The sequence below is a fragment of the Camelus ferus genome, chromosome 10 (assembly GCF_009834535.1).
Source record: "Camelus ferus isolate YT-003-E chromosome 10, BCGSAC_Cfer_1.0, whole genome shotgun sequence".
NCBI classification, from domain to species: Eukaryota; Metazoa; Chordata; class Mammalia; order Artiodactyla; family Camelidae; genus Camelus; species Camelus ferus.
The window spans coordinates 64,080,379-64,144,977 of NC_045705.1; the positions used below are offsets into that span (position 1 = coordinate 64,080,379).

The window sequence follows — 64,599 nt, forward strand, 5'->3', positions numbered from 1 at the left end:
GATTTTTCTTTGTGTAGAGTATCTTTTCCCGTTCTTCACTTTGGGCCTGTATGTGCCCTTAAAGCTGAAGCGAGTCTCCTGTAAGCAATACATAATTCAGTCCTATTTTTTTTTAAATCCATTTAGTCACTCTATGTCTTTTGATTGGGGAATTAAATCCATTTATATTTATAATAATTATTAATAGGTATGGCACACTCATCTCACCTTATTAATTGCTTTCTGGCTGTTTTGTATTTCCCTTGTTGCTTTCTTTCTGTCTTGCCTTCTTCCTTTGGGAATTGATGATTTTTCCTTAGTGGTTTACTTTGATTCCCTACTCTCTATTTTTTGTATATTTACTGTGTAGCTTTTTGCTTTATGGCTACAATGAGGCTTAGATAAAACATTGTTTAAATATAAACTTACTTATACTGATAACAAGTTCATTCATGTACAGAAATTCTATCTTTTTACTCACTCCCTTTTATGTTTCTGTTAAGTGTTCTTCTGACAAAAATTAAGAAGGTGGAGGGAAACTTTTGTAGGAAATATATATGGCAAAGATTTCGATCATGACTTCACAGGTGTTTACTTATTTCCAAACTCATTATGTTGTATATATTAATTATTCACAGGGTATTTTTATGTCAAAAATAGAAAAGTAAAAAATTAAGTAATATATCTGGGCACTAGATCTACTCTTTGATCTCAAGTGCCATTGTTTTTAAGCTCTCTTAGCTGTCAGAACAAGGAAACGTGTGTATTCTAACCCATGTATATAGCCATGAGTGTAGATATTTCTGTGTCTGTATGTATATTAATCTAAACATGAATTCATTTTGATGTCACCAACTCTCTCCATACTATAATGACCATTCAGTTCTCGTTTCCTTGCTTATCTGTACATTCCCTCTCCAAAAGTGACTATCTGTGTTCTACTTACCACAATCCATATATGTACTTGTTTAATTCCAGAATCCATATATAGCAGTGTCAGAATTGTTAGCCTGCTTCCCCTGGGAAAACGGCTTTATCAACTAGATTATCAGGCTTATGTGCAGTTCCCTTAGTCTTACACATCCCACTCATCTCTACAATCATTTAGATGAACTAAGCTTTCACTGAGTTTGTTGCATACTTTGTAATACAGTTAATTTTTCTAAGGTCTTGCTCTTTGTCCAAGCTGACAATCTTGTGCTTTGTCTGGTGTGCTTGGACCATTCACTTTTACCATGGCTATTATTATATGGTTGGGTTAAAAATTGATTTCTTGTAAAAAAAAAAAAGATTTTGAACTTATTCAGGTATGAAAGTGGTCATTGAATAATTTATATTTAAGGAATGAGCATTATCACTTCGATATTTTTGACATACAACAGGCAAATATTCACAATGTCTCCAAACTGGATATAGCATAAAGATCCATCAACAGTAGAATAGATAAATCAATTCTGTTATATTATATACAGATTTTTCTGGACTTACAATGGGGTTATGTCCAGATAAATCATGCACAACCATGCATATACCAAAACCACGTAGAACTGTACACTTTAAATGGGTGAGTTGCATGACATATGAGTTATACCTTAATAAAGCCATTTTAAAAGAAGAAAAAAAGTCAAGATACTTAAAAGGAGAAACAAGATCCTTTCAATAATGATGCTAGATATGTGTATAAAATATAATGATGTTAGATTTGGGTATAAAAATACTTTTAGCTTACCTCATAATATGTACAAAATTAACTCAAAATGGACTGTAGACTTAGCTTAAGAGCTAACTAATTTAAAGTTTAGAACATAATATAGCAGAAAATCTTTGTGACATTGTGACATGCAAAAATTATTTGAAGAATTTTATAGCATAACCTATAAAATATATAATTGACAAAATAGAATTCATCAAGATTAAAAATGTTTGCCTTTTGAAAGACATAGGAAAAAAGCCACTGAGAAGTATCTAGCATAAAATTTTTAACATTCTTTATTGAGTTATAGTCATTTTACAAAGTTGTGTCAAATTCCAGTGTAGAGCACAATTTTTCAGTTATACATGAACATACATATATTCATCATCACATTCTTTTTCACTGTGAGCTACCACCAGATCTTGTATATATATTTCCCTGTGCTATACAGTATAATCTTGTTTATCTATTCTACATATGCCTATCAGTATCTACAAATTTTGAACTCCCAGTCTGTCCCTTCCCACCCCCCTGCCCCCTGGCAACCACAAGTTTGCATTCTATGTCTGCGAGTCTGTTTCTGTTTTGTATTTATGTTCATTTCTTTCCTTCTTTTCTTTTCTTTTTTCTTTTCTTTTCTTCTCTTTTCTTTTTTTCTACCTTTCTTCCTTCCTTTCTTCCTTCCTTCCTTCCTCTCTTTCTTTCTTTCTTTCTTTCTTTCTTTCTTTCTTTCTTTCTTTCTTCTTCTTTCTTTCTTTCTTTCTTCTTTCTTTCTTCTTCCTTCCTTTCTTTCTCTCCTCTCTCTCTCTCTCTCTCTCTCTCTCTCTCTCTCTCTCTCTCTCTCTCTCTCTCTCCTTCTTTCCTTCCTTCCTTCACCTCACACCAGTCAGAATGGCCATCATTCAAAAACCTACAAGTGATAAATGCTGGAGAGGCTGCGGAGAAAAGGGAGCACTCCTACACTGCTGGTGGGAATGCAGTTTGGTGTAGCCACTGTGGAAAACAGTATGGAGATTCCTCAAAAGACTAGACTTACCATATGACCCAGGAATCCCATTCCTGGGCATATATCCAGAAAGAAGTCTACTTCAAAAAGACACCTGCACCTCAGTGGTCATAGCAGCACTATTTACAATAGCCAAGACATGGAAACAGCCTAAATGTCCATCAACAGATGACTGGATAAAGAAGAGAGTATAATTATACAATGGAATACTATTCAGCCATAAAAACAACAACATAATGCCATTTGCAGCAACATGGATGTTCCTGAAGAATGTCATTCTAAGTGAAGTAAGCCAGAAAAGGAAAGAAAAATACCATATGAGATCACTCATATATGGAATCTAAAAAAATTTTTTAATGTCCTTTATCTTATTTATTTATTTTACATCTTTATGTTTATTCTCCTGCAACATATTGTAGTTATTGCCTTTCCACTTACGGTGTTCTCATTTCTATAGCTTCCTGTTTCATTTCTATGTAGAGTAGACCTTTCAATATTTCTTTTAGTATGGGTTTAGTATTGCTGAATTCTTTTAGTTTTTGCTTGTCTGTGAAATTCTTTCTCTCTTCTTCTACTCTAAAGGATAATCTTGCCAGATAGAGTATCCTAGGTTGCAGCTTTTTCTCATTCAGGACTTTGAATATATCTTGCCTCTCCCATCTGGCCTGCAGTGTTTGTGTAGAGAAATCAGCTGAAAGCCTTATGGGGGTTCCCTTGTAATTAACTCTGTTTTTCTCTTCCTGCCTTTAGAATCATTTCTTTATCTTTAACTTTGGCCATCTTAATTATAATATATCTTGGTATTGGTTTGTTTGGGTTCTTTTTGTTTGGTACTCTCTGTGCCTTCTGTACTTAGATATCTATTTCCTTCTTTCAGTTTGGAAAGTTTTCAGTCATGATTTCTTCAAATACCCTTTCAATCCCCTTTGCACTTTCTTCTCCTTCTGGGACCCTTATTATGTGTAGGTTGGCATATATTATCCCACAGGTCCCTTAGGCTGCTTTCATTGGTTTTTACTTGCTTTTCAGGCTGCTGTTCTGATTGGGTGACTTCTGTTACCTTGTATTCTAAGTCACTTGTACTTGCTGGCTCACGTCTAGGGCCAGGGATTGCAGAGACCCTCTCTGTCAGTTTCCCTTAGTTCTGTCTGCCAAGTGGTTGCCACTTTCTCCTCCAAGCCTTGGAAGCTCTGCTTCTGTCTCCATTGACCTCCTGGCTGGAGAGAGGGCATCATAGCTGAGGGTGCCTTTCTTCCTATGCTGCTCCCTCTCTGCAGGACTTGTCCTGCATTGATTTTTTCTTTTTTCTTACTGGATTTTGTAAGAATTCCCCTGTATTTTGAAGTGAGAGACATTCTGCCAGAGTTCACTGTTCTGTGTGATTCAATTGGTTTGTAGATGTAATTCTTGTTGCTTGTGGGAGAGGGCGAGCTGTGAGTCTCTCTACTCTGCCTTCTTGGCTCAACCTCCTAACTGTATATTAAAAGGATTATATACCATGAATGAGTAGAATTTATCCCCAAAATGCAAAGGTGATTCATCATGAGAAAATGGATCAATGTAATATATCACTTTAATGGAATGAAGGGAAAAACCCCATAATTTCAACTGATACATAGGAGGCATGTAATAAAACCTAACACTTTCATGATAAAAATAATAAAACTATTAGGAATAAAAAAGAACTCATTCAACAAGTTAAAAGATATTTAAGAAAAAAAGCTACAGCTAACTTCATACTCAATGGTGAGAAAAATAAAAATTTTCACACTAAGATCAGGAGCAAGACAAAAACTAAAAATAGACTTACCATACAATCCACCAATAGCACTCCTGGGCTTATATCTGGAGAAAAATATAATTCAAAAAGACACTTGCACCACAATGTTCATAGCAGCACTAATTACAATAGCCAAGACATGGAAACAACACAAATGTTCATTGACAGATGAATGGATAAAGAAAATGTGGTATATACACACAATGGAGTACTACTTAGCCATAAAAAATAAAATGTCATTTGCAGCAATATGGATGGACCTGGAGATCGTTATTCTAAGTCAAGTGGGCCAGGAAGAGAAAGTGCCATACTGATATCATTTATATGTGGAATCTTAAAAGAGGACACAAATGAACTTATTTACAAAATGAAACAGATTCACAGACATAGATAACAAACTTATGGTTACCAGGGGGTAAAAGGGGTGGGAAGGGATAAACTGGGAATTAAAAATTGCACCTCTTGGGGAATGATGGAAATGTTAGCTATCTTGATTGTGGTAGTGGTTTAAAGGTGTATACATCTATCAAAATTTAAAGAAAAAAATGTCTACTTTCACTGCTGCTATTCAACATTATACTGGAAAATCTGGTTATGACAATTAGAAAAGAAAGAGAAATGGAATTTACCCACATTGAAAAAGAATAGTTAAATCTACCTATATTTATAGATGGCATGATCATATATATATATATATATATATATATATATATATATATATATATATATATATATATATATACAGAGAGAGAAAATTCCAAAGAATGCAAAAGAAAGCTATCAGAGCTTATAAATGAATTCAACAAAGTTGCTAAATATAAGATAAGCACACAAAAATCAGTTGTCTTTCTATATACCTAGAGTAAACAATCTGAAAAGGAAATCAAGGAAGTTATTACCCTTACAAAATCTTCTAAAAGAGTAAAATACTTAGAAAAAATTTAACCTAGGAAGAGTAAGTCTTGTACATTGAAAAGTATAAAGCCTTGCTGAAAGAAATTAGAGAAGACCTAAATAAATGGAAATGTATCCCATGTTAATGAGGTAGGAAGACTTAATATTACAACTAAGTCAACCGTACCTAATGCAATCTACAGTTTCAGTGGAATCCCTATCAAACTCCAATGCTATTTTTTCTAGAAATGGAAAGGCTCAATATCAAAATCAGTATGAATTTGGGTCTCCAAATAGCCTAACAACATTGAAAAAGAAGAGTAAATTCAGAGGACACACGTCTTGGTTTCAGAACTATTATAAAGCAATAGTAAACAAATATTTTGGCAGAAGGAGAATACACACACACACACACACACACAGAGCAATGTAATAGAACTGAGAATCTAGGAATAAACCCATGTATTTATAGCCAACTGACTTTTGACAAGAGTGCCAAATCATTCAATGTGGGAGAGAACAGTGTCTTCAGCAAATGTTGTTGAACAGCTAAATGGCCACATAAAATAGAATAAAGTTTACTCTTACTTAACACTATACACAAATTTATCTCAGAATGGATCAATGACTAATATCTAGGAGTCAAAACCTCAAAACTCTTAAAAGAAAGCATAGAAGTATTCTTAGAGACCAAAAGCACAAATGACAAAAGAAAAATAGGTAAATTGGACTTGATCAAAGTAAAAAAAAATTGTGCATCAAAGGACATTATCAAGAAAGTGAAAAGACAACCTATAAATAGGTGAAAATATCTGGAAGTCATTTATCTGATAAGGGTTTAATATCTGGAATATATAAAGAACTCAACAACAAGATTGCAAACCAATTAAAATGTTAGTAATAGACTTGTATAGATATTTCTACAAAAAATAAACATATGGCACATGAAAAGATCCTCAACATCATCAGTTGTTAGAGAAATGCAAATAAAAACTGTATGGGAAACCAAACTACACCTACACCTATGAGTATAATAAAACAAAATCAGATACAGTGTTAGCGAGCATGTGGATAAACTGAAAATATTTGTACATTGATGGTGAAGTCACTGTGGAAAATAGTCTGGCAGATCTTCAAAAATCTGAACACAGAATTGTCATATGAACCAGCAAATACATTCCTAGGTATATACTCTAAAAATAGACTTAAATAATTGTACATCAATGTCCATTACAGCATGATTTATAATACCTAAAGATGACAATCAAGTATCCATCAACAGGTTAATGTATAAACAAAATACAGCATGTACATATGTGTATATAATGGAATATTGTTCATCCAGAAAAGAGAATGAAGTTCTGGTACCTGGTACAATATGGATGAACCTTGAAAAAATTATGCTAAATGAAATCAGCCTGGAACAAAACGACTAATGTTGTATGCATCCCATTATATAAAATACCTAAAATAGGCAAATTAATGGAGACAGAGCATATATTAGAGATTATCAGTAGGATAAGAAGGAAGGGGCAACTAGAGGCAGGTATTGCTTAATGGTTATAGAATTTGACTTTATCTAATTCTGTCATTTTTTTGTGTGTATTTCAAACTTTCATTGAGGTCAGATACATTTGACATTTTTAGCATTATTATTTCTGAAAATGTACTTTGTTTTGAAATTTATTTCATTTGATATTAATATAAAGAAATCATCCTTATTATTATTACTGTTTGAATTATACATCTTTTTCTGTCAATTTACTGTCAACCTGTAATGTTTTAGCACTATTGTGGGCAGAATAAAATTAGATCATTTTTTAAACCTATTCTGGTAATCTCTATCATTTCATAGAGTGTTTATGCCATTACCAATTAGTTTGATGTGATTGTTGTTATGCTTTTGTTTCAGTCTACCATTTTATTTTTTGCTTTCTAGATTATTTTCTTGATGGCGATAATGATTATGATTACAATTATTTGATGCCAATTTTGTTCCTGTGTTTCACATTTTCTGCCTTTTTGCGGGGGTGAATTGTTTGAATATTTTAAGAGTTCTATTTTAAATATTGTAGAGGAATTCCCAATTCCAATCCATTTTAAAAAAATTACTGGGCAAATGGATTAGCACACCCTGTTTAGTCCAAGTGGTATCCACTAATGTCTCCTTTTCTTGACACTCAAGAAACACAGAATTCTCTTTTCCTTATTTGACCTTTACCATCGTTCTCCATCTTACATAATTGTTTCCTCTGAGTAATGTCTTTAATTTCCTCTGTCTGGGTTATGGTACTGATACTGTGTTCTAGGTAAAACACATTGCCTAAGGCCTTTAAATCCAGATTCAACAAAAAGTGGTACTTACTTCTATAAACGTTAAATAACTTGGATACTTTGTCAACTGATCTTTTGCATCAGTTTAGCCTTAATTTAATTCTGTCTTAATTCAGTCTGGTCCTAGAGACCAGACAATTTTTGCTCTCTTGTGTTCTAGACACTATATATGTTGTCTGCTATGCTAACTACATATGCTAATACAGTGGGTGCTTATGGTATATTATGATTTCCAACAGTGTAGTTTCTTTTATGTGGTATCACTTGTTGTCAGAGTCCCCCTGGTGATTGGAGGGAGGATGAAGTTTTGGTATTGTTAGTGTATATTATAGACAAGGAGTGTTATTTTGAGGAAATTTATGTTGTTGGTTTAGCTCTTAATTTCTTAAGCTTCCAGGTACAAAGAAATCAGTTGTTAAAACATTCTCTATATTTTAGCATATACTTCCATTTTCGTAAATTTTTACCCATATTATTATGCTCACATAATCTAACCTGCCTCTCTGTTGCCTAGGTTTGGGAGAAGGTTGATTCTCAGATGGTGTTTGTTCCAGCTCGCCATCTCTGGGACCTGTACGGCCTTTGCTCCCACCTTCCTCATTTACTGCTCACTACGCTTCTGGTCAGGTTGTTCTGTGGTGGTCATCATGTTAATTAACGGTGTGCTCAGTAAGTCAGCAATTTTGGTCTACTCCATTTTCCAACCCTTGAATTTGACCTTGAAGTTTCACATTTATCTGACATTAATATCCCAACTGGATTTTCTTTCAGTTGTGGAGTGGACAAGTTCCCAGTCAAAAGCAATGGCAGTAACACTGCTAACCTCTGCCAGTAGTGTTGGACAGATAATACTGGGAGGACTGGCTTTTGTTTTTCGAGAGTGGCGCACCCTCCAGCTGGTGGTGTCTCTACCTTTCTTTGTCTTCTTTATCTCCTCATGGTATGAGCCTTCTCTCTCACTCTGTATCATAGGAACCTGGGATAAAAATGCATATTAAATCAGAATATACTGATTTTCTTAATTCCTGGACCCTTTCTTATTGTTTAGACCTGAGACCCATGTCTCTCATCTGTTTACTCTGTGCAACTTGAGAAGCAGAAAAGATAGTAACAAAGACCTATCTGCCTTGGAGTTCTAGGTGTTTTCTGCCATCTTACTTCCTAACTCTTACCCAGTTTAGTGGTCATAGGGTTATTCCAATATTATTTTACATAGTATAAAATATAGACACAAATATTTTAAAAGAAATATTTTAAATTCATTTTTTTTATTTGGAATGAACCAGGTTATGGTATAATAGTCCATGATTTTCAATATTGTAGATACAATAAAGGATAAAAGGAAGAGGCAGCAAATTTATTCACAGAACTATCTGACAAAATAGCAACATAGTTTCTCTAGTAGTGAAAGTGACATGCAGATTGGGAGAGTTGTATTATATATTCAGCACTCTCTTCTCTGAAATAATTTTAACAAACTTTAATGTATGGATAACCTCATTCCTACACTTAAAATCAGTCTAGGGAGAATCAGATTTAGTCAATCACAGAGAGATGATGACAGATTTAATATAGTGATATGTGTTCAGAGAACGAGGATTGATCCATGTCCAACTCATCTATTATCTTATTCTAGCCACATAACAAGCTTACATGGAAGAAGGCACTCCTGTACCCATGCCATTGTTGAGAAAACTGAAGCAGATGTAAATAAGTGACTCACTTGGGTACTTAGCTACCGACATAGCTGGTAGTGGCAGCAGTACTTGCAATCTTCATTGGGCTTTAAGCTTACATAATTTGGGTGTTCTTTTAAAAAAACATGTATTATAAATGTATAGTATGAGCACAAAGTTGATAGAACTCATGCCAAGCTTTGGGAGGGAATTATGCATGTGTGGGACTCTCTCGTTTAAGCTTCATAAGCTTCTTGGAAAATCTCCTAAAGAGTAAGAAGAGAGTCAATTTGACTCCAAAGGCTGTGATCCTTTGCATGTAGTACACCTTTAAGTGTACTGCATGGAGTGATCATTCTCATATTTTCCTAGTATTTGTGTAAATTACATGGTTTCTGTTCTTAACCCAACAAGTGAATGTTGGATATTAGATGGAAGGCAAAAGCATCCATTGTGAATAATCATATGACAAGCAGAAGAGAGTTGACTGCATATGTATGCCCTTCTTTCATCAGGTGGCTGGCGGAATCTGCTCGGTGGCTGATTGTCACCAATAAGCCAGATAAGGGCTTAAAGGAACTTAAAAAATTTGCACAAAGAAATGGAATAAAGAATGCTGAAGAAACTCTGAACATGGAGGTGAGCAGGAAAGGGAAAGTGGTTACTGAGTTGGAGGGCAGTCATAAACTGACACCTGCCTTCTCCTTATTGAGACAGACAAACTGCTTTTCTAACTAGGGCAGCTAGTTGAGGATGCAAGCTTAATTCCCTCATCTTCCATGGCTATCTCATAGAAAAGATGCTTTGACCACTGTGCAGTTACTTCCTCTGGCTCACTTCCTGATTATCTGTAGCCTGTGTACTCTCATGGATGCCCTGCCCCTTCTACTGCCTCATTTTCCAAATATCATTCCTGCTATCTAATTTGCTGGAGTGTTCCTCAACTCCCTACATCTTCCTTCATATCATGTTCACATCTGTGATTGCACATGTACTGTGATACTCTGGAAGGAAAGGGAATACATCTTTCTTGTCCTGTTGGGTACCATTGCTCACCACAATACCTGGCATTGTTTTGGCAAGTGATACATGTTTGTTGTTGTTGAAGGGTTTGAGATCTGCCATGCAGGAGGAGCTGGAGGCAGCACAGACCAAAACTACGATGTTTGACTTGTTCCGCACACCCAATCTACGTAAGAGGATCTGTCTCTTGCTCTTTGTGAGGTGAGTTTCACACAGCATGACAACATTCAAGGAGTGGAGACATAAATCTATTTCAAACTGTGTTGTGAGAAGGAGGTGCTGATTTGGAAGTAATAGATGAGGAAAACACACCAAACAATTGCTTTGTTTGGGAATAGTCAAAAGGTTATAAAAAGACTGACATGGAACTGATTATACAATGAGGAGTAGTTCCATCATGTGACACTTCAAGTCTCTTTACTGGAGACTGATGTTGAGGACTTTCATCACAGTACAGATTTTGGCATTTAATTTTTTCATTGTTTTCTCTCAATTTTAAGTAAATCTTGCAAACAGTAACATGAGGATATCATGAATATATACACCTCAATGAATATTTCAGTATGTAAAAATATAACCAATGTCCATGTCAAGATAGAAAAATCCAAATTCCTCAGAAGGCCCCCTCTTGTATTAGGACAATAACCACTACCGCCTCTGCCCTCCTCTCATTCCCTCCTCCCTGCCCTCTCCTGTGCCAAATAAAACCTAACAACTGTTCTGACCTCCATCACCATGGAGGAGTGTTGCCTGATCTTGACCTTCACATAATGTAAATGATAAAAGTGTTCTGTGACAGGCCCCTCTTACTCATACTCATTCATGTAGATTCGTCCATCGAATGCATGTAACTGTAGTTCATTCTCCCTCCTAGTGTTTTAGTTTACAGTAGAATACACTACAATTTCTTTATGTGCTTCAATGTCTTTGGACTTCTACTTGTTTCCAATTTGGGATGTTATCATTAGGACTTCTAGAAAATCTTATACATTATCTCCTCAGGGAATATAAGTGCTTACTTTGGTAGAGTCAGGGGGAGAGATTTTAAATTCAATTCTGAAGTTTTTAAGAGTTATAAAAAAGCTCATATAGGACCATATAGACCCACTGCTAAGCTTAAGAAATTAACTATTGAATTATACAATTAACCTCTTCCTAGTGGGCTGCTTCTTCAATTAACTGCATTGTGTTTTATCACCTTTCCCTTATCCACTAGGTGACAGACTTAGTTTTCTTAATCCTGGACAGTGTGGAAAGAAAAAGTAGAGATAATGGTCAAAAACAGACTTACTTGCTTGTAATTACTGTGATCTGTGGTGGTTTCTTCTGCTGTAATGTCTAAATGTAGCTCTTTCTTGGTGTAGTAGATAATTAAAGTGGACTCTTTTCCATTAGATGCTTACTAGGGTAAATTGTAGGTCCCCAGTGGAAACCTTTGATTCCACTTCCTGTAGTACAGTTAGTGCATGCCTGTTTGCGTGAATTCTTGCATTTTCTCTCAGCCCTAAAAATTAGATGTGAACTTTAAATTTCCTAGATTTATGTCAGACCCCAGGAGACTGTGCTCCCAGGTCAAGCGGACAAGATAAGTCTCTTTGCAGCTTCAATCACTAGTTGAGAAAAAGGAACCTTGTTACAGTATGGGGGTTGAGGGAGGAAAGGGAGAACTCACAGCATACTGACAACCCTCAAAAAGAAATTATTTCTTAATTTCCAAGTTTCAATCCTATATTCAACTTCTGTATACCATCCAGTTTGGTAATTGGATTGGGTTATGTTTTCCTGTGAGTGCCAACTCTACTAAGTGACTCAGACAAAAGAATGGCAGAAGGAGTATCATTTTTATATATTCTTATCTAATTATTTATGGTAATTTTAAAATAATCACCTTAAAATGAAGTATTATACAAATCAGACTGGATCTTTTTAACACTGATCATTGGTTGCCTGGGTCAATATAATCATCAGCTGTAACACATTGGCTCTAAATTTTATGTCTTGTGTCTTTGTTCGCTACAGATTTGCAAACACAGTACCCTTCTATGGCATCTCTCTCAATCTACAGCACTTTGGGAGCAATATTTTCTTGTTCCAGGTAATCTTTGGAGCTCTCACAACTTTAGTCCGAAGCCTTGTACCTTTAGCACTGAAATATATGGGCCGTCTACCAACCCAGACACTTCTCTTGTTCCTGATGGGACTTTCCATTTTGGTCAACATTTTTGTGTCACAAGGTGAGAGAAGACTGGATTTTAGGGAAAGAAACATTCTTTTCCCTATTCTTCAGGGATTGTATTAGCCACACGTGTCTATAGTCAGGGTCAACTGAGGTCCCAATTATATACTAAGTATTCTCCCAAACCAATCTGAGGGATTATGAGAAATTCTGCTAATAAGTTCTTGGGAAAAGAGACAAAAAAGAGCTTACTCTTTTACGATAGAGTTCTTTCCAGTATTATAAAGCTATAATTAGATATCTTTTTATACTGTGCAGAAAACTCATTCTCTAAAACTTTCTTTAGTGGCTCCCAAATTCTGACAATTTTTTTCCAATGTTACACATAGAAATTTTCTTATGTGTAACATTGATCTAGATCTAACGTCTCTTCAGCTGGCCACTAATAGAGTAGTTCTGTCCTATTACTCTCTGGTGCCATCCTTACCCCATGGCAGTGTTGTATCTACAGCAAGTTGACTGAGTCATTTAGGTTTACCAGGGACTTTCTTGGTTTTAATCAATGAAAATCCCACATTGCAAAACCTCCCTACTCCCAGGTAAACCAAGATAATTGGTCACTTTAGATTCTGGACATTAATTGTAAAGTCATCAAGGTTAAAGCTGAGTCTTAGACCCAGCAATTGTCCACATGACAACCCTACCTTCTACAATAAGGATATAGCAAGTACTCAACAGAATAAGGAAAAGCAAATTTCTTCTAGATTCATCTTGTCTTCTCCTTCTCTGGAAAATATCAGATATATGCAGAGTTCTGCTGTGATGAATTCAGATAATTTTTACCACCTATGTTGATAATTTACATTTCTCAGTTTGACAACTACTCCATGACCCCTCAAACTGTACAATTTTCTTCAATATAGTTCAAAAATACAAGGAAACTATAGGGATTATTTCCTGATCAAGTTTGGTGGATACTAATTCCTTCAGTTCAAATTACTTAGTCTCACTGGTCTTTCTGTCTCCAGAAATGCAGACCCTGCGTGTGACTTTGGCAAGTGTTGGAATCAGCTTTGCTGCTGCCTCTATCACCACTTATTCTGTCCAAAATGTTGAGCTCATCCCCACTCTCCTCAGGTATAAGAGTTTATGGATACTATGCCAGGACCAAAAGTAGGACTTTTGATGTTTATTGCAGGAATAAATGCAATACGATCTGTTAACTATAAAGCAACCATTTGTAATAGAAATAGTAATAATATACTAACAACAATTATACCAAAGTTTATTGAAAATGCTGACTTTGTGCTATGTACTGTGCTAAACAGTATGTCAATGCATCTTGCCATTAATTTTTTTAGACCACTTGTCAGCATAGATGCAATGTGCTACACTCTGTTTAAAATGATGGAAATGGGTCTTAACACACTTTGATCCTGACAAAGGAAGCTAGAAAATTACAGAGCAAATTTCAAAAACAAGTGTTTATCATCAAGCCCATGTATGTAGTTATTGTGTTTTATCTTCCATAGTCAAGTCAAAATCAAATGTTACAAATTACATGTCTGGATTTTTACTGGATGATGATGATGATGATGATGATGATGATGATGATTGCCATTTACACTTCAGGGCAAAAGCTACAGGATTAGATATGGTGGCTAGTAAGTGTGCGTCAGCACTGGCTCCCTTCTTGATGACTCTAGAGATATATCTACCCACCTTGCCCTGGATCATCTATGGAGTCTGTCCAATCACTGCTGGTCTTGCTGTGTTTTTCCTACCTGAAACCAGAAATCTGCCCCTGCCTGACACCATTCAGGATGTGGAAAATAAGTGAGTAAACCTTCTAGCCATCCCCTGTAAACTGTGCGCTTTGGATCTCTGTGTGAGAAAGGCAAAATACTGAATGGGTCCCTCAGGTCACTGGGAAGGCTGAGCCTTGCCTGGGATACTTCCATCTTGGGCCATTGCCTTTCCTGAGTGGCAAGGTCATTTCTACCCATTGTGAGCTCCAGTCTAGACTGCAGAGATCCCCACTGCCCTGTTCTCATTTGTGGCTTCAGCGGTGAAGATTGGCAACTAGCTCTGTTGTGATGGCACATCTTACCTGCCCTCATGATGCCTTCATGATCCTCAGATCCATAAAAGCCTGGGATATACAGAGGAAAGAAATGGGAATGCCCATGGAAGAATAATGTTAGGAAGATTATGTAGAGTCAAACGCTCTCTGTGGAAAAATAATAATGAATGAATCATGTATAGGTGCCTGTAAGATTCAGGCAATTTACTGCCACAAGTAATGGAAAGTTCGAGGATAGGGAAAATAAGAAACTTCTAAAAGATATTTTAAAATAAGAAAAATGTTGCATTAGTGACCTGGGCTTCCAATAATTAAGCTGACAAACTGAGTGACTTAAACCACAGAAATTAATGTCTCACAGTTCTGGAGGGTGGAAGTCTGAGCCTTGTTTGGAAGGCTCTGCACACTGTGAAGGCTCTAGGGAAAGACCTGTTTCAGGTATCTCCAAACTTCTGGTCTTTCCTTGTTTTGGGGCAGTACAACTCCAATGTTCCTGTCATATGGTCTCTGGGGTCTCTATGTCCAAAATTTCCCTTTTTATAAAGACACCAATCATTGGATTAGGGGCCCACACTGCTCCAATATTACCTCATATTAATTAATTATATCAACAACTCTATTTCCAAATATGGTAATCTCGCATTCTGAGACACTGAGAGTTAAGACTTTAATATATGAATTTTTGGAGGGACACAAATCATGCATAACAAGTGAGAAGTTCCCTTAAGGTTTTCAATCCTCCTCTTGGCTTCCCAAAGGTGTCTAAAAGAGACCAAGTGAGAGTAGCAACTTTCAAAAGTGCTTTTTTGGGTCTGCACAGTCAGCAGAGCCTTTTCCAGCCTGTGTGTCAATGGACTTTATTGGGTTATGAAAAACTGATGGTTAGAGTATGATTTTTTACTTGTGCATGGAGTGTACACAAACTTACTTTTATCTTTTCTGTTTTTTTAATATTTGTTTTTATTTGCTGATTGGTTGGTTGATTGGTTATTTATGTTTTGTTTTTCCAGCAAAAAAATCTCAAGAAAAGTAAATGAAAAAGATTCCTACATGAAAGAGACAAAATTTTAAGGCGTTTCATGGTCTCACTGGTGAGGAAGAGAAACTATGAAGAAAAGAAACCCCAGGCGTTTTTCTTTATATCTACAAACTACCAAGAAAATATACTAGCAAAATGAATCTAATGAATTTCACTTATAAATATGGCATTAATTTCCAATTAAAAATATAATTTGTGGGAACATTTGATTCCATTGAAAATCTAATATTTGGGGGAAGTACTTGAAAAAGTTTCAAATTTGTCAATAAATTATTGATAGACAAGATAATTCAGAAACAGAGGAACACCTTTCAATTAGGATGTGACTGGTTGATGTATGGAGCAGCATATGGTGAACTCTATCTTAAATGTACAAAAACCAGAACAGTAGAGCATATGTAACCCGAAATTAAAACAAATCCAGAAACAGATCCTAACACATGTCCACTTAAACATGATACTTTTGACATCATGAATCACCAAATAGAAAGATTATGTGATCTTTGGAAGTACATTCACTGAAACAATAACATGGTGAACTTTTAATGGTGGATTTTTAAATGATTGTTACTTTTTATGTGCAATTTTCTATCTTTGTATTTTGAACAATTAGCACATGAAATTTAAAATATAAAGATATCAACATTGAAGAGAAATAACAAGCAATTTTTAAAATGTATGTACTTTAATAAAATCACAAGTTAAAAATGTTATTCCCAGTATCATGACTAATTAAGTATGAAAAGCTGTTCAAATATAATAGTAATTTAAGATAAACCCAATTTGAAATATAAGCTGTAATTTTCAAACAGCAGATTTGAAAATACTAATAATTCTAATTTTGGGTGAGGGCACACTGCAGTGGGCATTCATAAAGGTGAAAACATGGTACAACAGAAAAAAAATCAAACATACTATAAAGCTGCTAAAACAGTTGGCATTATACTAAGAGTTTTATTCAATTTGTATTTCAGAAAGTGCTTGTTGAGCATGTATAACTTACAAAGGACTTGGTTTGTCCTTGTGGATATTGAAATTTTTTTTTCCTGTTGAATTAGTTTTTTTTTTAAGTTTGAAGTATAATCAATTTACAATGTTGTGTCAATTTCTGGTGTACAGCATAATAATTCAGTCATACATATACATACATAGATTCATTTTCATATTCTTTTTCATTATAGGTTACTATAAGATATTGAATATAGTACCCTGTGCTATACAGTATAAATTTGTTGTTTATCTATTTTATATATAGTAGTTGAGATTTAATGAGGCACAAATCATAAAATCAGGAAGTTCACAAATGCAGGATGTCACATTGTGCTGTTCTACAGATCTATGTGATTTTAACTTGGAGGCTCAAGTTTCCAAATTGGTGGGATTCCAGAATTATTTTGGGTGCATATACATCAATACCTCTCTATCTCAGGAATTAAGATTCCAGCATCTTTATGCAAAGCCAAAATTATGGGTTACAGAACACAGAAGAATTTCTTAAATTTCTGTTAAAAAACATTACTAGCTCTCTGAAAAAGCACCCTTAACCCATGTCCACTTTGCAGTTCTACAACTGTGCCTTTCCCAATAGATTTTGTCAAATATATTGAGATGAACATCTGCTTTTCCTTGTTTAGTCTGTTTTAGTGGTGAATTATACTGATATATTTTAAAATGTTAAACTAACCTTCTACTAGAATAAGCCTACTTGTTCAGAAAATAGAAACCATTGGCCATCTTAATTATAATATGTCTTAGTGTAGACCTGTTTCAGTTCTTGTTTGGGACCTTCTGTGCTTCCTGTACTTGGATATCTATTTCCTTCTTTATTTGGAAAGTTTTCAGTAATGATTTCATCAAATACCTTTTCAATCTTCTTTGCTCTTTCTTCTCTTTCTGGGACCTCTATTATGCATAGGTTGGCATGCTTTATATTATCCCGTAGGTCCCTTATATTGCTTTCATTGGTTTTTACTTGCTTTTCGGTCTGCTGTTCTAACTGGGTGATTTCTGTTATCCTGTCTTCTAAGTCACTTATTCGTTCCTCTGCATTATCTAGTCTGCTTTTGACTATCTATAGCTCAGCTCTTATCTCAGCCATTGAGTTTTCTTTTTTGAATTGGCTCCTCTGTATAGTTTATTTCCTTTTTGTAGTATTCTCTATCTCTATTCATAGTCTCATTTCCTTCAGTGCTTTTGTCACCCTCTTTCTGAAGTCATGATCTAGTAGACTGTTGAGGTCTATCTCATTGTTCTTTCAGGGGATTTCTCTTGTTCTTTTTATTGGGAGTAGTTTCTCTGCCTCTTCATTTTACTCATATCTCTCTGGCATTATGGATTATGGAGTCAGTTATCTACTGTGGTCTTGAAGGTCTTTTTTTTTAAAGGATGCCTTCCTGTGTGTGTGAGTGTGCACCTCTAATAATTTTGTCATGGGGTCTGTTTTAAGTATGGATAGTTGCCACATCTTTCTTCCATGTGTGTTGGCTGTTATACCTTTGATTGGGGGGTGTGGCCAGTGTTGTGGTGACCAGAGCCTGTGCTGGTTGTTAAGGGCCTCCTTTTGTTCTGTGGTTGTCATAGCCCTGACAGGGGCTGGGCCTGTTCCCCTTTTGTTGGAATGGAGGCTTCCAGACCCATTTCTGGGCTGTGTTGCATGGTAGGTGGGGTTAGAGGGCTTTAAGTACTCTTTGTTGACTCTGCCCTTGCCTCTGCTTTAGCTGTGGGATTGTCATTGCTCTGCTCCAGTGTTCCCCAGTTTCTCTGCCCTCAAAGCTCCCAGTGGATCTGCCAGCTGCTAGGTCACACACCTGGATCGTGGCACACTATTGGGTGAGCACCGTTCCCAGTACAAAACACTGCTTCTGCACTCACCCCACTGTGTGGACTCTGCTCGTTCATCCTAGAGGCCTGCACTGGTAGAGCCCCCAGCCCTGTAGCAATTGTATGGTCTCATTACCAGGTCAGCGCCATCCCCATCACTGTGTCCATGAAAGGTACCAGGCCCACTGAAAATGCTGCACCAGCCTTCACCCCTGCTGTGTGCCAGAGCTCCACACCTTGCTCATTTGTCTTAGAGGTGTGGGTCCACAAAGGCACCTGTGGTGCAAAAGGGTACCTTCTGCCTGGGGCTGTAAATTAATCTCAATCCACCTATGAAGTTGTGGAGCCCCTGGGTACAGATTCAGATTTCAACTCCACCTCCACCTGTGAGCCGTGCACCAGCGAATATGGTGGTTATGGCTGAACCTCACTCCTTTTCTCTTAAGAATGTACCAGCAGGCCTGGGGAGACAGAGACTGTGACTCAGTCATGTTGTGCCCCTCCCCTCAATGCGCACCAGCAGTGTTGCTTTTTTTTTATGGGGGACTCAGGCTTTTCTGTTCTGTATACACTCCCAGCCACACACAGCACACTGCAGCCATGTGAGGCTGCCTCTGCAGTCAGCCCCAACCCTTTGCTGGGCTTGAGAAGCTAGTCCTGGTACATCTAGGGCTGGGGATCACAGGGGTCCTTTGTGCTGGTTTCTCTCAGTTCTGTTAGCTGTGCACTTCTCTGAGCCTTGGAGGTTCCTCCTGCATCCCTGCTGACCTTTCCTTTAGAGATGGTTTGTCCTAGCATATAAGTGCTACTTCTCCTTTGCCGCAGGTCCTGCACTTAATTTCCCTTTTCTTCTTTTTTTTTTCCCTCTAATCAGATTTGTGACGAACTTTGTCTTTTGAAGAAGGCGATGTTCGGTCAAAATTCAGCAGGTGTTCTGAGTGAATGCGTGGGTCCATGGATGTCTTTCTTGGTGTATTTGTGAGAGAGGGTGAGCTAAGAACATCATTCTACTCTGCCATCGTGGCCACTCCTCTCTAGACTGCTTTTTGTTTCAGAAATGTAATTACCTATTTTTGACTGGTTCCTTTTTGTAGTTTCTATTCCTTGTTACGGTGATCTGGGTTTATATCAGTAATGTTTCTTAATTCAGTTAGCATTTTTATTACCATCTTCTGGACTCAGGGTCTTGTAGACTGGTGAGCTCTGTTTCATTATTTTTTTTTTCCAGTAGCTTTCTCCTGCTCTTTTAAGAGTAGTTCTCCTGTCTTTTCATTTTACTTAACTTTTTTTGTCTTTATGAATTTTGAAGAAAAAGTTGTCTATTGTGGTCTTGAAGGAACGTTTTTATGTGGGAACATCCCTGTGTAGACAGTGTGTTCAATGTATTTGATGCAAGGGCTGGTTTTGAAATGGATTCCAGACACATCTTCCCTGAGAGTGTGCTGGCTGTTATCCCCTTGATAATGGGTGTGGTTCTTTTGGTGGGATCTAAAGTCAGTAAAGGGTGTGAGGCAGTCTTCCTCTCTGCTCCATGGCTGTCACTTCCCTGTCAGGGGCAGGGTCTGCCCCTAAATTGTTTGACTGGGAGTCCTGAGGGTCAAGTTTGATCAGGCTCTATGCTCCTTGAATGTGTACTCTGCCCCAAAGGAGGTGATTGTTAAAGCAAATGGGGCCATGCACTCACAGAGGACTGATGTGTTACCTGTGTAGGAGTCCTCAGCTTGGCTCAGATGCAGCCCAAAGTTGTGTCTAACTCCCACTGTGTTTGTCCCAGATCTAGTGCAAGGCTGTGGTGTAGAGTGGGTAGGGCCAGATCAGTCCCTAATCTGGAGTTAGGGGTCAGGGTGTTGTGGCTGCACTGCCACCAGTGGCCTTGGATACCTTTATGGCAGTCTTCTTTCATGATCTGTGTGTCCCAGATGCAGTGCTAAGCTGTGGTGTGGAGTGGGTGTGGCCAGGGTGTTCCTGCCTGAGCTTGCTTTTGCTAACAATGGCTGTTACTGCCCGACCTGGACTTCCCTACAGCCTCGCTCCCAACTCTCAGGCTGTCTCTGTGAAGCTAGATTGAGTCTCCTCCTTGGACCTGTATGCCCTAAATCCAGTGCAAAGCAATGTTGTGTAGTGGGCTAGGACAGAGTGCTTACCCTGCTGGTAGAAAAACCCACCCATATCATACCCTAAGCCCCCTGGTCTGTCCCTCCATAGCTAGACCCAGTCTTTCCCCAGGACCTGGTTTATTCAGATCTCATGGTAAGCTGTGGTGTGGAGTGAGCAGGGCTGGGGTGTTTGCCCATTTCAGATTAGTGAGTGTGACAAGGCAGCAGCAGTCAGTGCAATTCTCAGTGTACCTTGATTCGGGCAAGCCAACACATGCACACTCCTCATGAGTAGAGTCTAGGCTTCTCCAGGCCTTCTGTCTATCCCAGCAGTTCTCACTTTCAGCATACAGGGGGACTTGTCTCCTCCATGCAAGACCCCAGAACTGGGATGTCCACACTGCAGCTTGACCTGCTCACTCCCAGGTTGAGGGTTCACCTATGTGGATATTCTCTTCTTTTTAGATCCCCCTGGGGTGCAGGTCCTGACCTGATGCCTTTTTTCCAATCCTACCCAATTACATGGAGATTCTTCTTGCAGCTTTGATTCTATAGGAGTTCTTATGCCAGTTTTCAGTTACTTTTCCATGAGAATTGTTCCACATGTAGATATACTCTTGACGTGTTTATTGAGGAGGTGAGCTCAATGTCCTACTCTGCCGTATGGATCCCCCCTCCAAAGTAGATGTATTTTTGATGTATTTGTTGAGGGAGGTGAGTTCCATGTTCTCTTACCCCATGATCTCAATCCCACTCCCTTACCTGGTGCTTTTTGATTGAAGCCAGAATTGTGACATTTAACTTGTTGGGTGCTGGATATATATATGCCATTTTCCACAGTGGCTGGGTGCTGGATATATTTGTATTTGTATTATTGAGCTGTTTGGGGTGGCTTTAATTTACTTGGAAACACGAATCATTTTTGGACCTTGATTTTAAGCCTCTTTAGGTGACAGAAGAGCAACATTTAGTCTAGGGCTTAAGTTTTTCCCTTCTGAACAAAAGCTTTCTGAGAATTCTGCCAAAAATCCCTTGTAAGTTATGAGGTTTTCTACAATGGATGATGGGAAGTAGACACTATTTCCATCCTGGTATGAAATCCAGGGAGATTCAGCTCTAGTCATCTAGAATGGATCTTTCTCCATCCTTGTGTATTTTTCTCACTTGCAGAAATATCTGACTGAATACTTACAAGAGACTCCCTGGTGAATGCTCAGTGTATTCTCTCTGCAGGTCTCAGAATGAAAATAATTTCTAAGAAGTCCAATTGAACTTGACAGTTCAAAAAAACCTTAGTGTGTATGGAATAATTTATGATTCTATATAGGTGAATTTAGAAACAGTGTGGAAAGTAGTATAGTTCTAGAAAAAATATTTAAATATTTTGGGGAAATAATATGATAGATTTATATTACATCAAAGTAAATCGATTAATCTAAAAGTTATAACTTTAAATAAAAGCAAATCATCAAAATACTACGAGAAAATAGAGATGAACATTAAATCTTCAGGATGTGAAAGGTTTCAATCAGCAACCACAATACAGCTAGCATGACTACATGAATATCATACAAAATAGACTTTAAGACAACAACTGTTACTAAGGCAAAAAAAGGTGATAAACATGTCAATTCTTAATGAAGATATAATAGTTATAAATTTGTTCTTTTAATATTTTTATTGAGTCATAGTCATTTTACAATGTTGTGTCAAATTCCAGTGTAGAGCACAATTTTTCAGTTATACATGAACATACATATATTCATTGTCACATTTTTTTTTTTTTTGGTGTGAGCTACCACAAGATCTTGTATATATTTCCCTGTGTTATACACTACAATCTTGTTTATCTATTCTACATATGCCTGTCAGTATCTACAAATTTTGAAATCCCAGTCTGTCCCTTCCCACCCCCAACCCCCTTGGCAACCACAAGTTTGTATTCTATGTCTATGAGTCTATTTCTGTTTTGTATTTATGTTCACTTTTTTTTTTTTTTAGATTCCACATATGAGAGATCTCATATGGTATTTTTCTTTCTCTTTCTGGCTTACTTCACTTGGAATGACATTCTCCAGGAACATCCATATTGCTGCAAGTGGCATTATGTTGTCGTTTTTATGGCTGAATAGTATTCCATTGTATAAATATACCACTTCTTCTTTATCCAGTCATCTGTTGATGGACATTTAGGCTGTATCCATGTCTTGGCTATTATAAATAGTACTGCTATGAATATTGGGGTGCAGGTGTCATTTTGAAGTAGGCTTCCTTCTGGATATATGCCCAGGAGTGGGATTACTGAGGGAACTAAAAGAGATAGTGTTTAGGAACATAAAATATGTAAAAAATGAAATTGAAGCTGCAAAGAAGAGCCAAGTAGAATTGGTAAACTCATTGGCCGAGATGAGAACTCATCTAAAGGCTGTACAAAGCGGACTAGATAATGCAGAGGAATGAATAAGTGACCTAGAAGACAAGACAACAGAAAGTACCCAATTAGAACAGCTGAGAGAGAAACAAATAAAACACAATGAAAACAATATGAGGGACCTATAGGATAATATGAAGCTTGCCAATCTACACATAACAGGGGTTCCAGAAGGGGAAGAAAGAACAAAGGGGATTGAAAAGGTATTTGAAGAAATCATGACTGAAAACTTCCCAAAACTAAAGAAGGAATCAGATATCCAAGTACAGGAAGCTCAGAGGGTCCCAAACAGGAAGAACCCAAACAGACCCACACCAAAACATATCACAATCAAGATGGCCAGAGTCAAGGATAAAGAAATAATCCTAAAGGCAGCAAGAGAAAAACAAAGAGTGAGTTACAAGGGAACCCCCATAAGGCTCTCAGCTGATTTCTCTACACAAAAACTATACATTTGCATTAACTTAACAACAGTATCCTAAAGTACATGAACAAAAACTATAGAATTGAAGGGAGAAATAGAAAACTCAACAATAATGTTTGGAAACTTTAATATCCTACTTTATAAAATGGATAGAACAATTAGGCAGAACTTCAGCAAGGATATAGAAGACTTCTACAATACTATAAGCCAACAAGTCCTAGCAAGCATGGAATATTTCCGCTAAAAGATCACAATTCATATTCTTCTGAAGAATTCATGTTTGCCAGAATAGATTATATATTAGTCCATTAAACAATTCTTTACACATAGTAAAGAACTGAAATAATACAAAGTATGATCTCTGACCACAAGGGAATTAAATTAGAAACCAACAAGACAAATTTTGAGAAATTTACAAATATGTGGAAATTAAGTAACATACTTTCATACAACCATTACTTAAAGAAGGAATCACATGGAAAATTAGAAAATTCTTTGAAATTAATGAACATGAAAACAAAACATACCAAAACTTATGTGATGCACTAAAGCAGTGGTCAAAGGAAAATATAAAGCAATAAATGACTATTTTAAACAAAGAGAAAGAGCACAAACCAGCAATCTAACCTTCAATCTTTGAACTTGAAAAAGAAGAGAAATCTAAACCCAAATAAAGCAGAAAGAAGATAATAAAAATTAGTACAATAATCAAAAAGTTAGAGACAATAGAAAAAAATAGAGAAAAATCAGTGAAACCGGAAGTGTTTCTTGAAGGATGAACAATATTGAGGAAATAAACTTTAGGTAACTTTTTTAACCAAGGTAAAAAAGAGAGAGGACTCATATTTCTCAAATTACAAATGAAAGAGAGCAGTAGATAATGCTGTGAACAACTGAATGCCAAGAAATAAGGTAACTTTGATGAAATAGACACATTTCTAGAAAGATGACATTTACCAATGACTGACTCCAAGAAGGAATAGAAAATTCCAATAAGACTATACAAGTTAAAGATCTTTAATTAGTAATTTAAAAACTTACCACAAATAAAAGCTCAGGCTCATGTAGCTTTACTGGTGAACTCTGCCAAACATATAAAAGAAACTAACACGAATCCTTTACAAACTCTTCTAGACATACATGAGATGAGAGCATTTCCAATTCACCATAGGAGTTCTGTATGAAACTGATAAACAACTCAGAAAAAGACATCATAAAAAAAGAAAATCACAGACTGCTATAGGTAATGTTTGTGTCTTACCCAAATACATACACTGAAACTTAATCCCTAATATGATGGTATTCGATGTGCAATTTTTGGGAGGTGACTACATCATGAATGCAGAACCATTAATGGGATTAGTGTCCTAATAAAAGATAACCCAGAGAGCTCCCTCATTCCTTCAACCACTTGAAGGCACAGCAAAAAGATGGTTGTGCATGAACCAGAAGTGGGCTTTCAGCAGAGATCAAATCTGCTGAGAATTTAATCTTGAACTTGCTTGCCTCCAGAGCTGTGAGAAATAAATTTCAGCCATTTCTAATTGTTGGAGGTGAGGCATGGCTTCCACTAACTGCTTATAGCAAAATGTGAGAAGAGAGAAGTGACTTAAAGATAGAATCATTAATCAAAAAGTAAGCAGAACTTAAAGCTTCAGAAAATTTTCAGCCTATCTGTGTTGTAAAATATGGGAAAGCATGATTGGAAGAGAATACTAAGGGTGTAGCCAAATGACTTTTTGATAAGGAGGTTATTATGAATCAGCCATCTCAACAGAAGCTAGAAGCTACTGTCCAAAATCATGGAAGAATTACTCCAATGGCCTTTCAGAAATCATCAGAGCTGCCACTCCACTCACAAGCCCTGAATGTAAGGGACTGTCAGTGCCTGCACAACCTCAGTGTGCCCTGCCTAGTACTGCCTCAGATTATGGTCTCTACTACCAGCACTCCAGCTGTGAGCTCCTTGGCCACCCTGGATGGGGCTGATGGGCTCTAGTGATGTGTGGGCTGTGTTCAGCAGAGCCATGGAGGGGTGTGGCTGCTTCCACTTACATTTCCTAACAGAGCTTAGGCTTGGGACTCAACCTCAGGTAGTAGGGGAGCTTCGGGGCCCAGACAGAGAACTACCATTGTGTGGCCCAGGCATAGAGGTGCTGTGGGAGACGGGGCTGTCCAAAGGTGTGAGGGCAGAGGATCTTGGAGCTTGGGAACATAATCTCTGTCTGGAAAAGCTATGGGAGTAGGAGTGCTACCCCATTGAATCCAGAAAGCAGAGCATTGAGCCAATGGGAATTATTCTTGACATTTAAGGTCTAATAAAACTTGTCCCTGTGAGGTTTTGGACTTGCTCATAACCTGTCATTCATTCCTTCTTTGCTATTTCTCTTTGTTGGAATGGGAATGTCTAGCCTATGCCTCTCTTAACATTATATTTTGGATGCTCATAACATGTTGATTTTACAGGTTCATAGCTGGAGGAAAAATTGCCTCAGAATGAGTTATATCTTGAGTATCACCCATACCTAATTTAGATTGTACTTAGATAAGCTTTTGGACTTAGACTTTAAAGTTGATGCTGGAATGAGTTAAGACATTTGGGGCTATTTGGATGGAATGAATATATTTTACACGTTAGGAGGACAAGAACTTTGGAAGGCTATAGAGTGAGTACTTGTGTCCCCATAAGGAAACTTAATTCCAAATGTGATAATATTTCAAGGTGGAACTTCTGGGAGGAAATTTGGGAATTGATACTAGTCCATGGTATTCTGTTATAGCACTCCAAATGAACTAAGACATAGACCAATTTCCTTCTATTTTTAAAATTTGAGAAATAATTGAGATATAAAATTGTGTATACTTAAGGTATACTATGTGATGATTTGATACATTTATATATTGTAATATGATTAGCAGTGTATTGCTGGCTAACATCTCTATCATGACACATAATTGTAATTTCATTTTTGTAGTGGGAACAATTAAAGTTTAGTCTCTTAGGAACTTTGAAGTTTAAAATACAGTATCATTGACTATAAACACTATGCTGGGCATTAGATCTCCAGAACTTTTTATCTACTAGTTGCTAGTTTGTGTCCTTGAACAATATCTCTCTAATTCCCCTTTCCTCACCTTCTGGTAACAACCATTCTACTCTTTATTTTTATGAGTTTGGCTTTTTAAGATTCTACATATAAATGACATCATATAGTATTTGTCTATCTCTGACTGATTCATCTCAAATATCATAACGTCCTTGAGGCCCATTCATGATATTTCAAATGGCAGGATTTCCTTCATTCTCATGGCTGAATAATATTTCATTGCATATATGTATGTGTGTGTATATGTATATGTATATGTATATATATAATGTTTTCTTTATTCATTCACTTTGACAGACATTTAGTTTGTTTTCACAAATGGCTATTTTGATAATGTTGCAATAAACATGGGAATGCATTTATCTCTTCAATATATTGTTTGTTTAAATTGAAGTATAGTCAATTTACAGTGCTGTGTTAATTTTTGGTGTACAGGATAATGATTCAATTATATATATATACTTTTTCATATTCTTTTTCATTATAGTCTATTAGAAGGTATTGAATATAGTTCTTTGTGCTATATAGTAGGATCTTGTTTATTTATTTTTTAGTTTATTTTTTATTGAGGTATAGTTGATTTACAATGTTAGTTTCAGGTGTACAGCAAAGTGATTCAGTTATACATATACATATATGTATTTTTTTTTCTTTTCAGATTCTTTTCCATTATATATTATTACAAGAAACTGAAAATAGTTCCCTGTGTTATACAGTAGGTCCTTGCTGTTTATCTATTTTATATATAGTAATGTGTATCTGTTAATCGTCAACCCCTAATTTATCCCTGCCTGCTCTTTCCCCTTTGGTAACCATAGTTTTGTTTTCTATTGTTTTCTATGCCAGTGAGTCTGTTTTGGTTTGTAAATAGAATTTGTATCATTTTTCTTTTTAGGTTCCACATATAAGTGATATTATATAGTTTTCTTTCTCTGTCTGACTTACTTCACTCAATGTGATAATTCCTAGGTCCACCCATGTTGCTGAAAATGGCATTATTTCATTCTTTTTTATGGCTGAGTTGTATATGTATGTGTATATATATGTGTGTATACACACACACACACACACACACACACACACACACACACACCCTGCATATCTTCTTTACCTAGTCATCTGTTGATGAGCATTTAGGTTGTCTTCATGTCCTCGCTATTGTAAGTAGTGTTACTATTGAACACTGGGGTGCATATGTCTTTTTAAATTATAATTTTCTCTGGATATATGCCCAGGAGTGGAATTGCTGGATCATATGTTAGGCCCGCTTTTAATTTTTTTTAATTTTTAAAAAAAATTTAACATTTTTTATTGAGTTATAGTCATTTTACAATGTTGTGTCAAATTCCAGTGTAGAGCACAATTTTTCAGTTATACATGAACATACATATATTCATTGTCACATTTTTTTTTTGGTGTGAGCTACAAGATGTTGTATATATTTCCCTGTGCTATACAGTATAATCTCGTTTATCTATCTACATATGCCTGTCAGTATCTACAAATTTTGAAATCCCAGTCTGTCCCTTCCCACCCCCAACCCCCTTGGCTACCACAAATTTGTATTCTATGTCTGTGAGTCTATTGCTGTTTTGTATTTATGTTCTTTTTTTTTTTTTATTTTAGATTCCACATATGAGCGATCTCATATGGCATTTTTCTTTCTCTTTCTGGCTTACTTCACCTAGAATGACATTCTCCAGGAGCATCCATGTTGCTGCAAATGGCATTATGTTGTCGGTTTTTATGGCTGAGTAGCATTCCATTGTATAAATATACCACTTCTTCTTTATCCAGTCATCTGTTGATGGACATTTAGGCTGTCTCCATGTCTTGGCTATTGTAAATAGTGCTGCTATGAACATTGGGGTACAGGTGTCATCCTGAAGTAGAGCTCCTTCTGGATATATTCCCAGGAGTGGGATTCCTACGGTAAGTCTATTCCTAGTCTTTTGGGGAATCTCCATAGTGTTTTCCACAGTGGCTGCACCAAACTGCATTCCCACCAGCAGTGTAGGAGGGTTCCCCTTTCTCCGCAGCCTCTCCAGCATTTGTCATTTGTGGATTTTTGAATGATGGCCATTCTGACTAGTGTGAGGTTATACCTCATTGTAGTTTTGATTTGCATTTCTCTGATAATTAGTGATATGGAGCATTTTTTTCATGTGCCTATTGATCATTTGTATGTCTTCCTTGGAGAATTGCTTATTTAGGTCTTCTGCTCATTTTTGGATTGGGTTGTTTTTTTTTCTTATTAAGTCGTATGAGCTGCTTATATATTCTGGAGAGTATCTTCTTATTTCTGCTCTAAGACCACCCTGTAGCATTTCTTGTAAGGTAGGTTTAGTGGTGTTGACTTTCCTCAGTTTTGTTAATACTGGAGAATCTTTATTGGCTTCATTCCTCAAGGGCAGCTTTGCTATGTATAGTTCTCTTGGTTGACATTCCATCCCTTCCCCAATATTTGTAATAAATCATCTCACTCTGGAGTACAAAATTTCAGCTCATAAATCTGATCATAGTGCTACAGGGGCTCCCTTGTATGTGAAAGTCACCTTTCTCTTGCTGATTTCAAAAATTTCTATTTGTGTTTGACTTTTGACAATTTAATGATAATATGTCTCAGTATATCTCTTCTCAGGTTTAACCTATTTATGGTCTGGGTCTCATGAATCTGATATCCATTTCTCTCCCTATGTTTGGGAATTGATCAGTCTTTATTGCTTTAAATTGGTTCCTGTCTCTGTCTCTTTCACTTTTTCTTGGATTCCCATAAAGCATATATTCTTTTCTGGAGTCCATAAGTCTCATAGACTTTCTTCACTCTTTTTAATTGTTTTTTTTTTTTCTCCCTCCACTGATTGGATAATTTCAAATGACCCATCTTCTAGTTCACTAATTCTTTCTTCTGCAATGTTGAGTCTTCTATGGAAAGTATCTATTAAATTCTTTGGTTCAGTCATTGTCTTCTTCAATTTTAGGATTTCTGTTTCTATTTGTTTTTGGTAGGTTTCTATTTCTTTTTTAAAGTTATTTTGTTCATGCATTGTTTTTCTAACTTAGCTTTACTGTGTGTATGTGTGTTATTGTAGTTCACTGAACTTTAAAAAGAAGATTATTCTGAATTATTTGTCAGACAGTTCATAGATATCTATTTCTTTAGAGTCAATTACTGGTGGTATAATGTTTATGTGATTCTTTGTGATTCTTGATTCCTTGCATTGGTATCTGTGCCAAGAACAGGCAGTGTCCTTTTCCAGACTTTATAGGTTTGTTTTAACAGGGAAAGATCTTCACCAGTCAGCTTAGTCTGGGGTACTGAATGGGTCAACTAATAGTGTTCATGGACAGGTAGGGCCTGCTATTGAGGTCTCTAGTTCGGTGAGACCATTGCCTGTTCTCTGAGGTTGTGGTAGTGGTGTTTCTGGCTATGCTCCATGGTTGGGTTAGCCTGCTGGCTAGGATTAACCTACATGGGGAGGGGATGGTGCTGTTTGAGCTCCCTATTGGGCCGGACTGCTGTCTGTGCTTCATTGTCAGGTGAGGTAACTAGCTGGGCTCTCAATCACATCTGGTTGTCAAGGTTGCAGACTGTGTTCCTTAGCAGGGTAGTGCCACTAGTTGGGCTCTGATTTGGCAGGGCTCCAGGATAAGCTCCATAATTGTCTATGTTTGGATAGGGTCTTAGGCTCTGCTCCCCACCTGGATGTTACTGCTGAGTGGACTCTGTTCAGGTAGGGCCACAGGCAGGGTTTCACAGTTGGACAGGCCTTTAGTCCGTGCTCTGTGATTAAGCAGGGCTGTATACTGTGCCTGAAGTTGGGCAGCTCTGCAGGCTGGGTTTCATAATTAAGCAGACTGTTGACTCTCATCTGCTGTTTGGCAAGGTTGCTGGCTGAATCTTTGGTTTGGGGGACCTCCAGCTGTATATCACAGTTGAGTGGGCCTGGAGGCTCTATGCTGTGAGTAGGTGAGGTCAACCATCTGGGCTTCCGTGTTGTGTGGGGTTGCAGGCTATGGTGCACAATTGTCTTGGGTCACTGGATGAAGCCTGGATGAAACTGCAGGCTGTGTTCAACAATCAGGCAGGGCCATAGCGTGGGGTCTGCTGTGGAGTTGAGCTGTTTTCTGGGCTATTCAACTAGGTTGTACCATAGTCTGGGCTTGACATTGCCCAGGGTCACTGTTCAGGATTCCTGGTTATGTGGGGCCAAAGGTTATACATAACAGTTGAGGAGGCTTGCCTTCTTGTCCATATAGGGCCATAGGATGGGATCTATGGCTGCCTGGGTTCTATGGGCAGGCTTTCTGGTTGGGTGGGAATAGAGACCATACTTAGCAACTGGGCAGGGCTATGAATTTGCTTCCTGGCTCAGAGAGGGTTGTAGAACCAGCTCTATGGCTGTCATGGCTTATTGGCTGAGAATCCAAAACAGGTAGAACTGCCAACTGAGCTCCTTGGCCAGACAGGGCCACCAGCTCAGCTCTGTAGATGGACAGAACCAATGGCCAGGATCTGTGCTTGGGTGCCACTGCAAGCAGAAATGTGGTCCACCAAGCCTTGAGTGCTGTTTGCTGTGAAGGTTCCCCACTTCCTCATCTTTGTCTGATTCCCAGGGGTGAGCCCTGAAGATTCTCCCAGTGGTCCCCACTGTGAGGGGTTACCTGAGTGTGCCTTATATGGAGCATCTCACAATTCTGGGGGAGCTAGATGCCCACTTTGGCTCTCTTTTTCTTGCTGGAGAAAATGTAGGCTCAATGGTTCCCTATTATTGTGGTGCTGTTCTGGCCTGGGGAAGAAGTGATGCAGTCAGTGTGTAGTCACTCCTCTTACCCTTCTAATGTGGTTTTTCCTCATCTTTGTGTTGCAGGTGTTGCTTCAACCTCACTCTCATGTTCTGGGATTTTTCACAATGGTGACTTGTCTGTGGATAGTTGCTAGTTGATCTTCTTTTGAGGAGGACTGTGTTAGAAATGACCTATTATACCATCTTGATGATGTCTCTCTGCTATTTTATTCTTTGTATGTAACAATTTTTAAATTACAAGAGTGAAAGTATCCAAAACTGATTAGTAGTTGTGAAAAATAGAAAAGGGAATGACAGGAGCAATAGGAAGGTGAGTATACTTACAACAGTATAACAAGAAGGGTGCCAATGGAGATGGAATTCTTTAGTGTCTTGACTGTATTGGTCATTTCACTAACCTACATGTATGACAAAACTATACAGTACGAAATACACACACACATACACACACACACACACAAAGTACCAGTAAATTGACTGGGGAAATCTGAATAAGATCAGTAGATTGTATCAGTATCAATATATTAGTTGTGATACTATACTATAGTTTTGCAAATGTTACTACTGGGAGAAAATGGGTGAAGTGCATGTAGTTTCTCCTATTATTTCTTTCTACTGCATGTGAATCTATAATAATCTTACTGGGCATTTAAATTAAAAGTATAAAGGATTGGAAACCAAAACATGCAAATTGTAGTGATAAGAAACCTGGAATGGCTATATTAATATGATTGTGAAGTATGTATTCTTTCATATTATTAATAATATCAAGGAGCTATACCAGATATGAGAGGCCAAATTCATAATGATATAATAATTAATCAGGATTCTGAATGCTAGCATATAAAAGACCCTCTAAAATAATCTGTAAATTGAAAAAGAAACCTAAGAAAATGAACCCTTGTAGAGCTTACAATTGCCTTTCTCCTGTATCTATGTTTCAAGGAATTTAAAATTATTGTGAGTTCCTGGTGTGATTTACACTGAAGCACAATATCAATTACCAAAAGGTACTAATTGCACCCATTCTACTCTGTTTTAATTAAAAACAAAAGATTGTATTTTGTTAAATATTTTAATCATAAATTCATATATAAGAAAATACTTGTTCTCTGTTCTTTCCAGAGAAAAAAATCATAAAGCAGTTCACTTCTGTGTCTCTCAAATTCCATTTTCTGGGAATGACTGAAGACTGTGTAGGAGGCTTATTTTAGATTATTTAGAGATTCATGTACTTGCCAAAGTTCAATGCTGATTTTGCAGAATCACTGAAGACAAGCACATTCAGAGAGTAAACCTTTAAAAGATTTCATTGGCAAGAGCTAGAAGTATCTTTGGTAAATAATTTTCTCTATGACTTTACTAAAAAATAGTATCTCCTGATTCCAAAAGGACTTGGGAACTGCTCCCACTGTTCTGTTTCAATAGTGAGGTGGGTGGGACCCATTTATGGAAAGTGGTGTGAGGTCACATAGAATTAATGTGAATTAATGAAAGGAAACATTTTTTCCTCCCTTTGAACTTATAAAGTCATTGTGCCTCCTCTTGAGGATCACCTGTTCACAATGGCCTTTGAGGAGCTCCTGGATAAAGTTGGTGGCCTGGGAAAATTTCAGATCCTTCAGATGGCTTTATTTTTTCCCTTTTTGATGCTTGGAGTCTGTCAGGTGCTGTTGGAGAATTTCACTGCAGCCATTCCTGGTCATCGCTGCTGGGTCCACATCTTGGATAATGACACTGTCTCTGATAATGGCACTGGGATACTCAGCCCTGATGTCTTCCTAAGAATCTCCATCCCATTGGATTCAAACTTGAAGCCAGAAAAATGTCATTGCTTCCTTCTTCCCCAGTGGCAGCTCCTTCACCTGAATGGGACCCTCCCCAACATGACTCACCTGGACACAGAGCCCTGTGTGGATGGCTGGGTGTATGATCAAAGCTCTTTCCACTCTACCATAGTGACTGAGGTAAATGCCCCATTTACCTTTTGTAAGTACATGGTCTGGGTGTTTAGAATAACATAAAACAAACAAGGTTCAAGTCTTCAGTTACTGTGTAGATTGCATAGCCATCTTTCTTTCATTGTTTCAGCAAAAAGTGATTGCTTTTCTTTTTAATTGCCAAGTAATTACATGACAGTAGAGGACAGTGGAATCAGCCAGTGAGACATGAAATTTACTATCACAAACCGTTCAATGTAAGATGAAGGCTGATGATTAGACAAATAAGGACTTGATATAATGTGTGAAAAATTATTCTTAGTCACTTGTTATCAGCCTAGTTGCAAATTGGAAATACTGTATTAATTAATACCAAACTTCATGCCCTGGCTACTTGATAGAGAAACCTATCAGGTATTCCACTCTAAGTGTGAAATCCAGGCATCAGTATAAAAAATCAACCTCAATATTTTCAATGTGGGGCAAAGATTGAGAATGACTGAAGTATGCAGTTCTAAGTGAATATAAAGTTCGGCTCTAATATAACTTAGAAAATTTAGTTGAAGATTTCTAGAGAAAGCCATGCTTAAGCTAAGACTTGAATGATATAGATGAATATATCTAGTAATAGAAGCCAGAGAGTGTGCTCCCTAAGGGTTACTGGAGTGAGTGAACACATAAGATGGTGTGAATCTCCGTTGTGCTGGTTTCCTTCTCTTCCAGTGGGACCTAGTATGTAATTATCAGTCACAGAAACCAGTGGTTCAGTTCCTATTCATGGTTGGAATGCTGGTGGGAGGCTTCGTGTATGGCCATCTCTCAGACAGGTGAGTGTCTCCAGATCACTGCTGTCCTTCCTCTGTGGTGTTTTCACAGTTTATGATTAATTGTTTAATAAAGAAGTCTTTATTGAGTTTCAATATGCAATTTATTCTGTTTTGGGTTGCCTTGGTTCCCAGGGAGCTATAGATGGAAATGTAGAATTAAACTTATTGTGATCAATGCAATTTTGTTGTCACACAGCTCTCTGTCTTGGACACAGAAATGACATTTCCATAAGATATGGGTGGCATTTCAGAGCAGTATTTAGAGGTGAAGTATCATGATTCTTAATTTAGCAAGATGAGAAGGAATTACCTATGGGAAGTGGGGGAGGGTTGTTCAAGACAGGAGATTCAGCCTGTTCAAAAGACATGGATATGGTGAACAGCACTGTAGGCCTTTGCCATGGTTTCTGTGTTAAGTGACTCCTGGACTCTGATTAAATTCTTCTGTATTCCCAGATTGATCATTATGTTATCGAGCATGCCCCACTGTAATTAGTAGGTATTTTCATAAAACCTGGGTGCGTTGTGAGATGGCACTATATTGTATTAAGAAATAATTGTGATTATAATCTGGACCTCTGATCTTGTGAAAAAAGGCTCTTCAGTGGTAATACTTGCAAACATATAAGGTAATTAATCTATAGACCTCAGGCGTCATAATCTGTGATGTGAGATGTTTGGGTTATCCTTGCCTGACTATACCCATCCTGAAGCAAGAGACAGCCATAGCAGCCACACATTTAAGTCTTTCAGAGAAGAATTGGAAGACTTAAAGTATCCCTTACCATCTATAAACCTAGCATCATTTAATCTTTCAGTTGAAAATTGTGAACTCAATGTATCACTCTGAGTTCAATTTGTAAAATATTTCAGGGTTAGAGTGCTCATATTGACCAGTTTTCAGACTGAGCTCTTTATGGTGATTCACAATAAAATGCTGATTGATCAGTTTAGGGGGGCAGAAAGTGATAAATGTTTTAAATTTCTTAATGTGGAAAAGAGGTATGACAGAACATAAGAGTTGAAAATTTGGTGAAGAAAAGGGAGAATGATAGCTAAGCTAAAGACTTTGAACCAAACATAGGTATAAAGCTTCTGGACATTGACCTTGACAATAAGGCACAGGTAATGAAAGCAAAAATAGACAAATGAGATTATGTCAGTCCATAATGCTTCTGCACAGCAAACGAAATTATCAACAAAATGAAATGGAAGCATACCAAATGGGAAAAATATTTGCTAGCCTCATATTTGATAGAGTTAATATCCAATTATACAGGGAACTACTACACCTAATAGAAAAACAACCAATAATCTGGCTCAAAAATGGCACAGAAGCTCAATAGGTATTTCTCCATAGAAGTCATAGAAATAGTCAACAAGTATATGAAAAGATGCTTAACATCATTAATCAACAGGGAAATACGATTCAAAACCACAATGAGATATAGCCCTTATGCTAATTTGGGTTGTTATTATATTAAAAAATAAAGCAGTGTCAGGGAGCTATTTGCCTATATTTTCCCTAGGAGTTTTACTGTTTCAGGTCTAATTTAAGTCTTTAATCAGTTCTGAGTGAATTTTTAAATAGTGTAAATAGGGGTCAAATCTCATTCTTCTACATGTTATCATCTCATTTTCCCAACATCATTATTGAGGGGACTGTCTTTTCCCCTTTAAGTATTATTGGTTCCTTTATCAAATATGATATATGAAGCACTAGTTTCTGGAATCTTGTTTCTGTTCTTTTGGTTTATGTGTCTATTTTTTATGTCACTACCATACTGTTTTGATCACTACTGTTTTATAATATAGTTTGAAATCAGAAAATGTGATGCTCCTATCTTGGTTCTTTGTCAGGATTGCTTTGGCTTTTGGGGATTATTTGTGATGTCGGATAAATTTTAGGATAGTTTTTTCTATTTCTGTGAAAAATGCCATTGGAATTTTAACAGGGATATCATATAATTTATGGATGGCTTTGCATAGCATGGTCATTTTAACAATACTAAATTTTCCGATCCATAAGCATGGGTTCTCTTTCCATTTTTTGGTGGGGAGGAGGTAATTAGGTATGTATGTATGTATGTATGTATGTATGTATGTATTTATAGAAGAGGTATTGGGAATTGAACCCAGGACCTCATTCATGCTAAGCATGCACTCTACCACTACCACTTGAGCTATACCCTCCTCCTCTTTTTCCATTTTTTTTGTACATTATTCAACTTCTTTCATCAAAGCATTATTTCCAGTATCCAGATCTATCACCTCCTTGGTTAAATTTATACTTAAGTATTTTATTGTTTTTGATTCTATTATGAGTGAAATTGTTTCCTTTATTAGTTTTCCCCCCAAATATTTCATTGTTCATGTATAGAAATGCAGTTGTTTTCTGTATATTGATTTGTATCCTACAACTTTACTGTATTTATAGATAATTTCTAACAGATTTGTAGATTATTTCTGTAGATTTTTGGTTGAGTCTTTAGGATTTTCTATGCATAAGATCATAGCATCTGCAAAGACAATTTAATCCTTCATTTCCAATTTGGATTCCTTTTATCTTGCCTGATTAGTCTGACTAGGACTTCCAGTATTATGTTGAAAGGAGTGGTTTGAGGGGCACCCTTGTTTTTTTCTGAATTTAGAGTAAAATCTTTCACTGTCATTGTTGAATGATGTTAGCTGAGGGCTTGTCTATATATGGCCTTATTATGGTGAGCTACTTTCATTCTATAATAATTGAGGATTTTTGTCATGAAGGATGCTGTGTTTTGTCAAATTGGTTTTTCAGCATCTGTTGAGGAGGTCCTATTATTTTTGTCTTTCACCCTATTAATGTGGTGTATCACATTTATTGATTTGCACATGTCAAACTATCCTTATATCCTATGGATGAATCCCACTTGATCATGGTGTATGATCCCTTTAATGTACTGTTGACTTTGGTTTGCTTATATTATGTTGAGAATTATTTGCATCTATCTTCAGCAAAGATGTAGATCTGCAGTTTTCTTGTAATGTCCTTATCTGATTTTGATATCAGTAATTTGGTGGCCTTCTAAAATGAGTTTGAGATTGTACCTTCCTCTTCAATTTTTCAGAAGTGTTTGAGAAGAATTTGTGCTAATTCTTCCTTAAATGTTAGATAGAATTCATCCATTTGACATCTTGGTGCTTTTTAAAAAATTTAAATATAGTTGATTTACAAGATTATATTAATTTGCAGTGTGCTGTATAGTGATTCAAGATTAATTAATTAATCTCTTAAAGATCATACTCCATTTAAAGTTATTAGAAAATAATGGCTGTATTTCTTTGTGCTGAACAACATTTCCTTGTTGCTCAGCTATTTTATACATAATAGTTTGTATCTCTTAATCCCATACCCCTGTCTGCTGCTCCCCTTTCCCTATTTCCCCTGATAACTAGCAGTTTGTTTTCTATATCTCTGAGTCTGTTTTGTCATATACATTCGATTGTTTTATTTGTTTAGTTTCCACATGTAGGTGATACTGTCTCTTGCCTGATTTATTTCACTAAGTAAAATACCCACCCCAATTCCCAAGTCCATCCACATTGTACAAATGCCAAAATTTCATTCATTTTTATGGCTGAATTATATTCCACATATATACCACATCTTTATCCATTCATGTGTTGATGAGCACTTAGGTTGCTTCCATATCTTGGCTATTGTAAATAATACTTCTGTAAACTTTGCTGCATGTATCTTTTTGAATTAGTGTTTTTGTTTTCTTTGGGTATGTACCCAAGAGTAGAATTGCTGGATCACATGGTAATTCTATTTTTAGTTTTTGGAGGAATCTCTATACTGTTTTCCATAGTGGCCTCACCAATTTGCATTCCCACAAATGTTGCATAAACGTTCACTTTTTGGTTCATTGTCACCATCATTTGTTTGTGGTCTTTTTGATGATAGCCATTTTGACTGGTGTGAGATGGTATTTCATTTTGGTTTTTATTTGCATTTGTCTGATGCTTAGCAGTGTTGGACATCTTTTTATGTGCCTGTTAGCAATCTGTATGTCCTCTGGATAAGTGTCTCTTCAGGTCTTTGTCCATTTTTTAATTGAGCTGTTTGTTTTTGATATTGAATTATATGAGCTATTAATATATTTTTGATAATAAGCCTTTTTGAGGGTGTGTGTATGATTACTGATTGAGTCTCCTCAATCATTATTGGTCTGTTCAGATTTTCTATTTCTTTATGATTCAGTTTTGGGTGATTGTATGTTTCTAGGAGTTTATCCATTTCTTCTAGGTTATCCTACTGTGATACTAATCCCTTATTTTTTGTATCATTTGCAAATATATCTTCTCCAGTTCAGTAGATGTCTTTTCATTTTGATGATTTTCATTGTTGTGCAAAAGCTTTACAGTTTAATTAGTTCCCATTTCTTTATATTTGCTTTCAATTCTTAGCCTTGGGAGGCTGATCCAAGAGAATATTGCAATGATTTATGTCAAAGTGTGTTTTGCCTAATTTTCTCTTCCAGGAGTTTTATGGTTTCATGTTTTACATTTAGATATTTAAACCAGTTTTTGCTAATTTACTTACTTATTTTTCATTGAAGTATAGTTGATTTACAGTGTTAGTTTCAGGTGTACAGCAAAGTGATGTGATTATAGATATATACACATTTGTTTTCAGATTCTTTCCCATTATAGGTTATTACAAGATAATGAATATAGTTCCCTGTTCCATACAGTAGGTCTTTGTTTTATCTATTTTGTATATAGTAGTGTGTATATATTAATACCAAACTCTTAGTTTATCCCTCCCCCTCTTTTCCCCTTTTGTAACCATGTTTGTTTTCTATGTCTGTCAGCCTATTTATGTTTTGTAAATCAGTTCATCTATGTCAGTTTTTTAGATTCTACATATTTCCTGTCTGGATGTTCTATCTATTGATGCAAGTTGGGTGTTAAAGTCACTATTATTTTGTTATTGTCAATTTCTCCTTGTATCTTATTATTTGCTTCATGTTTTTAGATGCACCTATGTTCGGCACATATATGTTTATAATATCCTCTTCTTGTACTGATCCCTCTATTTTTATATAATGCCCTTCTTTGTCTTTATACCTTTGTTTTAAAGTCTATTTTGTCTGCTATGAATTTTGCTACCTCTATTTTCTGTTGTTTCTGTTTACATGAAATATCTTTTTCTGTTTTCTCATTTTCAGTCTTTGTGTGTCTTTAGCCCTGAAGTGAGTCTCTTGTAGGCAGAATTTTGAAGGGTCTTTTTAAAATACAGTCAGCTGACATATATCTTTTTTTTTAAACATTTTTTATTGATTTATAATCATTTTACAATGTTGTGTCAAATTCCAGTGTTCAGCACAATTTTTCAGTCATTCATGGACATATACACACTCATTGTCACATTTTTTTCTCTGTGAGTTATCATAACATTTTGCGTTTATTTCCCTGTGCTATACAGTGTAATCTTGTTTATCTATTCTACAATTTTGAAATCCCAGTCTATCCCTTCCCACCCTCCACCACCCTGGTAACCACAAGTCTGTATTCTCTGTCTGTGAGTCTATTTCTGTCCTGTATTTACGCTTTGTTTTTGTTTGTTTGTTTGTTTTTGTTTTTGTTTTTTAGATTCCACATATGAGCGATCTCATATGGTATTTTTCTTTCTCTTTCTGGCTTACTTCACTTAGAATGACATTCTCCAGGAGCATCCATGTTGCTGCAAATGGCATTATGTTGTCGGTTTTTATGGCTGAGTAGTATTCCATTGTATAAATATACCACATCTTCTATATCCAGTCACCTGTTGATGGACATTTAGGCTGTTTCCATGTTTTGGCTATTGTAAATAGTGCTGCTATGAACATTGGGGTACAGGTGTCATCCTGAAGTAGATTTCCTTCTGGATACAAGCTCAGGAGTGGGATTCCTGGGTCATATGGTAAGTCTATTCCTAGTCTTTTGAGGAATCTCCATACTGTTTTCCATAGTGGCTGCACCAAACTGCATTCCCACCAGCAGTGTAGGAGGGTTCCCCTTTCTCCACAGCCTCTCCAGCATTTGTCATTTGTGGATTTTTGAATGACGGCCATTCTGACTGGAGTGAGGTTATACCTCATTGTAGTTTTGATTTGCATTTCTCTGATAATTAGTGATATTGAGCATTTTTTCATGTGCTTTTTGATCATTTGTATGTCTTCCTTGGAGAATTGCTTGTTTAGGTCTTCTGCCCTGACATATATCTTTTGATCAGAGCATTTAGTGCATTGACAATTAAAGTAATTATGGCGGGTAGATATTTATTGCTATTTAATTAATTGTTTTCTGCTTGTTTCTATAGTTCTTCCTTGTTCATTTCTTATTTTTTTTCCTTCCCTTATTTTTTGATGATTCTCTTTAGTAGCAGCCTTTTGTTCCTTTCTTTCAATTTTTGCATATTTGTTACAGGTTTTTGATTTGTCACCATGGGGTTCATATATGTAGATGAATAATTATATCTACTTGTTTTAAACTGATAGTCATTTAAGTTTAAACACATTCTAAAGGATCTACTTTTTTTATTCCCCTCCCCCACATTTTGTGTTTTTGATGTCATGTTTTAAATATTCATGTTTATTCTTTAATTATTTATTTTATTTATAGTTGCTTTTACAGTTTCTTTTCATCTTATAATCTACATACTGGCTTATTTATGTGGTTGATCTTAAGTCCTTAATGTATATTTACCTTTCCTAGTATTGTTTTACCTTTTCTATAGGTTCTTCCTTCTTTTTCACTTAGAGAAGACCCTTCAACATTTCTATTAGTGTAGTTTTAGTATTGATGAATTCTTAAGTTTTTTGCTTGTCGGAGGATTTCTTTAACTCTCCTTCCATTCTAAATAATAATCTTGCTGGGTAGAGTATCCTAGGTTTCAGGTTTTTCCCTTTCAGCACTTTGAATATATCATACCAGTGTTTTCTGATCTGCAATGTTTCTGAAGTAGAAAAATTTTCTAGGCTTATGGGGATTTCCCTGTGTATGACTATTTTTCTCTTGCTTCTTTAGAATTTTCTCCTTATCTTTCATTTTTGCCACTGTAAGTATAATATGTCTTGGTGTGAGTCTGTTTGGATTCATCTTGTTTGGGATCCCCTGTGCTTCCTGTACTTGGATATCTATTTCCTTCTTTAGGTTTGGGAAGTTTTCAGCTATAATTTCCTCAAATACATTTTTGTTCCCCTTCTCTCTCTCTTTCTCTTTTTTTCTAGGACCCTTATTATGCAAATTAGTGTTGTCTCAGAGATCTCTTAAATTGTTTCATTTTGAAAATTTCTTTTCCTTCTGCTGTTTTAATTCAGTGATTTCCATAATCCTGTTTTCCACATCACTTATGCAGTGTTCTATATCACTTAGTTTTGTATTCATTCCTTCTAGTGTGTTTTCTAATTTTAGCTATTGAATTGTTTATTTCTGATTGGGTCTTTTAACAATATTTTCTGGTTTCTCATTAAATTGTTCACTGTTTAGATCAATTCTTTTCTGTAATTCAGATAATGTTTTTATCATCAATGTTTTGAATTCCTTATCTTGTTTTTGTTTCATTATTTTTTTCAGAGGTTTTCTCTTGACCTTTCAAGTAGAGTAGTTCCTCTGCCTTTTCATTTGCTTAATTTTCTCTGCCTCTATTAATTTTTTAATGAAAGTAAAGAAACAATCCCCTTTAAAATAGCACTCAAAGTAAAAAAATACCTAGGAATAAATCTAACCAAGGAAGTGAAAGAAATATACACAGAAAACTATAAACCATTGATGAAGGAAATTAAAGAAGACTTTAAAAAATGGAAAGATATCCCATACTCTTGGATTGGAAGAATCAATATTGTTAAAATGGTCACACTGCCCAAGGCAATCTACAGATTTAATGCAATCCCTATCAAATTACCCAGGACATATTTCACAGTACTAGAACAAATCATATTAAAATTTATATGGAACCATCAAAGACCTAGAATTGCCAAAGCATTACTGAAGAAAAAGAAAGAGGCTGGACGAATAACTCTCCCAGACTTCAGACAATACTATAGAGCTACAGTCAACAAGACAGCATGGTATTGGTACAAAAACAGACATATAGACCAATGGAACAGAATAGAGAGCCCAGAAATGAACCCACAAACTTTTGGTCAACTAATCTTTGACAAAGGAGGCAAGAATATACAATGGAATAAAGACAGTCTCTTCAGCAAATGGTGTTGGGAAAATTGAACAGCAGCATGTAAAGCAATGAAGCTAGAACACTCTCTTACACCATACACAAAAATCAACTCAAAATGGATCAAAGACTTAAACATAAGACAAGATACAATAAACCTCCTAGAAGAAAATATAGGCAAAACATTGTCTGACATACATCTCAAAATTTTTCTCCTAGACTTTATTCTTTTAGAGCAGTTTCAGATTCACAACAGAATTGAGCAGAAACACAAAGAGTTTACACATAGCCCTCCCCACCTACACATATATACTCTTCTACCCTCAACATCCCTCATCAATGCAGCATATTTGGTACAATTGATGAAACCACATGGGCACATGATTATCAACCAAAGTCCATAGTTTACATTAGGGTTCACTCTTGATGTTGTACATTCTATGGGCTTTGACAAATGCATAATGACATATAGCCATCACTATATTATCATACAGAATAATTTCATTGCCCTAAAAATCCCCTGTGCTCCATCTGTTCATTCCTCCATCCCTCCCTCCCTCTCCCCAGACACCTGGAAAACACAATCTTTTAATTGTTTCTGTAGCTGTGCCTTTTCCAGAATGTCATTTGGCTGGAATCATAGTTTGTAACCTTTTCAGACTGGCTTTTTTCATTTAGTAATATGTCTTTTAAGTTTCTTCTATGTCTTTCATGGCTTTATAGGTCATTTTTTTTTACTGCACGTATATTTTTAAATTTATATGTATGTACTGTTCATTTTTTCTAAGAACGTTCAGAGCTTTAGCTTTTTAAACTTACATAGCTATCAAAGAAATAAAGTCAACCACAAAATAAGAATTAACTGAAAAAGATACATACACAATACTATCAACAGCAACATTATTTATAATTGCCAGGATATGGAAGCATCCTAAGTGCACATCAATAGTTCAATAGATAATGGAGATGCAGCATATATATATGTAATGAGATACAACTCACCCATAAAAATGAAGAATATTTTGCCATTTGTGGCCCTTAATTCACTTTTTTTTTCACTTCAAAAGCCAGAATTTTATAACTGGCAGTGACATTTCCATTACATCAAAACACCTAAAAATAAACTTAACCAAGGAGGTTACCTATACTCTGAAAACTGAAATGACACAAAGAAATGCAAAGATTTCTTGTGCTCTTGGATTGGAAGAATCAACACCATCAAAATGGCCACAGATCCAACACAACCCCCAACAAAATACTCACGACATTCCTCACAGAACTAGAGCAAATAACTCCAAAATTTATAAGGAACCACAAAAGACTCTGAACAGCCAAAGCAATCTTTTGTAGGTTTTTTTTTCCTCTTCTTTTTGTTCTCTTTTCTTATGGTTTGATGACTAGAGAAGTTCCTTTAACATTTGTTATGGAGCTGATTTGGTGGTGCTGAAATCTTTTAGCTTTTGTTTAACTGTGACACTTTTGGTTTCTCCATCAAGACTATACGAGAGCCTTGCTGGATAGAGGATTCTTGGTTGTTAAGTTTCCCCTTGCATCACTTTAAATATATCGTGCCACTCCCTTCTGGCCTGTAGAGTTTCTGCTGAAAAATCAGCTGATAACCTTATAGGAGTCCCTTGTATGTTATATGTTGCTTTTCTCTTGCTAATTTTAATATTTTCTCCTTATCCTTAATTGTTGTCAATTTGATGGCTATGTGCCTTGGTGTGTTCCTCTTTGGGGTGATCCTGTGTGGTACTCTCTGCACTTCTAGGACTTGGATGACTGTTTCCTTTCCCAAGTTGGGGATGTTTTTGGTTATTATCTCTCCAAAAATTTTCTCAGGTCCTTTCTCTTTTTCTTCTCTTTCTGAGACCCCTATAATGAGAATATTAGAGCACTTCATGTTGTCCCAGAGTTCTCTTAAACTATCCTCATTCCTTTTTATTCTTTTTTCTGTTATGAAGTAGTGATTTCCACTAATCTGTCTTCTAGCTCACTGATCCGTTCTGCCTCATTTAGTCTATTCTTGATTCCTTCTTGTGTATTATTCATTTCAGTGATTTTATTCATCAACTCTGTTTGAGTATTCTTTATATTTTCCAACTGTTTGCTAAAAACTTTATTCTGTGCATCTATACTCCTCTTGAGTTCTCTGAACATCTTAACTGCCTCTATGAATTTAGATGAAAGAGTTACCTACTGGGAAAGGGTGTTGTTATGTGGGAGCTTCCCTGTATAGACTGTGTGTGCCTATGCCTTTGTATGAGAGCTAGATATACCTGGACACACATCACATCTTTCCTTATGTTGTGCCTTCAGCTATCACCTTGGTAGGAGGTGGGACTGGAGATGGAGGGACTAGATCCAGCACCTAGTGTAAGATGGGACTTCCTCTGTGCTCAGTGGCTATAATTGCCCTGTCAGGGTTGGGATATAATCTTAAAATATTGTAACAGAAGCTCTGAGACTTGGACACATGCTGGATTTGTCCTTTTTTTTTTTCCTCTCCCTTTGCCCTGGGACCTTTTCTCCAGAGGAAAGGTGTGATGAGGCAATGGGGCCTGTGTACTGACAAGGGCTCTTGTGCAGACAAAGGTTTGATGTGCTGCTGTTTGGCATCCATGGCTACAGTCAGACACAGGCTCAGGTGCATGTACCCTTTGTTTCTCACAGCCAATCGCTTCTGCATGCTTCCACTACTCTTACCTTATCGTGGAACTGCTCCATAGGATTGGCAGTGGCCCATGAGGACTCAGCATATATTGGGTGGTTATCTATGGAGAAGCAGCTGTTGTCAGAGATCTGGGTGGTTTCTGAGATGTTGCTTGGCTGTGTCAACAATAGCTGCTGCCACCCTACCCAGGTTCCACCCCAGAACTAGGTTGCCTCTGTGTCCCACAGTTTTTCTGGTTGTGGGTACCACAGATCCAATGCAGCACTGAGGTGTGGAATTGAGTGGGGCCAGAGAGTTTGCTTGGTTATGGGTGTGATGCACTGCAAGGTGGTAGTGGGAAACCTTGCAGCTGCTAGGGCAGAACTTTCTATGCCCTGCCTTCGGGGCTAGCAAGTTCATGTGTGTTCCTCAAAAGCTGAGTCCAGACTCTCCAAAGCTCTTCAATTATTCCCAGTAGTCCTCCAACCAGCCAAGGGGGATTGTCTCCTCCAGTAGGCCCCCGGATTTGGACATGCAATCTGTAACCTGACCTTCTCATTCCCCAGGTGACGTGTCCACCCATATAATCTCCCTTTTCCTCTGAGTCTTCCCGATGAGCACAGGTCCTGACCTAATAGAGTTTCTTCCCTTCCTACCTGTTTACATGTGTATCTTTCTTACATCCTTGGTTTACAGAAGTCAATCCGACATTTTCCAGTTAGTTTTAGTGAGAATTGTTCCATATGTAAATGTATTTTTTATCTGCTCATGGGGAGAGGTGAGCTCCACGTCCTTTACTCCACCGTCTTGTTCATTTTCCAGAGTTGTGGTGCTCTTATACTCTGTTCTAGATGAAACATATTGCTTGAGCCTTATAAATCCAGATTCAACAAAGACTGGTCCTTACATAAACCTTCAAAAACTTTAGTGCATTGCTCCATTGATCTTTTGCATCAGTTGAGTTTTAACCTGTCTAGTCCTAGAGATTCAAGTATACTTCTAGCTCTCTTATATTCTAGACATTATACAGACTCTCTACTTTGCTAAATACATGTACAAGTATAATGGGTGCTTCTAGTATATTACAATTTCCAACATTGTAGTTTCTTTTATATGATATCTCTTGGTGTCAGATGCCTCCTGACAATTGGAGAATAAAATTTTTTGGTATTGTTAGTGTATATTATAGACAAGGAGTGTTACTTTCAGATTTCTGTTGTTGATTTAGCTCTTGATTTTTCAAGTTTCAGGTACAAAGAATCACTTGTTAAAACATTCTCTATGTTCATGTATAACTGAAAAATTGTGCTCTACACTGGAATTTGACACAACATTGTAAAATGATTATAACTCAATAAAAATATTTTAAAAAATTCTCTAAATTTCAGAGTAGTCTTTTGTTTTTACCACAAATTGTCATTTCTCCAATAATCTAATTTGCTTCTCTGTTTCTTAGGTTTGGGAGGAGGTTGGTTCTCAGATGGTGTTTGCTCCAGCTTGCCATCTCTGGGACCTGTGCAGTTTTGCTCCCACCTTCCTCACTTTCTGCTCACTACACTTTTGGTCAGGTTGTTCTACTGTGGTCATCTTAATAAATACCAGTACACTCAGTAAGTCAACAGTTTTGATCTCCATTTTCCAAGTCTTGAATTTGACCTTCAAATTTCACATTTATCTGACATTAATATCCCAACTGGATTTTCTTTCAGTTGTGGAGTGGACAAGATCCCAGTCTAAAGCCATGGTAATAACACTGGTAACCTGTGCCACTAGTATGGGACAGATAGTCCTGGGAGGACTGGCTTTTGTTTTTCAAGAGTGGCGTACTCTGCAGCTGGTGGTGTCTATACCTTTCTTTGTCTTCTTTATCTCCTCAAGGTATGAGCCTTCTCTCTCACTCTGTCTTATGGGGTCCTGGGATGAAAATGCAGATTGTATCTGGATGTATTGATTTCTTATTCCCTAGGCCCTCTTTTATTGTTTGAACCTAGAACCTATGACTATCATCTGTTCATTCTGTGCAATTTGCAAAACAGAACAGGGGATAACAATGATCTTTCTGCTGGGGAGTTCTAAATATTTTCTGCTGTCTTCCTTCATAAGATTAACTCACTATACTGGTCGTAGAGTTATCCCAATTTTACTCTCCTTAATGTAAAATATAGACTAAAACATTTAAAAAGAAATGCCTTTAATTCTTTTTTTTTTTGAATTTGAGTGAACCAGGTCATGGTAAAATTTTCTGTGACTTCATTGTTGTAGATGAAATTGGATAATAGGAAGATGTAGCAAATTTATTCTTAGAGCAATTTGACAAAAGAGCAGTGTAATTTCTCCAGTACCAAAAACTGGCATGCAGTTTAGATGATTTACATCATATGTTCAGCACTCTCTCTTCCCTTAAATAATTTTAACAAATGTTTATGTATAGATAATGTCATTCTTACAAGTATAACCAGTCTAGGAAGAATCAGATTTAGTCAATCACAGAGAGATGACTATAGATTCAATACAGTGAGATGAGTTCACAGACAGAGGGAGTGTGATACATGTAAGACTCATTCATTATGTCATTCCATCCTATAACAACCCTACAGAGAAGAAGACACCATGGTCCCCATTTTATTGATAAAAATCTGAGGTGGGTGTAAATAAGTGACTCACTTGGGTAATTAGTTACCAACAGAGCTGGTAGTGGCAGAAGTCTTCCAATCTTTGTTGGGCTTTAAGCTTACATATTTGGGGCCTTCTTTTTTATTTTTATTAAAAATTTGTTTATTGAGGTATAGTCAGTTTACAATGTTATGTCAATTTCTAATATATAACATAATGTTTCAGTCATACATGTATACATATATTCATTTTCATTATATATATAGTAGAAACTTGTTGTTTATCTATTTTATATATAATAGTTAGTACATGCAAATTTTGAACTCCCAAATTTATTCATTCCATCCCCTTTGCTCCCTCGTGGCCATAGTTTGTTTTCTATGTCTGTGAGTCTATTTATGTTTTGTAACTATGTTCATTTATGTCACTTTTTAAAGATTCCACATATGAGTGATATCAAATGATATTTTTCTCTCTGGCTTACTTCACTTAGTATGATAATCTCCAGGTCCAACCATGTGTAGCAAATGGCATTATTATATTCTTTTTTATGGCTGAGTAGTACTCCATTGTACATGTATACATCACAACTTCTTTACTGAGTCTTCTATTGATGACATTTAGGTTGTTTTCATGTCTTGGCTATTGCAAATACTGCTGCTATGAACATTGGTGTGAATGCATCTTTTTGAATTAGAATTCCCTCTGGATATAACTCCAGGAGTGGGACTTGCTAGATTATATAGTAACTCTATTTTTTTAGTTTTTAAGGAATCTCCATATTCCAATGGCTGCACCAAACTACATTCCCACCAACAGTGTAGGAGGGTTGCCATTTCCCCACACCCTCTCCAGCATTTGTCATTTGTAGACTTTTTCATGATGGCCATTCTGACTGATGTGAAGTGATACTTCACTGTACTTTTGAGTTGCACTTCTCTAGTAATTAGTAATATTGAGCACCTTTTCATTTGCCTATTGGCCATTTTTAAAACTTTTTTTACTGATTTATAATAAGTTTACAATGTTGTGTCAAATTCCAGTGTAGAGCACAATTTTTCAGTTATACATGAACATACATATATTCATTGTCACTTTTTTTCTCTGTGAGCTACCATAAGATTTTGTGTATATTTCCCTGTGCTATACAGTATAATCTTGTTTATCTATTCTACAATTTTGAAATCCTGTCTATCTCTTCCCATCCTCCACCCCCTTGGCAACCACAAGTTTGTATTCTATGTCTATGAGTCTGTTTCTGTTTTGTATTTATGCTTTGTTTGTTTGTTTTTGTTTTTTTTAGATTCCACATATGAATGATCTCATATGGTATTTTTCTTTCCCTTTCTGGCTTACTTCACTTAGAATGACATTCTCCAGGAGCATCCATGTTGCTGCAAATGGCATTATGTTGTCGGTTTTTATGGCTGAGTAGTATTCCATTGTATAAATATACCACATCTTCTTTATCCAGTCATCTGTTGATGGACATTTAGGCTGTCTCCATGTCTTGGCTATTGTAAATAGTGCTGCTACGAACATTGGGGTGCAGGTGTCATCCTGAAGTAGGGTTCCTTCTGGATATATGCCCAGAAGCGGGATTCCTGGGTCATACGATAAGTCCATTGATGAAGAAAATTAAAGAAGACTTTAAAAAATGGAAAGATATTCCATGCTCTTGGATTGGAAGAATCAATATTGTTAAAATGGTCACACTGCCCAAGGCAATCTACAGATTTAATGCAATCCCTATCAAATTACCCAGGACATATTTCACAGTACTAGAACAAATCATATTAAAATTTATATGGAACCATCAAAGACCTAGAATTGCCAAAGCATTACTGAAGAAAAAGAAAGAGGCTGGAGGAATAACTCTCCCAGACTTCAGACAATACTATAGAGCTACAGTCAACAAGACAGCATGGTATTGGTACAAAAACAGACATATAGACCAATGGAACAGAATAGAGAGCCCAGAAATGAACCCACAAACTTTTGGTCAACTAATCTTTGACAAAGGAGGCAAGAATATACAATGGAATAAAGACAGTCTCTTCAGCAAATGGTGTTGGGAAAACTGAACAGCAGCATGTAAAGCAATGAAGCTAGAACACTCTCTTACACCATACACAAAAATCAACTCAGAATGGATCCAAGACTTAAACATAAAACAAGATACAATAAACCTCCTAGAAGAAAATATAGGCAAAACATTATCTGACATGCATCTCAAAAATGTTCTCCTTGAACAGTCTACTCAAGCAATAGAAGTAAAAGCAAGAATAAACAAATGGGACCTAATGAAACTTACAAGCTTCTGCACAGCAAAGGAAACCATAAGTAAAACAAAAAGACAACCTACCGAATGGGAGAAAATTTTTGCAAATGAAACCGACAGAGGCTTGATCTCCAGAATATATAAGCAGCTCATACGACTTAATAAGAAACAACCAAACAACCCAATCCAAAAATGGACAGAAGACCTAAACAAGCAATTCTCCAAGGAAGACATACAAATGATCAATAGGCACATGAAAAAATGCTTAATATCACTAATTATCAGAGAAATGCAAATCAAAACTACAATGAGGTATCACCTCACACCAGTCAGAATGGCCATCATTCAAAAATCCACAAATGACAAATGCTGGAGAGGCTGTGGAGAAAGGGGAACCCTCCTACACTGCTGGTGGGAATGCAGTTTGGTGCAGCCACTATGGAAAACAGTATGGAGATTCCTCAAAAGACTAGGAATATTGGCCATTTGTATGTCTTCTTGGAGAAATATTTGTTTAGGTCTTTTGCCCATTTTTGGATTGGGTTGTTTGTATTTTTTGATATTGAGTTGTATGAGCTGTTTGTATATTCTGAAAATTAAGCCCTTGTCAGTTGCATCATTTGCAAATATTGTCTCCCAGTTCATAGGTTGTCTTTTTGTTTTGTTTATAGTTTCCTTTGCTGTGTAAAAGTGTAAGTTTATTTAAGTCCCATTTGCTTATTTTTGCTTTTATTTCTATTGCCTGGGAAGACTGCCCTAGGAGAACATTGCTAAGATTTATGTCAGAAAAGTTTTGCCTATGTTTTCTTCTAGGAGGTTTATAGTGTCTTGTCTTATGTTTAAATCTTAAGCCATTTTGAATTTGTGTGTGTGTGTGATGTGAGGGACTGTTCTAACTTCATTGATTTACACGTGACTGTCCAGCTTTCCCAACACCATTTGCTGAAGAGACTGCCTTTTATCCATTCTTGCCTCCTTTGTTGAAGATTAATTGACCATAGATATGTGAATTTATTTCTTGGCTCCCTGTTCTTTTCCATTGATCCATGTAGCTGTTTTTGTGCCAATATTGTGCTGCTTTGATTACTGTAGCTCTGTAGCATTGTCTGAAGTCTGGGAGGGTTATTCCTCTAGCCTCACTCTTTTTCTTCAGTATTGCCTAGGTAATTCTGGGTCTTTTGTGATTCCATATAAATTTGAGGGTTATTTGTTCTAGTTTTGTGGAAAACATCCTGGGTAATTTGGTAGGGACTGCATTAATCTGTGTGCTTTGGGTAGTACTGGTCATTTTAACAATATTAATTCTTTCAATCCAAGAGCATGGGATATCTTCATTTCTTTAAATCATCTTTAATTTCCTTTATCAATGCTTTGTAGTTCTCTACATAAAGGCTTTCACATCCTTGGTCAGGTTTACTCCTATGTATTTTTTATTTTTTGGATGCAGTTTTAAAAGGGATTGTTTTTTCACTTTCATTTTCTGGTATTTCATTGTTAGTGTAAAGAAATGCAACTGATTTTTATATATTAATCTTGTAGCCTACTACCTTGCCAAATTCTTTTATCAGTCCAGTAATTTTTGTGTGGAGCCTTTAGAGTTTTCTATAGTATCTGTCATCTCCATATAATGACAATTAGCTCTTCTCTTCCAATTTATATACCTTTTATTTCTTTTTCTTGTCTGACTGCTATGGTTAGTACTTCCAGTAGTATGTTGAATAGAAGCAGTGAGAGTGGGCATCCTTGTCTTGTTACAGATTTTAGTGAGGAGGCTTTAAACTTTTCACCTTTGAGTATTATGCTGGCTGTGGATTTGTCATAAATAGCTTTTATTATGTTGAGATAGTTCCCTCTATACCCACTTCAGTTAGAATTTTTATCACAATTGGTGTTGAGTTTTATCAAGTACTTTTTCTGCATCTATTGAGATGGTCATGTGATTTTTGTGTTTTCTTTTGTGATGTAACATTGACTGATTTGTGTATATTGAACTATCCTTGTGTTCCTGGGATGAATCCAATTTCTTCATTATGTATTATCTTTTTAATGTTTTGTTGGATTCTGTTTGCTAATATTTTGTTGAGAACTGGGGAGCCTATTTTTTTTAAAAGTATATATATTATAAATATATATTGGGAGTACAAATTTGCTAGATCCCATGCCAAGGTTTGAAAGGAAATCATTCATGTGAGGAACTCTCAATCTTAAGCTTCATAAGCTTCTTGGAAAATCTCCTAGAGAGTAAGCAGAGAGTCATTTTGGCTCCAAAGTTTGTTATCCTTTGCATTTAGTACACCTTTAAATGTACTGTACGGAGAGATCATTGCCATATTTGTGTAATAGAACACGATTTCTATTCCAAACCCAACAAGTGAAATGTTGGATATTACATGGGAGACAAAAGCATGTGTTATCAAAATCATATGACAAACAAGCAGAAGAGAGTTGACTTACATGTGTGTGCCATTCTTTCATCAGGTGGCTGATAGAATCTGCTCGGTGGCTGATTATCACCAACAAACCAGATAAGAGCTTAAAGGAACTTAAAAAAGTTGCACAAAGAAATGGAATAAAGAATGCTGAAGCTATGCTGAACATGGAGGTGAGCAGGAGAACAAAGGTGGCTACTGGGTTGGAGGGAAGTCATAAACTGACAACTGTCTTCTTATTGAGACAGGCAAACTGCTTTTCTAACAAGGGCAGCTAGATGAGAATGCAAGCTCCATTACTTCATCTTTCATGTCTGTCTCATAGAAAGGTAGTGTTGCCCACTGTGCAGCTTCCTTCCTTTCACTTCCTGATCTGAATCTATAATCTATGTACTCTTGTGGATGCCCTGTCTCCATCGGTGGCCTTGTTTTCAAAATACCATTATTGCTATCTAATTTCCTGGAGTGTCCCTTAACTCCTTACATCTTCCTTCATATCACGTGCTCACCTGTGACTGTATGTGTAATATGTTGTACTCAAAAGAAAAGGAACACATCTTCTCATCCTGTTTGGTGTTAGTGCTCACAGAAATACGTGGCACTATGTTGGCAAGTGATACATGTTTGTTGTTGTTGAAGGGTTTGAGATCTGCCATACAGAAGGAGCTGGAGGCAGCACAGACCAAAGCTACTGTGTTTGACTTGTTCCGCACACCCAACCTACGTAAGAGGATATGTCTCCTGCTCTTTGTGAGGTGGGCTTCACATAGTGCATGACAACATTCAAAGAGTGGAGCCATGATTCTATTCATTTCAAATGTTATAATAGTGTTACGAAAGAGGGGCACTGATTTGGAGAAAAAAGATGAGGAAAACACTAAATATGTGCTATGTTTGGGGATAGTCAACAGATTGTAAAAAGACTCACATTGAACTAATTATACAATGAGGAGTAGTTATTTCATGTCACACTCCAGTCTTTTCACTGGAGTCCGATGTTAAGAACTTCCATCACAGTGCAGATTTTGACATTTAATTTTTTCATTGTTTTCTTTTAATTTTAATTGAAGCAAATCTTGCAACTGTAATATGAAGAGATCATGAATATATACAGATCAATGAATATTTCAATATGCAAAAATACAACCAACATCCAGATGAAGATAGAAAAATCTGAATTCCCCACAAGGTCCACTCATATACCATACATTAATAACCACCACCATCACCACCATCACCACCATCACCACCACTACCACCACTATGACAGCTCCACTTTCATTCCCTTCTCCCTGCCCTCCCATGTCAAATAAAACTTAACAACTGTTCTCAACTTTGTCACCATAGATCAGTGTTGCCTCATCTTGACCTTCACATAATGTAAATGATAAAAAGATTCTGTGACAGGCCCTCTTTCCTCATACTCATTCATGAAGTTTCATCCATTCTGTTGCATGTAACAGTAGTTTGTTCTCCTCTCTAGTGTTTTAGTTTCCAGTAGATGAATACACTACAATTTTTTTTTATGTGCTTCAACACTGGTGGACTTTCACTTGTTTCCAACTTGAGGTTTTAGCAGTAGGGCTTCTGTAGAAAATTTTGTACGTTATCTCTTGAGATGATATAAGTACTTAATTTGGTAGGGTTAAAAGGAGAAAATTGAGATATAATTCTGAATTTTTGAAGACTTATGAAAAAGAAAAGGAATAACAGGAGAATACAGACCTACTGCCAAGCTTAAGAAATTAACTATTGAGTTGTACAGATTACCTCTTCCTTTGCATATCCTAGTAGACTGCTTCTTTGATTAACTGCATTGTACTTTATAACCTTTCCCCTATCCACTAGGTCACAGACTTAGGTTAATGAACCCTAGGCACATTGAGTGGAAAGAAAAAGTAGAGATAATGGTCAGGAAAGGACATACTTGCTTATAATTTCTGTGATCGGTGGTGGCTTCTTCTGCTGTAATGTCTAGGTCTAGCTCTATCTGGGTGTACTAGATCATTAAAGTGGATTCTTAGATAGTGTCTGGATAAATTTTAGCTCCCCACTAGCTACCTTTGATTCCATTTGCTATGTTACAGTTAGTACATATTTGTTTGCCTGAATTCTTGCATTTTCTCTCAGCCCCAAGAAAGCAGATATGAACTTTAATTTCCTAGAATTATGTTAGACCCCAGGAGACTGTGCTTCCTGGTCAAGGGGACAAGATAGATTCTTTGCAGCTTCAATCACCTGTTGAGAAAAGGGAAATTATTCACAGTATTGGGATGGAGGAGGGGATGGGGAACCCAGAGCATACTGAGAAACCTCAAAAAAAAAGAAACTCTTCTTAAATTTCCAGTTTTCATTCTTCTATATTCAACTTCTATACACCATCCAAATGGTGACTGGGTCAGATTATGTTTTCCTATCAGTATCTAGTCTATGCTTATGGATGGCAAAGAATCACAGAAGGAATATCATTTTCATATATTGTCATGTAATTGTTTATGGTAACTTTAAAATGATCCCTTTACGATGTAGTATATACAAATCAGACTGGGTGTTTATTATTTAACATTGATCATTGGCTGCCTGGATCAATATAATCATCAACTATAGCACCCAGGCACTAAGGCTTGTGTCTTTCCTCTTTTGTTCACTACAGATTTGCAAACACAGTGCCAGTCTATGGCATCTCTCTAAATCTACAGCACTTTGGGAGCAATATTTTCTTGTTCCAGGTAATCTTTGGAGCTCTCACAGCTTTAGTCCGAAGTCTTGTATTTTTAGTACTGAAATATATGGGCCGTCGACCAACCCAGACACTTTTCTTGTTCCTGGTGGGACTTGCCATTTTGGTCAACATGTTTGTGCCACAAGGTGAGAGAAGACTGTACTTTGGGGAAAGGAAGTGTCTTTTCTTTACCTTCAGGGATTTTATTGGCCACACTTGTCTGAAGCCAGGAGTAAACAGAGGTCCCAATTGTATGCTAAGTATTCCCCCAAACCAATCTGAGGGTTTAGGAGAAATTCTGCTACTAAGTTGTTGGGAAAAGAGCTAAAGGACAACAAAGGGCAGCTCAGGCATATATTTATGTTCCTCACAGTTTAGTAGTGCCTGGAAACTGGTATCACTTATTCCAGACAGTTTCCTTAGGACAGCATGTGTTCACTTGCTCTTTGCCCATTCATACTTTTAAAAAGAAGCTTAGAGGGGCAATGCTTTGCAATTATAACCCAGGTGAGGACACAATATGGTCACTCCCTCTGTATGGGCTCTTCATTACCAGCTTTGATGACTAGTCTACTTACCGATCTCTATGTATCCACGTGTGAGTGTGGTGTTTTTTAGGTTACCATGACTACAGCTCTTGCTTATGAGAGTCTTCCAGGAAATGAAAAAAAAAAAAAACCCCATTTTTAAGAGGTGAAGGAGTATCGAGTGGGTACTTTTGTCAGAGTAAAATCCTTGTCCATTCCCTGTTCGATTATTTTATAAGTTGAAACAGTGATGATACTGTAGTAATTAGGAGAACCTTAGTGAACACTATGCTTCACCATCTCCCAATGCAAGAATATGCTTTACAGCATCACAGATTGATGGACTCTGCTCCTCAGAATATCATGAATGAGGCAGGTTTACACTTTTACAATAGAATTCTTTCTAATATCATAAAGCTATAATTACATTTCTTTTTATACTGTGCAGAAAACTCATTCTCTGAAATTTTTTTTAGTGGTTCCCAATTTCTGATCTTTTTTTGCCTAAGTGATGTTTCAATTCTCGGTTCCATGTGTGTAACATTGATCTAAATCTAGCTTCTCTGCAGCTGGTCCACTTACAGAGTAGTCTTGTCCTTTTACTACTCTCATGCCATCCTCGCCCTGTGACAATGTTGTATCTACACTAGGTTAACTGACTCATTTAGGTTTACCTGGGACTTTTCCTGGCTTTATCAATGAAAATATCGCATTTCTAAAAACCACCTAATTTACAGGAATGCCAGGATGCCTCGTCACTTAAATTCAGCACTTTAATTGTCAAGTCCTCAAGATGAGAACTGAGTCTGAGACTCAGTAATTGTGTACTTGAGAGTCCTACTTCCTGCAATAAGGATTTACCAAATACTGGAAAGAATACTTAAAAGCAATTTCTGCCAGAAGCACCTTTTCTTCTCCATCTCCAGCAAATATCAGATATGCAGAGAGATTTGCTGCATTGACATCAGATAATTTTATGTACTTTTTAACCAAGTATATTGTTAATTCTACGCTTCTCAACTACTCCATGACGTCTGCCACTGTAATATTTTCTACAGTATATTTCAAAAATACCAATAACCTTTAGTCCTGACTAAATTTGTTGGATACTAATTTCTTCAGCCTGATTTCTTAGTCTTACTTGTTTTCCTGTCCCCAGAAATGCAGACTCTGCGTGTGACTTTGGCAAGTTTGGGGGTCAGCTTTGTTTCTGCCTCTGTCACCAGTTTCTCTATCCACTCTGCTGAACTCATCCCCACTCTGCTCAGGTATAAGAGTTTATGGATAATCTGCCTTGACCAAAAATGGGACTTTCCAAGCTAATTGATGCTTATTGCAAGAATAAACACAATAAGGTCTCTTCATTATAAGTAATCATTTGTAATAATAATATACTAACAGCAAGTATTACCAGATTTATTGAAAAAGCTGACTTTGTGCCATGTACTGAGATAAACAATACATCAATTCATCCTCTCATTTACCTTTTGGACCACTCACCAGAATATGTGTAATGTGCAACATTCTGTTTAAAATGATGAAAGTGAGTATTAACACACTTTGACCCTGACAAAGACAGCTAGAATCACAGAACAAATCTCGAAAACAAGTGTTTTTCATCAAGCCCATGTATGTAACAATTGTATTTTATTGTTTTCCAATAATAGTGTCAAAATAATAGACCATAAATTACACGTGTGTATTTTTCCTGGATTATTATGTATTTTCACTTACTCTTCAGGACAACAGCTTCAGGATTAGAAATGATAATTAGCAGGTGTGGGGCAGCACTGGCTCCCCTCTTGATGACCCTAGTGGTGTATCGACCCACCTTGCCCTGGATCATCTATGGAGTCATTCCCATCATTGCTGGTTTTGTTGCCTTTTTCCTGCCTGAAACCAGAAATCTGCCCCTGCCTGACACCATCCAGGATGTGGAAGATAAGTAAGTAAACCTAGCCATCCCCTGGAGAACTGTGTGCTTTGGATCTGTGGGTGAGAAAGGCAAAACACAGAATGAGTCCCTCTGGTCACTGGTAAGGCTGAGCCTTGCCTGGGATACTTCCATCTTGGGCCATTGCCTTTCCTGAGTGGCAAGGTCATTTCTACCCATTGTGAGCTCCAGTCTAGACTGCAGAGATCCCCTCTGCCCTGCTTCTGTTGGTAGTTTTAGTGCTGAAGAGACAATAATTAGGTTTGTGGTGATGGTACTTCCTTCATCCTACCTGCCCTCGTGAGAGAGACATATTCCTGATGGTGTTTCATGATCTTCAAACCCATAAGAGCCTGAAATATACTAGGAAATAAATGGGATAGCCAGTGAAGGAATAAAGTTAGGAAGATCACTTAGAGTTAAAGTCTCTCTGTGGAACGTGTGTGCGTGCCTATAACAATAGGCAATTTGCTACCATAAGTAATGGAAACATTGAGGATAGTTAAAAATAAGAAACTGGCAAAAGATATTTTAAAATAAGAAAAATGATATATTAGTGACCATATAATAAATAGAGTTCCACCAACTGAGTGATTTAAATGAGAGAAATTTCTTGCCTCACAGTTCCAAAGGCTGAAGCCTGAAATCAAGCTATTGGTAGGGCCATGCCCCCCTGAAGACTTTAGAGAGAGATCTGTTCCAGGTCCTTCTTCTGGCTTCTGGTAGTTCCTTGGCTTGTGGCAGCATAATTCCAGTTTTCACATGGCTCTCACCCTGGAATGCTTCTATGTCCAAATTTGCCCTTTGTATAAGGACACTAGTCATACTGGGTTAGGGGCCCATCCTACTCCAGTATGACCTCAGCTTAATTAATCATATTGGTAACCACCCTGTTTCCAAATATGGTAATCTCATATTTTGAGATACTGTGTGGCAAGACTTCAGCATGTGAAATCTGGAAGGGACACAGTTAAATGCATAACAAACAGGGAGTTCCCTTAAGATTTTCAGTCCACCTCTTGACTTTCCAAATGTGTCATTGGCCAGAGGTTTAAAGAGACCGTGTGAGAATAACAACTTTGAAAACTGCTGTTTTGGGTTTGCACAATCAATAGAACCTTTTCCAGCCTGAGTGTCAATCCCTCATGGATTTTATTGAGCTTAAAAAGCTGATGGTTAGATCAGTTTGTACTTGAGCATGAAGGGCACCCAAACTTATTTTTATTTTTTTATTTGCTGATTGTTTGATTGATTGGTTGTTTCTGTTTTTTTTTTTTTCCAGACAAAAAAATATATATAATTAATACATGATACTTTGACATTATAAATCACTGGCTACTAGAAAGATTACGTGCTCTTTGGAAATCCATTCATTGAAATAAAAATGGTGATCTTTTAATGGTGGAATTTTAAGTGATTGTTACATTTTCTTTGCAATGTTCTCTCTTCATATTGTCAAGAGTTAACATATATAATTTAAGATATTATAAACATATCAAAATTGAAGGGCAAGTAACAGGAGAAGCAATTTTCAAATTGTATATACACTTAATGAAATCACTATAAATTAAAAATTATATTTCAAGTGTCATGGCTAATAAAATATGAAAAGCTGTTCAAATGTAATAGTAATTTAAGACAAATGCCAGTTGAAATATAAGCTCTCATTTTCAAAAGAGCAGACGTAATAATTCTCATTGTGTGTGAAGGCACACTGCAGTGGGCATTCATAAAGATCAAAATGTGTTATAATTAAAATATCAAGGAAGATTGAATCAAGATGGTGGAGTAGTAGGACCATGAACTCGCCTCTCTTTGCCACTACAACAAAACCACAACCAACTTCTGAACAGCCATTGAAAAAAAAGGCTGGAATCTAGCAAAAAGGATCCACTTCAACTGGAAACATTGAGACAGAACCACAAGAAGAAGGTAGGAGGAGTGCACTCATGATATAGTCAGGCCCCATACCCTCTGGGTGGGCAACCCACAAGCTGAAGAACAATTAAGTCAGAGACATTCCCATGAGAGTGAGAGTTCTGAGCTCCACCTCAGGCTTCCCAGACCAGAGTTCCAGCAGTGGGAGGAGGAGACCCCAGGACATCTGGTTTTGAAGGCCTGTGGGGCTTAACTTCAGGAGCCCCACATGACTGGGAGAGACAGAGACTTAATTCTCTTGGGAGGCACACATGGGATTTTGAGTGCACCAGGTCCAGGGGCAGAGACAGTGACTGCATAGGAACCTGGGCCAGACCAGCCTGCTGGTTTTGGAAGTTCTCCTGGGGAGTTAGGGAACTCCTGCAGATCACCCAGGGGACACAGAAGCTGGTGACAGACATCCTGGGAGTGTTTATCTACAAGAGCTTCCCTGGAGGCTGACATCTTCATTGGATTAATAACACCAAGACCTAGCTCCACCCAAAAGCCTATAGGCTTAAGGGCTGGGAACCCTCAGGCCAAACAACATACTGGGTGGAAACACAGACTCACCTATTGGCACACTTTCTGAGCCACAAACACCTCTAGGCAGGGCCCTATGCACCAGAGGTTCAGGCCAAGCTTCACCCAGCAGTGGGCAGACACCAACTGCTCCTGCCAGGAAAGCCACATAAGCCTCTAGCCCAGCCTCATCCACCAGGGGGCAGATACCAGAAATAAGAAAACAATAGCCCCAAGCCCGTGGAAGGAATCCACAAACACAGGCCAGACTCTACACTGGACCAGCCCAACCCTGCCCCTTGGGTGACAAGAGAGGAGTGTACTATTGGGACACATAGGACATTTCCCACAGAGAGCCACTTCTCCAAGTTCGAGAATCATAACTAGCCCATTTAAAAACAAAGAGAAAGACAGATAAAACGAGGCTGCAGAGGAATGTCCTCCAGGACAAGACACAAGATAAAATCACAGAAGAAATAAGTGATGAGGAAATAGGCAATTTATCCAAGAAAGAGTTTAAAATGATGATGGTGAAGATGTTCAGAGAACTCAAGAGGAGTATAGATGTACAGAGTGATGTTTTTAGCAAAGAGCTGAAAAATATAAAGAATACCCAAACAGAGCTGAAGAATAAAATTATTGAAATGAATAACACATTAGAAGGAACCAAAAATACACTAAATGAGGCAGAAGAATGGATTAGTGAGCTAGAAGACAGAACAGTGGAAATCACCATTGCAGAACAGAAAAAGAAAAAAGAATGAAAACAAATGGGGATAATTTAAGAGAACTCCAGGACAATATGAAGCCACTAATATTCACATTATAGGGGTCCCAGAAAACGAAGAAGGGGAGAAAGGACCTCAGAAAATTTTTAAAGAGATACTAACTGAGAACTTCCCTAACTTGGGGAAGGAAACACTCACCTAAGTCCAGGAAGCTCAGCGAGTCCCACACAGGATCAACCAAAAGAGGAATACACCCAAGGCACATACTAATTAAATTCACAAAAATTAAGAATAAAGAGAGAATATTAAAATCAGCAAGCTAAAAGCAACAAATAACATACAAGGGAGCTCCCATAAGGTTAACAGCTGATTTTTCAGCAGAAACCTTTCAGGCCAGAATGGAGTAGCATGATATATTTAAAGTGCTGAAAGGGAAAACCTACAGCCAAGAATACTTTATCCAGCAAGGCTATCATTTATACTTGATGGAGAAATGAAAAGTTTTACAGATAAATAAAAGCTAAAAGAATTCAGCACCTCCAAACCAGCTTTACAAGAAATATTAAAGGAACTTCTCTAGTCATCAAAGTACAAGAAAATAGAACAAAAAGAAGAAAGAGAAGGGAGAAAAAAGCCCTACAAGAACAAACTCAAAACAATTAACAAAATGGTAGTAAGAACACACCTATCAATAATTACCTTAAATGTAAATGGATTAAATGCTCCAACCAAAAGATACAGACTGTCTGAATGGATACGAAAACAAGACCCATATATATGCTGCCTACAAGAGACCTACTTCAGAGCTAGAGACAGATGCAGATGGAAAGTAAGGGGACAGAAAAAGATATTCCATGCAAACAGAAACCAGAAGAAAGCTGGAGTAGCAATACTTATATCAGACAAAATAGATTTTAAAATAAAGACTGTTACAAGAGACAAAGAAAGGTACTACATAATGCTTAAGGGACCAATCCAAGAAGAGGATATAACAATTGTAAATATATATGCACCCAACATAGGAGCACCTCAATATATACAACTTTTAACAGACATAAAAGGAGAAATTGACAATTACACAATAATATTGGGGGAATCTTAACACCCCACTTACACCAATGGACAGATCATCCAGACAGAAAATCAATAAGGAAATACAGGCCCTAAATAACTTATTAGACCAGATGGACCTAATTGATATCTATAGAGCATTCCACCCCAAAACAACAGAGTACACATTCTTCTCAGGTGCACATGGAACAATCTCCAGAATCGACCACATGCTGGCCGCAAAGCTAGCCTCAGCAAATTTAAGAAAATTGAAATTGTACCAAGCACCCTTTCAGACCACAATGCTATTAGGTTAGTAATCAACTACAAGGAAAAAAACTGCAAAAACTGCAGACACTTGGAGGCTAACAATTTTGCTACTACACAACCAGTGGATCATGGAAGAAATCAAAGTGGAAATCAAAAAATACTTTGAGACAAATGAAAACACAACAATCCAAAACTTCTGGGATGCAGCTAAAGCAGTTCTCACAGGGAATTTTATAGCGACACAAGTATACCTCAGGAAATAAGAAAAATCTCAAGTAAACAACCTAAACTTACGCCTTAAGCAGCTGGAGAAAGAAGAACAAACACACCCTAAAGTTAGTAGAAGAAAAGAAATCATAAAGATTAGAGCAGAAATAAATGAAATACAGACTAAAAAAACAATAGAAAAGATCAATGAAACTAAAAGCTGGTTCTTAGAAAAGATAAACAAAATTGATAAGCCTTTAGTCAGACTCATCAAGAAAAAAAGGGAGACGGCTCAAATTAACAAAATCAAAAATGAAAAAGAAGTTACAACTGACACCACAGAAATACAAGGGATCGTAAGAGGATACTATGAGCAACTATATACTAACAGAAATGACAACGCAGAAGAAATGGACAATTTCTTAGAAAGGTACAATATGCCAAGACTAAGCCAAGAAGACATATACAATATGAATAGACCAATTACCAGTGCTGTAATTGAATCAGTAATTAAAAAGCTCCCAACAAACAAAAGTCCAGGACCAGATGGCTTCACAGGTGAATTCAACCAAACATTTGAAGAAGAGTTAACACCTATCCTTCTGAAACTATTCCAGAAAATTGCAGTGGAAGGAACACTTCCAAACTCATTCTATGAGGCCATAATCACCCTGATATCAAAACCAGACAAGGATATGGCAAAAAAAAAAAAAAAAAAAAAGAAAATTATAGGCCAATATCGCTTATGAATATAGATGCAAAAATCCTCAACAAAATATTAGCAAATTGACTCCAATAATGCATTAAAAGGATCATACACCATGATCAAGTCAGATTTGTCCCAGGGATGCAGGAAGTTTTCAATATACGCAAATCAATCAATGTGATACACCACATAAACAAACTGAAGAATAAAAACCATATGATACTCTCAATAGATGCAGAAAAAGCTTTTGATAAAATTCAACACCACTTATGATCAAAACTCTCCAGAAAGTGGGCATAGATGGAACATAGCTCAACATAATAAAGGCCATATATGACAAACCTACAGCTAACATCATACTTAACGGGAAACAGCTGAAAGCATTCCCTCTAAGATCAGGAACAAGACAAAAATGTCACCACTTTTATTCAACATAGTTTTGGAAGTCTTAGCTATAGCATTCAGAGAAGGAAAAGAAATGAAAGGAATCCAAATTGGAAATGAAGATGTAAAACTGTTACTGTTTGCAGATGATATGATACTATACATGGAAAACCCTAAAGAAGCAACCAGAAAACTACTAGAACTCATCAATGAATATGGTAAAGTTGGAGGATACAAAATTAATATACAGAGATCAGTTGCATTTCTATACACTAAAAATGAAATAGTAGAAAGGAAATTAAGGAAATGATACCATTTACTATCATGCCAAAGAGAATAAAATACCTGGGAATAAACCTACCCAAGAGGCAAAAGACCTGTATGCTAACAACTATAAGACAGTGATGAAGGAAATTGAAGACGACATGGACAGATGGAGGGATATACCGTGTTCTTGGATTGGAAGAATCAGTATTGTTAAGATGGCCATAGTGCCCAAGGCAATTTACAGATTCAATGCAATCCTTATCAAGTTACCAATGACATTCCTCACAGAGCTGAAACAAAAAATGTTAAAATTTGTATGGAAACACAAAAATCCTCGAATATCCAAAATAATCTTGAAAAAGAAGAATGGAGCTGGAGGAATCATGGTCCTTGACTCAGACTATACTACAAAAATACAATAATCAAAACAGTATGGTACTGACACAAAAACAGACACATAAATCTAGGAATAGGAGAGAAGGTCCAGAAATAAACCCACACACGTATGTTCAATTAATCTATGACAAAGGAGGCAAGAATATACAATGGAGAAAAGACAGTCTCTTCAATAAGTGCTGCTGGGAAAACTGGATAGCTACCTGTAAAAGACTGAAATTAGAACATTCCCTAACACCATGTACAAAAATAAACTCAAAATAGATTAAAGAGCTAAATGTAAAACTAGATACTATAAGATCCCTAGAGGAAAACATAGGCAGAACACTTGTGGACATACATTACAGCAATATATTTTTTGAACCAGCTCCTGGAGTATTGGAATTAAAAACAAAAATAAATAAATGGGATCTAACTAAACTTAAAAGCTTTTGCACAGCTAAGGATACCATCAACAAAATGAAAAGACAACTTACAGAAAGGAAGAAAATATTTGCAAAGGATGTGACTGACAGGGGACTAACTTCCAAAATAAACAAACAGCTCATACACCTTAATATCAAAGAAGCAAGCAACCCAATCCAAAAATGGGCAGAATACCTAAAGAAGCAATTCTTCAATGAAGACACACAAATGGCCAATATGCACATGAAAA

The 64,599-nt window shown here is 36.8% G+C and overlaps 2 protein-coding genes across 2 annotated transcripts; both read left to right on the forward strand.

Annotated features, from left to right (window-relative positions):
- Window positions 1-8,198: 8,198 nt before the first annotated feature.
- LOC102504499 (solute carrier family 22 member 10) lies at window positions 8,199-16,441 on the forward strand (the record flags this gene model as incomplete). The annotated part of the gene is made up of 8 exons (XM_032489634.1): window positions 8,199-8,355; window positions 8,458-8,626; window positions 9,878-10,001; window positions 10,471-10,586; window positions 12,405-12,619; window positions 13,590-13,698; window positions 14,194-14,397; window positions 15,655-16,441. Coding segments are annotated over 8 exons (1,155 nt in total), but the record flags the coding sequence as incomplete, so codon positions are not given.
- A 16,320-nt stretch (window positions 16,442-32,761) lies between these two features.
- Window positions 32,762-57,654, forward strand: LOC102507604 (solute carrier family 22 member 10-like). The gene is given in 10 exon segments (XM_014556816.2): window positions 32,762-33,336; window positions 34,033-34,136; window positions 46,449-46,507; window positions 46,510-46,602; window positions 46,702-46,870; window positions 52,365-52,488; window positions 52,955-53,070; window positions 54,969-55,183; window positions 56,724-56,832; window positions 57,306-57,654. Coding segments are annotated over 10 exon segments (1,740 nt in total). The 5' UTR covers window positions 32,762-32,934.
- Window positions 57,655-64,599: the final 6,945 nt, after the last annotated feature.